At 44.1% G+C, this 72,089-nt stretch overlaps 2 protein-coding genes across 4 annotated transcripts in view; both read left to right on the forward strand.

The window, feature by feature from the left end:
• The first annotated feature begins 4,185 nt into the window (after positions 1-4,185).
• EIF2S3 (eukaryotic translation initiation factor 2 subunit gamma) lies at positions 4,186-37,568 on the forward strand. Its single transcript, XM_040338268.1, has 12 exons — positions 4,186-4,312; positions 17,356-17,419; positions 20,524-20,651; positions 22,954-23,075; positions 23,212-23,306; positions 24,955-25,113; positions 27,226-27,360; positions 29,743-29,837; positions 32,559-32,703; positions 34,047-34,216; positions 34,370-34,542; positions 36,984-37,568. The coding sequence occupies exons 1-12, from the start codon at positions 4,244-4,246 to the stop codon at positions 37,045-37,047; spliced, it is 1,419 nt and encodes a 472-aa protein (XP_040194202.1). The 5' UTR covers positions 4,186-4,243; the 3' UTR covers positions 37,048-37,568.
• Positions 37,569-59,099: 21,531 nt separating this feature from the next.
• The window catches only part of ZFX (zinc finger protein X-linked), a 52,774-nt gene continuing 39,784 nt past the window's right edge, over positions 59,100-72,089 (forward strand). For 2 of the 3 annotated variants that reach the window (XM_040338269.1, XM_040338271.1), the window contains exon 1: positions 59,100-59,329. The gene's annotated coding sequence lies outside the window, so the exon portion shown is untranslated. The remainder of the gene's footprint in view (positions 59,330-72,089) is intronic. The other variant, XM_040338272.1, reaches the window with a different exon arrangement.

Here is a 72,089-nt window from a genome sequence, read left to right on the forward strand (position 1 = left end):
TTATTCATATTCATCATTCACAATGACATGTTTCACATAAAGTGTTTCATATTTAGGGATGGAAACATGCCATTGCTTATCCAGGCTGCGTCGGGTCACATCTGATCTCTAGTTTTCCTGTAGATCAAAACAAACTGCAGCTCTGACTAAAGTTGAATAATGCTCATGCCATAGGTGTACAGCTGTGCTCATAAGTTTACATACCCTGGCAGAATTTATGATTTCTTAGCCATTTTGCAGAGAATATGAATAACACAAAAACTTTTCTTTCAGTCGTGATTTGTGTTTGGCTGAAGCCATTTATTATCAAGCAACTGTGTTTACTCCTTTTAAATCATAATGGCAACAGAAACTACCCAAATTACCCTGATCAAAAGTTGACATACCCCAGTCCTTAAAGCGGAGTTCCACCCTAAAAACAAACTTTTTATGAACAGCTTGCCTTTAATGTAAAAAAAAAAAAAAAACATTCTTAATAAAATGTTTTTTACTCACTTCTATATGGCTGTTACTAGGCAGATTTCGTAATCTGCCTAGTTTCTAGTCCAAGGTGGTAGAACTTCCTGTCCTAAGACCCCATTGCCTCCTGGGAAATGATGACACTCATTTCCCAGGAGTCTCTGGGCATTACTGTGCCTAAAAATCTCAGCATGCACCTCTCTCGGAAAATCCAGGAAGAAACATGAACTGGGCTTGATAATGCCCACAGCTATGATGGAAACGGCCACAAGATCCCTGAGATGATATCAGGTACGTTTTTGCAACTGTTTATGTACCGATCGTGCTTTATTAATATGTTTTAACCAGGACCTTGCCTTTTTTTCAAACTCAGTGTTTACAAGTTTAAAACAGTTTTTTTTGCTAGAAAATTACTTAGAACCCCCAAACATTATATATATTTTTTTTCTAACATCGTAGAGAATAAATCGGCGGTCATTGCAATACTTTTTGTCACACCGTATTTGCGCAGCAGTCTTACAAGCGCACTTTTTTTGGAAAAAATTCACTTTTTTGAATTAAAAAATAAGACAACAGTAAAGTTAGCCCAATTTTTTTTTCTATTGTGAAAGATAATGTTACGCCAAGTAAAATGATACCCAACATATCACGCTTCAAAATTGCGCCCGCTCGTGGAATGGCGTCAAACTTTTACCCTTAAAAATCTCCATAGGCGACGTATAAAAAATTCTAGAGGTTGCATCTTTTGAGTTACAGAGGAGGTCTAGGGCTAGAATTATTGCTTTCGTTCTAACGATCGTGGCGATACCTTACTTGTGTGGTTTGAACACAATTTTCATATGCAGGCGCTACTCACGTATGTGTTCGCTTCTGCGCACGAACTCGTCAGGACAGGGCACTTAAAAAAATATGGGGCCAAATCCTCAAAAGGGATACGCAGGCGGAACTGCTGTTCAGCCTGCGTATCCCTGTGCCTATCTTTGGAACTGATCCTCAGAAGCAGTTTTCCAAAGATAGGCAGAAGATCTGACATCTGTAAGACACTTACACTGTCAGATGTTAGGATGCAGTACCGCATCCGCCGCTGGGGGCATTCCGAGTCGAAATGCCGCTTTGCGTATGCAAATGAGGACTTACGGAGATCCACAAAGCTTTTCAGCTTTATGTTTTCTGCGTAAGTTTACGTTTGCATACGTAAAATTAGTTCTGCTTCTACAAAGTGTAAACTAGTAACACCTTGTAAAAACAGATCTTTTTTTCGAACGCCGTGTTTTTTTTTAAATTTTGAATTATTTTTCCCCACGCGTAACTTTTTTTTTACCCGACGCAACTTTATTGTCCTGTCCCAATCCACAAAGCCGGACGTAACGTAATTTTGCGCGCTGCCCGTCGGGAAAATGACGTCACGAGCATGCGCAGTACGGCCGGCGCGGGAGCGCGCCTCATTTAAATTGTCATTGCCCCCTGCAGAAGAGGACCGCCTTGCGCCGGAGACATTTAAGTTACACGGCCTGAAATTTCTAGGTAAGTGCTTTGTGAATCGGGCACTTAGGTAGAAATTTTAAGTCAGTGTAACTTAAATGGGAAAAGTTAAGTTAGGCAAGAATTTTGAGGATTTGGCCCATAGTTTTCTTATTTTTTTTAATCGATTTTATTAATTTTTACACTGTTTTTAAAAAAATAAAAAAGGGGTCACTTTTATTCCTATTACAAGGAATGTAAACATCCCTTGTAATAGAAAAAAAAGCATGACAGGTCCTCTTAAATATGAGATCTGGGGTCAAAAAGACCTCAGATCTCATATTTAGACTAAAATGCATTTGAAAAAATGACAACAGAAAAATTTGCCTTTAAGAAGCATGGGCGGAAGTGGCGTTTTGACTTCACTTTTGCCCTGCTATGCTATGGAGACAGGTGGGGGCCATCTTGCCCTCACTCGTATCCCAGCCAAGCAGCGAGAAGGACCCGATCGCCTCCACCGCTGCCGACGGCTTCGGTAAGCGGCGATGGGGGGCCTCTCCCGCTGCCGATAATGGTGATCTTGCGGCGAATCCGCTGCAGAGACCACCGTTATTGTTTACAGGACCGGCCACAGAAAAGATGGATATCTCGGTTGTGGCAGCAGCTGCTGCCGTTACCGAGATATTCATTTTTAAAGTGATGTCGTATATATACGTGAGCAGGTCCTTAATGAATATTAATTATGTAATTGAGATTGCAAAACAAAAAAAAAATGTTATGCCCGGAACCCCGCTTTAATACCGTATATTGCCCCCTTTAACATCAATGACATCTTGAAGTCTTTTGTGGTATTTGTGGATGAGGCTCTTTATCTTCTCAGATGGTAAAGCTGCCCATTCCTCTCGGCAAAAAGCCTCCAGTTCCTGTAAATTCTTGGGGTGTCTTGCATGAACGGCACGTTTTGAGATCTCCCCAGAGTTGCTCAATGATATTGAGGTCAGGAGACTGAGATGGCCACTCCAGAACCTTAACTTTATTCTGCTGTAGCCAATGACAGGTCGACTTGCCCTTGTGTTTTGGATCATTGTCATGTTGGAATGTCCAAGTACGTCCCATGCGCAGCTTCCTGGCTGATGAATGCAAATGTTCCTCCAGTATTTTTTGATAACTGCATTCATCTTGCCATCAATTGTGACCAAATTTCCTGTGTCTAAACTGTGAACAGTAACAGCTGGGAGTGTCTTAGCAATGTCCTAGGCAACAAAGGAAGGAGGGGGTTTGATCTCTGGGAGTTTTTCAGTCAGGTTTCAGGAGGTACGTAAATGGCCTTCACCTATAGCAAGGGTAATATTCAACTATGTAGAGCTGGGCGAATTTTTATATAAAAAACTTGATTTACGATTCGAAACAAGCTTTTTTTTTTATGGACACTGCGGCGGTCCTGAGGAGCTGCGGGCAGGAGTTTTTAGGCGAGGCCGTGGCTAGGCCGAAGCCGCGGCCTCGCCTATAAACTCCTGCCCGCAGCTCCTCAGGACCGGCGCGGTGTCAGTGCCGGTCCTGGGGGGAAAAAAAAATCGAACAAATCGATTTTCTTTTTAAATATGAATCGATTTGACCTACCATCTCGATTTTAAAATCAAATCGATTTTTTTTCCCAGCCCTACAACTATGGGCAGAGTAGCAAAGTTTGATTTTTTTCTACAGACACTCCTTATCTACATAGGCAGATTTTGGTAAAGGTGAAGTTAACCCTTTAATGGTCACTAAAATATGAAGTTTGGCTCCTCATTTTGAGCTTTTATTACCAACACACTTTATAGCGGCATGTAAAGATATATTTGAAAGAAAATTTCATTATTGACTATTCCCTCCCACAGATAAACATTTGCATTGAATGAAGCCAACACAACCCCCAATAATAGGAGTCTGTGACTTGTATCTTCTGCCTTCTATACAATGTGATGTATCTTGTCTTGTGTCAGTATTGCATCAGCTCCTGTACTGTGCGTGCAGAGAGGAGGGGGCTCTAATGACCCCAGATAAGAACACTTCCGGTTCACCACACTCCGCTCGGAATGAATGAACAACCCCTGGAGTTTAGCATTGGTTTATATCTCACTAGATTCTGTCTGGGAGTGAAAGGGTGCCGTCTGTTCCGCCACACCTCCTACCAGAAGCGTATCGCCAATTATCGGCAGCGCTGAGCTGTCAGGGGCGTGTTTTTGGAGAGGGACGAGGCATGGAACGCAGCATGTCCCGGAAGTGAGTTTAGTGAGCATCCTGGGACTGGTTGCCGTCTGCTAGCGACTTCCTCTTCACCAAGATGGCGGGCGACGAGCCGGGAGTGACTCTGGGGCAGCCTCATTTATCCAGGCAGGATTTGGCGACTCTGGTAAGTATGTTCTGCCCGCTCTGTGGCCGGGATAGAGAGCTGTATGGTGGCTGAGGATGTGTGTGAAGGAGGGGGCCCATATCACTCATGGCTGGAGTTCGTGCTGGCCGAGGCTTATCTTCTGCCTCATGTGCCGGCCTCTGGCTGGGTGGAGACCGCCTCCCCGACTATAATGATCTCACTGCGCCTTCTCATGGAGATATTCATCCTCAAAAACCTCATCACAGATCTGCATGTAGGACTGGGCTGAGGTTCCATGTACTGCTTGTGCGACTGGATTGGGGTTATGTGTCCCCCTGGGGCCACTTGTAGGCCTGATCTGGGGTTATATGTACAGCTGGGACCTTTTCCAGGACTGATCTGGGGTTATATGTACAGCTGGGACCTCTTCCAGGACTGATCTGGGGTTATATGTACAGCTGGGACCTCTTCCAGGACTGATCTGGGGTTATATGTACAGCTGGGACCTCTTCCAGGACTGATCTGGGGTTATATGCACAGCTGGGACCTCTTTCAGGACTGATCTGGGGTTATATGTACAGCTGGGATCTCTTCCAGGACTGATCTGGGGTTCCATGTACTGCCTGTTGGGTTCTATATACAGCTGAGGTCACCTGTAGGACTGGTCTTTGTTTAGCTGGACTGCACTGAGGTTATTTGTGTAGCTGGGACCACCTTTAGTACTAGGGTTATATGTACAGCTGGGGCTGCTTGTAGGACTGCACTTGGGGTTATATGTACAGCTGGGGCTGCTTGTAGGACTGCACTTGGGGTTATATGCTCAGCTGGGGCTGCCTACAGGACTGATCTGGGGTTATATGCACAGCTGGGGCTGCCTACAGGACTGATCTGGGGTTATATAACAGCTGGGGCTGCCTACAGGATGGATCTGGGGTTATATGCACAGCTGGGGCTGCCTACAGGACTGATCTGGGGTTATATGCACAGCTGGGGCTGCCTACAGGACTGATCTGGGGTTATATGCACAGCTGGGGCTGCCTACAGGACTGATCCGGGGTTATATACACAGCTGGGGCTGCCTACAGGACTGATCTGGGGTTATATGCACAGCTGGGGCTGCCTACAGGACTGATCTGGGGTTATATGCACAGCTGGGGTTGCCTACAGGACTGATCCGGGGTTATATGCACAGCTGGGGCTGCCTACAGGACTGATCCGGGGTTATATGCACAGCTGGGGCTGCCTACAGGACTGATCTGGGGTTATATGCACAGCTGGGGCTGCCTACAGGACTGATCTGGGGTTATATGCACAGCTGGGGCTGCCTACAGGACTGATCTGGGGTTATATGCACAGCTGGGGCTGCCTACAGGACTGATCTGGGGTTATATGCACAGCTGGGGCTGCCTACAGGACTGATCCGGGGTCATATGCACAGCTGGGGCTGCATACAGGACTGATTCCGGGGTCATATGCACAGCTGGGGCTGCCTACAGGACTGATCCGGGGTCATATGCATAGCTGGGGCTGCCTACAGGACTGATCCGGGGGTCATATGCACAGCTGGGGCTGCCTACAGGACTGATCCGGGGTCATATGCACAGCTGGGGCTGCCTACAGGACTGATCCGGGGTCATATGCACAGCTGGGGCTGCATACAGGACTGATTCCGGGGTTATATGCACAGCTGGGGCTGCCTACAGGACTGATCCGGGGTCATATGCATAGCTGGGGCTGCCTACAGGACTGATCCGGGGGTCATATGCACAGCTGGGGCTGCCTACAGGACTGATCCGGGGTCATATGCACAGCTGGGGCTGCCTACAGGACTGATCCGGGGTCATATGCACAGCTGGGGCTGCCTACAGGACTGATCCGGGGTTATATGTACAGCTGGGACCTCTTCCAGGACTGATCTGGGGTTATATGTACAGCTGGGACCTCTTCCAGGACTGATCTGGGGTTATATGCACAGCTGGGACCTCTTCCAGGACTGATCTGGGGTTATATGTACAGCTGGGACCTCTTTCAGGACTGATCTGGGGTTATATGTACAGCTGGGATCTCTTCCAGGACTGATCTGGGGTTCCATGTACTGCCTGTTGGGTTCTATATACAGCTGAGGTCACCTGTAGGAGTGGTCTTTGTTTAGCTGGACTGCACTGAGGTTATTTGTGTAGCTGGGACCACCTTTAGTACTAGGGTTATATGTACAGCTGGGGCTGCTTGTAGGACTGCACTTGGGGTTATATGTACATCTGGGGCTGCTTGTAGGACTGCACTTGGGGTTATATGTACAGCTGGGGCTGCTTGTAGGACTGCACTTGGGGTTATATGTACAGCTGGGGCTGCTTGTAGGACTGCACTTGGGGTTATATGCACAGCTGGGGCTGCCTACAGGACTGATCTGGGGTCATATGCACAGCTGGGGCTGCCTACAGGACTGATCTGGGGTCATATGCACAGCTGGGGCTGCCTACAGGACTGATCCGGGTTTATATGCACAGCTGGGGCTGCCTACAGGACTGATCCGGGGTTATATGTACAGCTGGGGCTGCCTACAGGACTGATCCGGGGTTATATGTACAGCTGGGGCTGCCTACAGGACTGATCCGGGGTTATATGCACAGCTGGGGCTGCCTACAGGACTGATCCGGGGTTATATGCACAGCTGGGGCTGCCTACAGGACTAGATTTGGAAGTTCTATATAATGCTGGGGTCACCTGTAGGACTGGTCTTTGTTTAGCTAGACTGAACTGGGGTTGTGTATAGCTGGGACCACCTGTATGACTGGTGTTCTTTAAACAGCTGGGACTGCCTGTATGACTGGATTGGTGTTCTATAAACAGCTGGGACCTTGTAAGAAAAGAAATGGCTGCACATCTAGGAATTCCGATTGCCTTCTATTGTTCAAATTGATAACGCCAAAGACACCATCATGAGGTCACGTAGATGCATTTCACACAAACATCTTGTGCTTAATCATATACAGCTGAGACCGCTTGTAGGACTGCACTGGGGTCATATGTACAGCCGGGACCGCTTGTAGGACTGCACTGGGGTCATATGTACAGCCGGGACCGCTTGTAGGACTGCACTGGGGGTCATATGTACAGCCGGGACCGCTTGTAGGACTGCACTGGGGGTCATATGTACAGCCGGGACCGCTTGTAGGACTGCACTGGGGGTCACATGTACAGCCGGGACCGCTTGTAGGACTGCACTGGGGTCATATGTACAGCCGGGACCGCTTGTAGGACTGCACTGGGGTCATATGTACAGCCGGGACCGCTTGTAGGACTGCACTGGGGGTCATATGTACAGCCGGGACCGCTTGTAGGACTGCACTGGGGGTCATATGTACAGCCGGGACCGCTTGTAGGACTGCACTGGGGGTCACATGTACAGCCGGGACTGCTTGTAGGACTGCACTGGGGGTCATATGTACAGCTGGGGATGTCTTAAAGCGGGGGTTCACCCTGAAATTTTTTTTTTCTTGATCTACCATACAAACGAGCATACTAGCGTCAGCTACAGTATGCCTTTTTTTTTTTTTTTTGAGCTGTACTTACGGTTTAATCCGTAACTTTCGTTTCAGACTCCGGCCGGGAAATGGGCGTTCGTATGAAGAGGGGTACTTGATTGACGTCCAGCTATGGCGCGTCATGCTTTCCGAAATAGGACGCCGACCTAAACGGCGCCTGCGCAGTCAGCTTCTAGTCTGATGCGCAGGCGCCGTATAGCGCCGGGCAGAGCCGAGTCCTACTCTGGCTATTTTCGGAACGTGGGATGCGCCATAGCCGGCCGTCAATCATGGTCCACTCTTCATAGAAACGCCCATTCGCCGCGGGTGTCTGAAACGAAACTTAAGTAAGTACAGCGCATAAAAAAAAGCATACTTCAGCTGATGCTAGTATGGATGGTCCAAAGTGTTTTTTTTTGGGTGAACCTCCGCTTTAATGACTGAACTGGGGTCATATACACAGCTGATGACCTGATACAAGCAGAGGCTGTGTTGTGTGATTTCTGTTTGTATTGCTGTGTACTTCAGACATGTGATAGACAACTTATCATTCAGCTCTAAACTCTCCACATGCCCCTCCAGGCCAGAATAAGCACCGCACTCCATTACTAGAGCTCAGCTGCTGGATCAGCTCATTTCCACCTGAACAATCACTTTTACCATTTCATAGGAACCCTACAAAGCAAGGTGCAGTGGTGTGAGCTGAACCCACAGGAGTCCAGGCAGTCTATTAAATGTTTTATGTATACCTTAACAATGAATTTCTCTTAAACGCTCCCTTTTTGTTTTTTTAAACTTACAATTGTTTTATTTCTCCCCAAGAAAATATATATTAATGCTGTCAGATATTCAGAGTTGTCCTGTTGACTCTTCCTGTGTTATCTCAAGAAGTCCTTCCAGGTCTTCCCCCTGGAAGGACTTCTTGAGTCTCTCATCCCATGCCTTAAAGTAGAGGTTCACCCTAAAAACAAGTATATACCATTCAATCCAGCATACTGCCGACATGTACAGTATGCTGTTTTTTTTTGTTCTCTTTTCTTTTCGGTTTACATACCATAGTATAGGTATTTTCCCCCCGGGTAGTGAATCCCGCGGGATCGGGCGTTCCTATTCAGAGACTAAGTGATTGACGTATGACAAAAGCTTCACCCCTGGCGCAAAAGGCGCGTCACCAGTTTCCCAAAAAAGCCAAACGTCGGTGCCGTATAGCGCCGACTCGACGTTCGGCTTCTTTCGGAAACCGGTGATGCGCATTATGCGCCAGGGGTGAAGCTTTTGTCATATGTCAATCACTTAGTCTCTGAATAGGAACTCCTGCGGGATTCCCTACCCGGAAGCCAGGGGGGGAAATACCTATACTACGGTATGTAAACCGGAACCCCCCCCCCCCCCCCAGCATACTGTACATGTCGGCAGTATGCTGGATTGAATAGTATATACTTGTTTTTTAGGGTGAACCTCCACTTTAAAGCGGTGTTTCACCCTAAAAAACAACTTTATAGCATCTCATTCAGCATAGTAACGCAAGCTACAGTATGTCTTTATTTTTTTTTTTTTTTGGCGCCGTACTCGCTGTTTAATCGCGTAGTAAAATTTCAGGCTCCCCGCGGGGAATGGGCGTTCCTATTCAGAGGGCTTGTGATTGACGGCAGGCTATGGCGCGTCACGAAAATAGCCGGAGTAGGTCTCCGCTCTTCCCGGCGCTATACGGCGCCTGCGCACAGACATCGGAGCTGACTGCGCAGGCGCCGTGAAGAGCAAACACCTATTTCGGCTATTTCCGTGAAGCGTGACGCGCCATAGCCGGCCGTCAATCACGAGCCCTCTGCATAGGAACGCCCATTCCCCTGAAACTTTACTACGCGATTACACAGTGAGTACAGCGCCCAAAAAAAATATAAAGGCATACTGTAGCTCACGCTACTATGCTGAATGAGATGCTAGGAAAAAAATTTTTTTTTTTAGGGAGAACCCCCGCTTTAAGGTGGGGAAAAAACACCTGCCAGTCACCGGCCTGCCCGTTTTTACTTAACTGAGCCCCTTCATATCCTCGGTGCGTCCCTGTCGTCATTGGCTCCTGCTGCTGTCAATCAAATCCAAGACACGGGAGGCGGGGCCGAGTCATAAATTTGCCGTCTATGGATGTCGAAAAAATGACTTTTGGGGTGCGCCCGGAATGGAAACCCATGTGCGTTTTTAACCCCCGCTAGCGGCCGAAAAAGGGTTAATACCGCCCGCAATGCGCCTCTACAGAGGCGCATTGCTGGAGGTATTACCGCGGTTTCCCATTGATTTCAATGGGAAGGAGCGGTTAACACCCCGCTCCTATACCGCTCCAAAGATGCTGCTTGCAGGAGTTTTTTTTTTCCTCCAGCGCATCGCCTCAGTGTGAAAGCCATCAGGCTTTCACATTGAGAATGCTGGGGCAGGATTATTTCAGGCGTTATTTATGTGCTATTTTTAGCACTAAAACGCCTGAAAGGGGCCTTGGTGTTGAGCTTTCACTGATCGCTCTCTTCACTGCTGCTTTAAACACAGCGGTGTGGATGAAGGTCATAAGCAAACATCGGGCAACAGTTGCTTTACAACATCCCAAAGTGTCCACATGTGGTCATCTTTAGGGCTGAAATGTATAATCTATTCCTTCCTTCTGTGATGCTGCAGATAACATGGCAGTGCCTGCAGAGCAAAAATACCACAATGCATACACACTCTGGACAAGCAGAGTCTAATGTCAGGTTTCTAAAACTCCCGATGACACAATTTGCTTTAGGGCCTTTCACGCAGGCTGTCAGATTGTTCGTTTTTCAGGTGGACCTGATTGGATACTGCATTGTCGTCTCTGGATCGGTGGATGTCAGTGGACACATGTCATGGATGAAAGCAGATGTGGTCCGTTTCCATCTGATTTCCCCATAGAGGAGAGTGGGCCCGGAGGTGCATAGCGGAGCCGACACGGACCTGTCATCCGTCTGTTTAGCGGATTCCATTAAGCGGAGGCGCCCGTGTGAAAGGGACCTAAATGTGAACCTGTGGTCAGCCTCTATGGGCTTTTGAGTGCAAAATCTGGTGCAGCTCTGCATAGCAACCAATCAGCTTCCAGTTTTGTGTTTTTGTTTTTTTGGTCAAAGCTTAATTGAACAATCTGAAGTTAGAAGCTGATTGACCACAATGCAAAGCTGCACTAAATTTAGTAAATCAATTATTGTATGTTCTGCTCCTTTACAAAACATTAGCATGGCTTGGATATGCAGTTCAGTTTTGGTCATGATCCTCAGGAAGGATGTTGTTGAATTAGCCCACGTTTGACGTTGGGCACATTTTGCATGCGATTTGACATTCCAAATTGCTGGCAAATGGCACTGTCCGAATCGGTGCGGCTTCACACTGATTCCCAAATGTAGTTCCTGTACTACTTTTGGCGACTTTGGGGGTGATTTAAAAAGACCTCTGTGCATGAACCCGCACAGATGTCTGTCAAATCATCCCCAAAGTCGGACTGCATTGCCGGTTGGAAATTGTGCAAATTCAGCTGAACTGGGTATGGTCCGTTCACGCTATGCAGGCATCATCCCTCTTGTAAACAAAGCCTTAAACTGGAACAAAGGCAAGGAAAAAAATCACTGAAGAAATGGTAAAGTAGTAAGTCTACAGCTTGTATAACAGTGTAAATGTGCTGTCCCCTAAAAATAACGCAACACACAGCCATTAATATCTAAACCACTGACAACAAAAGTGAGTACACCCCTAAGTGAAAATGTCCAAATTAGGCTCAATTGGACTTTTTCCCTCCCCGGTGTTCTGTGAATTGTCAGTGTTGCAAGGTCTGAGCCCTGGTTCACACTGGGTACGATTTGGAACGATTTGAGATGCGATTTGACATGTCAAATCGCATCTCAAATCGGCGGCAATTGTCGGCAATGGCACTGTCCTAATCAGTGCGACGCCGCATCTGCGATTTCAAAAAGTAGTTCCTGTACTACTTTTTGCGATTTCGGGCCGCGATTTACATTAAATTGCGCGCGAAATCGCGGTAAAATCGCGCATTTGAATTCGCAGCAGTGTGAACCTAGGCTCAGGTGTGAATGTGGAGCAGTTGTGTTAAATTTTTGTATTATCGCTCTCTCCTAAATGCCAACATGTACTGTGACATACTGAAGCAGAGCATGATCCCATCCCAACGGAGACTGGGCCGCAGGGCAGTATTCCAACATAATGACCCCAAACACACCTCCAAGACAACCACTGCCTTGCTAAAGAAGCTGAGGGTAAAGGTGATGGACTGACCAAGCCTGTCTCAAGACCTACACCTTATGGGACTTCCTCAAACAGAAGGTGGAGGAGCTCAAGGTCTCTAACATCCACCAGCCCTATGATGTCATGGTGGAGAAGCTGAAGAGGACTCCAGTGGCAACCTGTGAAGCTCTGGTGAACTCCATGCCCAAGAGGTTTAAGGCAGTGCTGGAAAATAATAGTGGCCACACAAAAGAGGAGCCTCTAAGTGTAGCAATATTGTTACATTTAATGAAGGTACAACATTTAGCAACTTATTGCTACACTTAGAGGTGCCTCTCTTCTTTTTTATACTCTGTAGCTCCTGCTGGATTTTGGTTCTAATCCCCTTGGGAAGGCTTCCATTTGTGGCTGGACATTTTATGGTTACACAAAATTATGGTTACACCTTGTGCTATAATTTTTATATATGGACTATAAACTGAAGGACCTATGAATAATTGGTTGTGGAACGAATCATCTGAGTTTCCATTATTTCTTATGGGGAAATTTGCTTTGATATACAAGTGCTTTGGATTACAAGCACGTTTCTGGAACAAGTTATGCTCGCAGTCCAAGGTTTTAGTCGCATGTCCTAGAAAGCTGTGGTACCATTCACAAAGTTTGCGTATTCAAAATGGGTGGCTAGTTGTGAAGCTGGCTGCCCACAGAAAACTTGCCGATGTCCTGGACCAAAAAAAAAAAGTCAAAAAAAGCAGTTTGAGTGAGGATGCCACTGGATTCTTGGATGCGTGAATGTCTTTATTAAAGGTCAGCAGCTATGGTTCTTTGTAGCTGCTGACTTTTAATTTTTTTTTTTTTTTTTTATCCAAAAGGCTGAAGAACTGCTTAAATTGGTTGGAAATACAGTAAGCAAAATACAGTAGGAAAAGGTGAAGGCGTTAATTAGGGCTGATTAGAGGTAAGCTAAAGCCTAATACACATGGACTGAATGTCGGGCATTATCGGGCAGTTATAGAAACCGGCCAATATTCGGCCCATGTGTACAACAGAAGCCGGCAGTTCATATGGCTTTTGTTGAAGAGGTATGACTGAAAAAGCTCAGTCAGCACTCGCAGCCATTCTAAATCGCAGTTCTACCTCCCTCCCGCTCTTCAGCCCAGGTTCACACTGCTGCAGGATTGAAATCGTACAAGTTTTTGCTGCGTGTCAGTCCAACGATTTCAGACACATCTGTGTGGTTTCCTGAACAGATGTCTATTTAAAATCGCATCTGAAATAACTTTTTGGAATTGGTGCGGCGTCTCACCGATTCAGACGCTTCCATTGTGGGCAATAGCAGCCAGTTTGACATGCCAAATCGCATCAGTGTGAACCAGGGCTAAAACAGCATTTCCCCATTCCATGTAACAAGTGCAGAAAGTTCTCTGCTCACTTCTGACAGCTGACAAAAAAAAAAGTTTTCAAACCAACTTCTTTCATGTTGTCATTATGGGGTATTGTAGAATTTTGAGAAAAATAATGGATTTAATCCATTTTGGAATAAGGCTGTAACAACATAAAATGTGGAAAAATTATAATCACTTTAATCAATATCCTTATTTTCTAAAAATGTTATCCATACACATTCTCTACCGAATAGCCTTGTAATTCTCTTGTTCATTAATTTTGTTTCTTAGTGTTTTTCTGCCTCCTAGTAATGTACCATGTGAGCTCCTGAACCTTCCTCTCCCCTCCCATGTCCTGTTAGTTGGGACAAATAATTGGTGGTGGTCATGTGCTGCTCTATGCATGTTACAAATCCCATAGTAGATAGTCCCTAATCCATCTCGGGTTGAGCAAGAGAGGGTGACTACATTCAGACATACAGTGGGACCATGGAGAATGTAACCGCCTTCCAACACAAAGTCAGGTCTCAGCAGCAAAATAAGAAAGTGGGGGATTTGGAGGAGGCTGAGAGAAATAACGGGTACTTTTTAAAGCGGTGGTTCACCCTAAATAACAAGTTTCTACCATACTAGCGTGAGCTACAGTATGCCTTTATTTTATTTTTTTGGCGCCGTACTCAGTTTAATCCCGTAGTGAAGTTTCAGACTCCCCGCGGGGAATGGGCGTTCCTATGCAGAGGGAAGATGATTGACGGCCGGCTATGGCGCGTCAGGCTTCCCGAAAATAGCCGGAGTAGGTCTCGGCTCTTCACGGCGCTATACGGCGCCTGCGCACAGACTAGGAGCTGACTGCGCAGGCGCCGTGAAGAGCCAAGTCCTATTTCGGCTATTTTCGGGAAGCGTGACGCGCCATAGCCGGCCGTCAATCATCTTCCCTCTGCATAGGTTGAACCCCCGCTTTAAGTTGAATACATACTTGTATAGTTTTTTTAATCAGAGTTTAGTGTCGCTTTAAGTGGCCTACAAAAGATGCCCAGCTGTCATTTGTGTAGTGTCGAGAGAGAAAGCAAGCATGCGGTTGCTATGGACAACAACATTTTATAGCGCAACAATAGTGTATATAACTTAGAACATTTTGTTTCAGACATCTCATTAAGAATATTTTGTGATGAAGTAAATGATCTCTTTGAGAATCCAGTATTCTCCCATTGGCATATTTCTGAATCTAGAAATACTGTTTTACTCTAATGCCGCGTACACACAGTCATTTTTTGTGATGAAATAAAACAACGTTTTTAAAAACGTCATTTAAAATGATCGTGTGTGGGCTACACATCGTTTTTTGTCTTCTAAAAAACTACCAAAAAAAAAATTCGAACATGCTTCAATTTTTTATGTCGTTTTTTTTGTCATAAAAAATGATTGTGTGTGGGCTAAAATGACGTTTTAAACCCGCGCATGCTCAGAAGCAAGTTATGAGATGGGAGCTTGAATGGAACAGAGTGCCGTCGTCGTTTTATGATGGTTAGAAAAACTTTGTTTGTTTTTTTCATGATGGAAAAACTTTGTTTTATTTCATCACAAAAAACTACCGTGTGTACGCGGCCTAAGTGATGTCATTGCATGCAGCTAGTATGAAGCCCAAAAGAGAATGGCAACTCTATATCGGGGTTCTTACACAAGTGTTTTGCTTGGTAATAAATACTGTTAAAGGGGTGTTCCGGGCAAAAAAAATGTAAAAACCAGGAGCTACACATACTGCAGCTGCTGGCTTTTAATAAATGGAGACTTGCCTGTCCTGCTATCCCTTGATGTTGGCACTGCAGCTGATGTTTCCCATCAGCTGTCGGGTGCTGCTGTCGCCATTGCGGGTAAAGGAACCCGGCAGTGAAGCCTTTCGGCTTCACGCCGGGAACCCTACTGCGCATGCGCGAGGCCCCGCTCCTCTCTCCTATTAGCCCGGCGGCCAGGGGAGGAGGAGGAAGTAGCCCTGCGTTGAAACCGCGGCCGAGCACCCGGAAGTGGGAAAGGATACCTGTCTTTGAGACCGGTATCATGTCTAAACTAGAGGTCGACCGATATGGGTTTTTCTCTGGCCGATACCGATATTTCAAAATTGTGGAGAGTGGTGGGTGGTGCTGGGCGTGGGTGGGGATGCATTGTGGAGTGGGATGGATGGTGTGGGCGTGGGTGGGGATGCGTTGTGGAGAGGGATGGATGGTGCTGGGCGTGGGTGGCGATGTATTGTGAAAATGGATGGTGCAGGGGATGCGTTGGAGTGGGGTGGATGGTGCTGGGTGGGGGTGAAGATGATTGCGTTGCATTGTGAAGATGGATGAGGATGACTCTGTGTGGGGATGAGTTACATTGTGAAGAGGATCTCCACAATGTAACTCGCATATCTACCCAGTCATCCTCATCCATTTTCTCAATGCCAGCCTCAGCCAGGTTTCCCTTTAAAAAGGAGTTTAAATAAAGTCTGCAGGGGGGGGGCACAGTAACACACACTCAATTTTTGTGACTTACCCTCCATCCATGCTGCTTCCTGGTATTTATCTGCATGCACTTGATAGGTCTAGGTGCATGCAGATTGGCTGGTCAGCTTATCAGCGTCTATCACAAAAAAAATACAAGCAGCCAGCATGCTCCCTTCAGCAGGGAAGGAAGAGAAGCTTGGCTAGTGCTGGTCACGATCTCCTGCTGGGGGGAGTTACTAGTCAGGCAGCAGAGGCTCGGGCTTGTCACATGCTAATGATGTTATTGTTCTTCTGCTATAGCTCGCCAGGGGAGGGGTAGGGGGGCGGGGCAGTGCGGTGCCAGTGAAACTTTTTCTCCTTCTCTTGTACAGTATACGGCTGCCGTGCAGGTAAAGGATTCATTTTACATGCTGTGGGAGCAGGGCCCTGGTCAGTACTGCTGGCGGACGCAATTCGGCTTGGCTTCCACAACAATCGACGATATAACAGTCGACAATATATCGGTCGACCTCTAGTCCAACACCCCCCCCGGAAAGGTGCCAGTACAGTAGAGCTCGATGGGCATTTGTCATTGAACACCATAATTAGCAGGTCCGCCACTGGTGCCCCATGCTTTTCACAGATGAGAGCAGGATTATCCTGAGCACATGTGAAAGGGTCTTGAGAAGCCGTGGAGAACTTTGAAAAATGAATGAAAAAAAACTTATATAGGCGGGCACATGCGAACAGCATGACCGGTTTGGTGGTGGGTCAGTGATGGTCTGGGGGGGCATATACATGGAGGGACGCACATACCTCTACAGGCTGGACAATGGCACCCTGAGTACCATTAGGTATTGGGATGAAATTCTTGGACCCATCCTACGCTGGTGGGTCCTGGGTTCCTCATGGTGTATGACAATTCCCGGCCTCATGTGGCGAGAGTATGCAGCCATTTCCTAGAATTGATGACATTGACTGGCCCCCACACCGGCCTGACCTAAATCCAATAGAACACCTCTGAGACATTGTTTCAGTCCATTGCACCTAAATCTTTTCAGGAGCTCAGTGATGCTCTGGTTAAATCTGGAGGAAATGCCCCAGGACACCATCCGTTGTCTCATTAGGAGCATGCCCTGATGTTGGGGATGCACACAAGCACTTGGGGGGCCATACAGACTACCACGTACCATTTTGAGTTGCTGCAATGCCATTTCAGTAAAATGGACTAGCTTGCTGCATCTTTTTTTTTTTTTTTCCCCACTTTGATTTTCGGGTGGTCTTTTGAATTCATGCCTCTGTAGGTTGATCATTTTTGCATCCAACGATGGGGCATCCTTCATTCCTAACACACTACCCAGTCCATATAGATATCCAGCATGAGATTTTTTTCCCCATAAAGATCTGATGTGTTTTTAAAGTGTGTGTGTGTGATATATATTATAAACAATACGATAATGCCACCTACATTTTTTTCACAGGATGTTACTAAGTTGACACCCCTCTCGCCGGAAATCATCAGCAGACAAGCAACAATCAACATAGGTAATATATTCCTTTTGTGTAGTTATGTTTGCAGCCAATGCAGCAAAATACAGTTCTCTTCATACTCCTGTTCTTTCTTTTAAAGCCGATGTTCTTTAGTTGCCCTGGTGTTAGTCACATAATCTAGCTCATCTCCTTAATGTAACAGTAAATGATATGCTTTATTCTCCAAAAATCTATACACATCCAGTTTCTATTGGCCCTGTAATCTATTTTTCTCAAATTGCTTTTTACTGTCTTTTTTTTCTGCATCCTTGTAACGTCCTCCATGAGCTCCTGAACCTCTCCCCTCCCCCACTTCAGTTTATGTAGAATGAGCATTGCATGTTAGTTGCAGTTGAGTGCCCTGCTCTTTGCACACTACACATCCTATAGTCCCTGGTCCATTTCAGGAGTGGGCAAGAGAGGGTGGCTATGTTCCTCTAGATACTAGTTCCTAGAGAGAGAATGTAGTCTGCATCTAACAGGTATTCTGATCCAGCAGCAAACAAGAAAGGAATTGGGTAGTTTAGAGGAGGCTGAGAGCAATAGAAGGTAGTTTTCTGATTTAAGAATATACTTGAATATCATTTTAGTGCCCCTTTAAATGGGTTGTAAAGGTACAAATTTTTTTTCCCTAAATAGCTTCCTTTACCTTAGTGCAGTCCTCCTTCACTTACCTCATTCTTCCATTTTGCTTTTAAATGTCCTTATTTCTTCTAAGAAATCCTCACTTCCTGTTCTTCTGTCTGTAACTCCACACAGTAATGCAAGGCTTTCTCCCTGGTGTGGAGTGTCGTGCTCGCCCCCTCCCTTGGACTACAGGAGAGTCAGGACGCTCTCCACTTTGCAGATAGAGAAATGAGCTGTGTGTTAGTGGGCGTCCTGACTCTCCTGTAGTCCAAGGGAGGGGGCGAGCATGGCACTCCACACCAGCGAGAAAGCCTCACATAACTGTGTGGAGTTAGACAGAAGAACAGGAAGTGAGCATTTCACAGAAGAAATAAGGAGGACTGTACTAAGGTAAAGTAAGCTATTTAGGTATTTTTTTCTTTTTCTTTACCTTTACAACCCCTTTAAGGCCTTCTTTACATGAACATTTACTTGCATACATCAGATTACAGTGGCAAAAATCTGGAAAGTCTTGTGGTTGGAATGACGGGTGTATGCGAACAGTGGCAGCTGCTAAACCTGTATATATCCGCAATCTCGGCAGTCGCATACGGCTAGCGACAAATGAATGACCCTGGATGCAGTAAGATATATCCAGGCTTGAACATCCTTTCTTCCCTAACCACTTATGCAGATATATGCAAACCACAACAGTTCCTCTTAGCCTGTCATTACTTTGGTCAGGCTGACCTGCTGTCATTGTTCGCATACATCTGTTTCAGCTGCAAAAACTTCCTGATTCTTAACACTGGGATCCTATGTGTGCAAGTAAGCACCTGTGTGAAGGAGGCCTAAGGGTGCTTTTATTACCTGTATCCATCAGCTATTCATTCCAAATATTTTCCATACCGTCCATGATATTTTTAAACAACAACAAAAAAAACAAAAGCCCCTGTTTAGACCAGGGCTGCTTGTCATGTGATTTGACAGATCAAAGTTGCATGACAAGTCGCACCTTATTTCTGGCTATGGAACTGTTCAAATTGGTGTGACTCTTCCAACTTGCACTGACTTCGAAAAGGTTCATGCACTATTGGAGATTTCATGTTGCATTGACATCTGCATGCAGTCACACAAATGTCAGGAAGCCACACATGAAATCGCACTGACTGGCGACTTTGAAATCATGCTCAAGTAGCGTGTTTTCAAAGCTGCATTCAGTGTGAACTGGGTTTAACGGATATTTTTGTTTAGGCCTAGTTTACACTTGCATCTGGAGTGTGGCAAGGTTGGGGGCGGAAAATAATAGCCCAACACAGCAGCTGGATGGGATGTACACCTTGCCATGGCCAAACAAGCCCTTACAGTTTCTCTGCTACTACAGTAAGCGGTTATGAATTATTAAAAAAAGAAACAAACAGAAGTCTGAATAGTTTGTCTATCCTTATCTAAAGAAAATGGGTTTTGCAATGGGACGGACAATAATATTTAAGTGTTCCTAAACCCACAACCGTAGGGGGGGTGGCAAACAAACCTACCCCCCTCATTTGCACAAACGCCATGCACCCCACCAGCTGAACAGGCATTGCTTCTCCTCCTGGCCAAACAGGAAGTGGGTCCTGAGACCTGATTGCCCGGGAGTCTTAAGACTCCCTGGCCAATTGGGTCTCAGGACCCGCATCCTGATTCGCGGGGAGGCGAAGCAGGAAGAACTTGGCGAATATTAATTTGCTAATGTCGCTCAAGTGGGTGGGCTCGGGGCGCAGTGCAGCTTATGGAGTGGCCACCACTGTTTGTTACATTGGAAGGAGTCAACATCACCTTTCTTTCCTTTTGAAAGTTGTAACCAAAACGGGTAGTGGGAAGAAGTCCAACATACTACAGTAGTTATTAAAAGAAGTTGCGGGGAAAATCTCAGTGGGGATACCAATTCTGGAAACAATTGTCTTAGGTGGGATTCAACTTACTGTGAAGATTTCTTTAAGTTCTTACCATGTCTCCTGGGCACAGTGAAAAGAAAATGACAAGGATTGTGAGAAGTAAGCCTAAGGCCTCATGCACACTTATAAAAACGCTAGCGTAAGCTGTAGAATGAGTTTTTCAGCGTTTTTAGCTGTAACGTTTGTTGGCAAAACTAGACTCCCATCAAAGCTTATGGCTCAAAAACTCTGATAAATGTTGAATAGCTGAATTTTTCTGTGTTTTTCAGCTTTTTTCAGAGTTAGAGCGTTTTTACAGCTGAAAAACTCAGCTTAAAACCCACTAAATCTGTTGGGGGGGGGGGGGGGGGGGGGGTTCCAGCCATAAAACGGCCCTCCCAAAAAACGCTGATAACAGCCTATGTGTGCAGCTGTAAAAACGTCCAGTGTGCATGAGGCCTTAAAGGGAAGGATATAAGCAAGGAAGGGAAGAAAAGACCAGGAAACTTTTTTTATTATATTATTGCATTGTAAATGGTATGTTGGCTCTTTTTTTGCCTTTTTAGGGGTGTACTGATTTTCTTTCTGTTGCAGGCACCATTGGTCACGTAGCCCATGGTAAATCCACAGTAGTTAAAGCCATCTCTGGTGTACACACTGTCCGGTTTAAGAATGAGCTGGAAAGAAATATCACCATCAAACTGGGTTATGCCAATGCTAAGGTAACTTCATTTAAAAAATCTGTTGTGGCAAGACTGGCTTCTCATTAAGATCAGAAGCCTGCAGTGCCATGGTCAAGTATGTTTAATTTGTCAGTTTACTAATATGGGAAGTAGGGTTGTCCCGATACCATTTTTTTTTTTTAAGACCAAGTATTGGTACTTTTTTTTTTTTTTTTTCCTCAAGTACTCACTGATTCTTTATTCAGAAATGGAAGGAGCCGGTAAATTTTTAAATTTTTCTTCCTCCACTCTCCATCCTGAAAGATCTGGGGGGGGGGGGGGACATGGCAGGGGGGCACCGGAGGAGCGCAGAGAGGGGGAGCAGAAGACCACGCGGGGTGGGGACTGGAGGAGGATACATGGGGAACAATCTGTGCGGCGGTGGGGGGAGTTATAATCACCAATATCCCTGTGTTTTTAATAAAGCAGCTGAAAGTCGCGGTGGGGAGAGCAGGAGAAGCAGCTGTCATGATTATAACTTCCCTGCTGCATTTCCAGGTATTGGACTAGGCATCAGGAGCATTTGCACAGGTACAAGTACTCCTGCAAATACTCAGTATCGGAGACTGATACTAGTACCGGGATTCAGGACAACCCTAGTGGGAAGTGTATTGCTTACTAGAACCGTGCAAGCTCCAAGACTGTCATCCTTCTCCTCCCTTTACTGCTCGATGAGGGTCTGACTAAGAACGTGTGTGTGTGTGTGTGTGTGTGTGTGTGTGTCCTGACCCTCCCATGGCTGTCGAGGAGGAAGATGACTGCATAGTAGTCAAGACTTTCAAAAAGAAGGCAGCAGTTTTAGCTCCCTTATAACTAGAGCTGCATGATTAATCGTTAAAAAAATCACGATCTCTATTCAACCCCCCCCCCCCCTTCACAATGTTAAACCCAGCATTTCCTTGATTCATATAGTGCAGAGCCGCTCTCTACTCACTAACTCAGCTGTCAAAGGAATGAACTTCAGTCTGTAAATGAAGGCAGTTTAACCACTTAGAAAACCAAACCTTTTTCTGACACTTGCTGCTTACAAGTTAAAATACTGATGAAAAGAATTTTCCCAAATGGGGTTATTGCGCAGCTCAAAAGGAGAGAGGTAATACCATGTAATAAAACAAGTTAAAATACGTATATTTTCTGATAGAAAATTACTTGGAACCCCTAAACATTCTATATATTTTAGCACATACCCTAGAGAATAAAATGGCAGTTGTTGCAATACTTTGTCACACTTTATTTGCACAGCGTTCTTTCAAATGCAATTTTTTGGGGGAAAAATACATGTTAACGAATGAAGAAAAATCAAAACTGTAAAGTTAGCCCAATTTTTTTTTTTTTTTTTTTTTTTGTATAATGTGAAAGATGTTACGCCGTGAAAATTGAGTGAATTGTGATGTTTGTTCTAAACAAAAAAATTGTGATTTTCATTTTTGACAGAATCGTGGAGCTCTACTTACTTTCCTGTGAGGTTCCCTTTAGGTGTTCCTATATGTTTGACCTACCTGAACATGTGTTGTATTCAAAGTGGCTCTCCATACTGATTGTTTAACGTAATATAAAAAGTGCAGGGCATATTACTGCCCTTGATAGTATATGGGTTTTTCATTTAACTGCTTTCAGTGTCCCTAGGATGTTCATACCTAAATTTCCAGATCTGATAATTTTATTTATTTTTTTAAATCAGAAAAGTTTTATTGTGCCAGCAGAAATGATGCATACATTACATATCCACATAATGCAAAACATCCGAAAACAGCATGTAACAAAGATAAAGACATATAAGATGGCGGCACCAAAGCAGTTCACAAAGTTTTTTGATGAAAAAGAGTCCAGATAGGCAGGGAAGCATAGACCCGGCTTTATAAGAGAAAAGAACAAACGAGCCAACAAACAGTAAATATTACCCCAAATAGTGTACCTGTACAAATAGAATCTCCCCCTCTGCAGCAGAGGGTAAATACAGAGCTCACATTATTCACTCTTAAATAGAGAGCACTGAAGTCACCATCCACCCAACCAGAGAAACTACTTGCATCTGTAACAACCAATGCATGATCAGTGGCGGGGGTGCCAACCCAGGTGTTTCCAGCCATGCCTGCCATATAGAAAAGAATTTTCAGATCTGATTAATTTGACCGTTTTCAAGACCATCAGACTTCAGTTTCAGCATATTAGAGTTTTGATTATTGTGACATAAGGAAAATTGCTGAGTACATATCGTTGCTAAGTGAGACTTTTTGATGATGAAAGTCAGTGTTGTATTATTTCCCTAGTGTTTTGCAGCTAATTAATTTTGTCTTTGCAGATTTTCAAACTTGATGACTCAAGCTGTCCTAGGCCTGAGTGCTATCGCTCCTGTGGCAGCAGCACCCCTGATGAATTTCCAACAGACCTACCCAACACAAAGGGAAACTTTAAATTAGTCAGGTAATGGGTGATTTTTAATATACAAGGTTGAATAAGTTGTGGGTGGTGTACAAAATATGGGTTAAAGAAAAAATGTTTTGAAGCAAATGGTTTGGTTTTTAGTTGCAAGTTAACATTGTATAACTTTGTTTGGCAGACATGTATCCTTTGTAGATTGCCCAGGCCACGACATTTTGATGGCCACTATGCTGAACGGTGCAGCTGTAATGGATGCAGCTTTGTTGTTGATAGGTGAGTGTGCATTCTTTTAGAGTTGTCATTTTGTGCTCTGTGAATAGTAACCACTGCTCTGCATGTGTAACTAGTAAATGCTTGATTAACTTGTGTTACGTCCCACTAAGTAAAACGCAGTACGTTTTTCTAGCTAGGCAACGTCTTAACCAGAAAATGTAATTGCTGTTACTTTGAGTATGTGGCTTGTAAAAGCATGGGTTAACTGCATATGGGGCAGCGCTGGTGCTTGTGCTTCCCTGTTCGCTGCCGGAGTCCCAAATACTGCAGTTTCAGGTGTTGGGGAGCAGAAAATTAAACAAATGTGTATGGTGTGCTTATTATAATAAAAATTCTTTAGCAGTAAACTTGCATTAGCCCCCTTTCACACTTGTACGACTTGTCCCACGATTTTGGACTGCAAAATCTCATGCCAAGTCATTCTCCATGATTTTCAATGTCTACCATTCATACTGGCACGACTTTAAAGGGGTGGTTCCACCTAAAACTCATTTCTAGCAATATATTCGTAAGACCCGTTACACTGCGGGTAGGCTGGCTTCTTTTTTTTTTTCCCCGTACATACCGAGATCTCGGGGGTCTCGTCCCTAGGCGGTGGGCGTTCCTATTTGATTGACGTTCCTCGGACGGGCGCATACGTGACGTCACGACTTTCCGAAAGAAGCCGAACGTCGCCGCGCAGGCGCCGTATAGAGTCGGCTCTATACGGCACCTGCGCGGCGACGTTCGGCTTCTTTCGGAAAGTCGTGACGTCACGTATGCGCCCGTCCGAGGAACGTCAATCAAATAGGAACGCCCACCGCCTAGGGACGAGACCCCCGAGATCTCGGTATGTACGGGGAAAAAAAAAAAGACACTGCGGGTAGGCTGGCTTAACGGGTCTTACGAATATATTGCTAGAAATGAGTTTTAGGTGGAACCACCCCTTTAAGTGGTGCCGACTTCGAAGTAGTCCCTGCACTTCTTTGGTCTGATTTATTTATTTTTTTTTTTTTTTTTTTATGCCACTTACACAGGCATACTCTGAAAATGTTAACGTCGCACTAGTGTGGAAAGGGGCCTTAGACATATAGTGTACATACAAGTATTCAAGTGTGCCATATAACATCAAGCATAATACAACAAAGATATTCCCTGCACTGTTGGATCAACAAAAATAAATGCATATAGGTACAGTTGGCTACACTTAAAACGTGACAGAGCTGATGTTCAAAATTACATATGCAGAAGAGAGTAATGAAAAGGATAGCTAAGCCAGACCCTGGTGAAAAGACAGAAAAAAATCAAAGTTTTGGGGATGTAAGAACCCCCTTTCTAAATCTCCTACCTGGGTCATTGGACTGTTCATTGCTGACCTATCCTGAAAATGCTAGTTTACAGGCAGTATTACAAGTCTCTGGGATCCGTGCTTTTTAAACAGATGAGCAAGAATAAGGCTGTAGATCAGGTGTGATTTTACTGACCATATTATTGTTCCCGGTCATTGAAGCCACAAACTAGTATTTTCAAATCGGGGTTAAGCAATGGCATTCCATGAATTCCTCTTTGTGCAGGAGTCCTTTGCAATAAACTTTTCATACCATTACATTTTGTGTAGCTGTGTATGCATTACAGATGTTAACTGTTCTTTTCAATTTTGAATTTCCAGCTGGCAATGAATCCTGTCCACAACCCCAGACATCTGAGCATTTGGCAGCTATTGAAATTATGAAACTAAAGCACATTCTTATTTTACAAAATAAGATCGACCTGGTAAAAGAGAGTCAAGCCAAGGAACAGTATGAGCAGATCCTTGCATTTGTACAAGGTAAGGTCACTAGATCTTTTCTCAAGGGGCGGGGAGGGAGGGCATTCAGACATTTTGCTATGTAAAACTAGGCTGCCTCTAATGTGATGGATGTGGATGGTGCTATGTGTTGGATAGAACCTAATTCACAAACTGTAAGCTTCAGTGCTTAAAGCTTGGCGCTTACAGTAGTGTTTGTGATAACTTTTTACCAATGCAGTGCCATTTACACATAGGACAGTCTTCATTGGAGGTTATTTTTGCAAACATTCAAAAAGGTAACTGATTTGACTTTGTGAACAAATATTAGTCTTGTTTTGAGAAATGTAATCCTCAATCGGTTAAATTGGTTCTAAAAGTACAAGGTTCTCTATCTTAATGCATTCCATGGGCACACATAGTGGGCTTGGGAGTGAGCATGCACAAGTCCCTCCCCATAGCAAGTGGCTTGCTATTGGGGCACTCAGGTGGGGAGGAGCCAGGATCGCTTGGGGGGACCCCAGAAGAGGTGGATATGGGCTGCATTGTGCATGTAGAACATGTTTGTTATTTTTGCTTTCTGGTAAGCACACACAACGGTTGAGGTCCTGATCTGTATATCAGATCTGCTTTTTAACCTCTTACAGATCGGAAGATTTTCCTGCCCATTTTTTGCGATACGGCACTACGTCGCTTTAACTGACAGTTGTGCGACGCTGTACCCAAACAAAATTTACATATTTTGGTGGTATTTGATCACCACCTGGGTTTTTTTTTTTTTTTTTTTTTGTGCTATAATCAATAAAAAAAATGTTTTTAAAAAATTTTTTTTTGCTATAATCCATAACCCATAATGGTTTAAAAAAATAAATAAAATGTCATCAGTTTAGGCGTGTGTGTGTGTGTGTGTATATATAGAGAGAGATCTATCTATATATGTTCTACTACATGTTTTATGGTGGTAAAAAACTATTGCAATAAGCATATATTGAATGGACACTTTTTTGACCCATTTTTGGGTCCATTGACCTTTATACAGCGATCAGTGCTATAAAAATGCTACTGGTAAGGAAGGGGTTAACATTAGGGGGCAATCAAGAGGTTAAATGTGTTCCCTCGTGAGTGTTTCTTCTTTCTTTGCATTAAGATAAAAAGCCTTCTGTGTGTTGCAGCCTCCCCAGCACCCCCTAATATTTACCTGAGTCCCCTCTCTGTCCAGCGATGTCCCTCGGCTGTCCGGGACACTCCCTCCTGATTGGCTGAGACACAGCAGTGGTGCCATTGGCACCCACAGCTGTCAATCAGGGCAGAGGGGGTGGGGCCAAACGGCAACTTCGTGTCTGAATGGACACGGAGCTGTGACTCGGCTCGGGTGCCCCCATAGCAAGCTGCATGCTGTGGGGCACTCGACAGGAGGAAGGGACCAGGAGCAGTGAAGAGGTACCTGAGAAGAGGAGGATCCGGTCTTCTCTGTGCAAAACTAACTGCACAGAGGAGGTAAGTATAACGTGTGCTTTTGTTTGGGTTTTTTTTTTTTTACAAGACCTTACAATCACTAAGTGCTGCTCAGCAGAAATGGCTGTCTGGTCAGTATTTGTTAAAATGTAATCAAACACTGATACATTATAGCTAGTTTCTGCTGACACCTCGATTAACTACAGTGTAATGTTTTTACAGTTCTTTATGAAGAAACCCTATTGCAGTGACGGTGAACCTTGGCACCCCAGATATTTTGGAACTACATTTCCCATAATGCTCAACTACACTGCAGCCTGCATGAGCATCATTGGAAATGTAGTTCCAAAACATCTGGCGTGCCAAGGTTCACCATCACTGCCCTAGTGGAACATGTTTTCTTTTAAAGGTTATGTTTATCTTTTGGAACATGTTGCATGATTCACTGATATTTTCAAATGAGGTCTAAGTGATGGTGTTCCTCTCTGGCAGCAGGTGTGCACTGGAGACGGGCACCCTTATTTACAACAGCTGGGGGGTATTTGTGGACTATCAACACGGATCAGAACAGTGAACGTTTTTCTCCCTGCCCTATTTGACTATCAATTTGTTTGTACTGTTTCTTGGTGCACCAAGGTATTGATTGCATTGTGGTGAACTCTGTACTCCGCTGACTATTATTGTTTGCTGATTTTACAGGTACAGTTGCAGAGGGGGCTCCCATCATTCCAATATCGGCTCAGCTGAAATACAACATTGAAGTAGTCTGTGAATATATTGTAAAGAAAATCCCAGTGCCTCTACGAGACTTCACCTCAGAGCCCAGACTAATTGGTAAGGTTTGCTGTGTTTGTATGTTTAGATTATTATACAGGATTTATCAGGCGTCTCCAAACTTTCTAAGCAAAGCGCCATTTTTCTATCCTTCAGACTGTAGAGGGTCCGGGCTGTGGCCACTGGGAGTAGAAAATGTCCTGTCATCAATAACCTTTGAAATGAATTAACGCGCAAGTGCCAGAACACTTTTTTTTTCTGCTTCTAAACGCCTCTGCCTCTAAATTTCTCTAAATGCCTGTGTGCATGGACACATAGGCTAACATGCAGGGGCATTTGAAGGCAGAAAAAATGGCATGCATTATGCTTTATGCTGAGAACACACCTTCATTACATTCGGGTGCGGTCGCACTTTCTTTAGACTAAACAAAAACATATTTGGGAACATCTTGACCTATTTTGCCCTCACTGATTAAATCGGCACATTTTGCCCTCACTGATTAAATCGGCACAGTGACTAAAAGCACAAAAAACATTTCAAGATATGTAAAAAAGTATATTTGGACATCTTTGAAAGGTTAGAACTGATGCCGCGTACACACAATCATTTTTCAGCATGAAAAAAAACTTCGTTTTCAGCATGAAAAAAAAACTAAGTTTTCCCAACTTCATCATTAAAACGATGTTGCCTACACACCATCTTTTTTAAAAAATGATCTAGCAAAGCGCAGTGACGTTCAGCACGTACGACGGCACTATAAAGGGGAAGTTCCATTCGCCTTTGGGCTGCTTTAGCCGATTCCATGTTAGTAAAAGACGATTCGCGCTTTTTTGTCTGTTACAGCGTGATGAATGTGCTTACTCCATTATGAACAGAAGTTTTGCCAGAACGAGCGCTCCGTCTCAACTTGCTTCTGAGCATGCGCGGGTTTTTTATGTCGTTTTAGCCCACACACGATCATTTTTTACAACCCTAAAAACATTGTTTTAAAACGACGTTAAAAAATGCAGCATGTTCGAATTTTTTTTGTCGTTTTTCAGAACCTGAAAAATTATGTGAAGCCCACACACGATCATTTTAAATTACATTTTTGAAAAACAGCGCCGAAAAATGATCGTGTGTACGCGGCATTAGAATTGGACATCTTTGAAAGGTTGGAACTTAGAATTTTTTTAGCATTTTTGCAAAAAAAAAAACCACCACATCCCCATTTTATAGTTTCTACAATATTTTTTTTTTTTTTTTTTAAGGCTTTGTGACTTTAAAGGTGAGCCAAGCACCTAAATCTTTGCATATAGATCAACATATATTTACAACAAATATCACTTTTTTTTATATAGACAATATATACAGTCCTTAACATAACACCCTCATTACCTACACCCTACAGTGTATTTTTTATCTCTAACAAGACTTTAATATCTGAAATCTTGCAAGCTGATCACATGGTTCCAAATTCCAACTCGTTTTATGGGCTACTGTGCCCACTTCATCAAGTATTATGAAGGATAATATATTTTACTTTGACTGAGCCACAGACTGAGAGCTGGAAAGGCTTTGACTAACCAAACCACTCCCTGGGAGGGAAGTAGGCTGGATAAGAGCACATATAGGGTAACCTGTGCCAATTCATCCAGAGAAACCAAGTTGCCCAAAGCTACGCTATATCGTCAGAGAGGGTGACGATATAGGACCCATCAGCTTTCCTCCCATGGTTAGGAAACTGCAATAATATATACCCTCTACAGGGATAGAAACATATGCAGCCCATCCTATGTGGGCATTCGTCACTCCTGGACCCAATATGAGGTTAAAAAAAAAAGAAACCCTCTACTTTCTTGGGGGTGGTAGCAAATATATCATCCTTCATAGTCCTTGATAAGGTGGGCAGTCGGCCAGCCATAAAACTTGTTGAAATCTGCCTGAGCCCCACCAAATGAACAGCATGCAAGATTTCAGTGATTTGTATAACTGTGTGTATGTATGTATGTATGTATGTATATTCGTAAATATATGTTTGGCTATATTGGCTTTATGAGGCTTTATAGAATTATCAGACGTGATCACTTTTAATCTGAGAAAAAAACTACGTTTTTAGAATGCAAAGATTTATGTGTGTGGTTTTATATATTGGATCCACCACGTTTTTAAAAGTCCCAATGTCTACAAAACGTGTAGGTACTCAGGTGTTATCAGCAATATTCAATCTGCTCTATAAGCTGTCAATATATCCATATGGGCTACTTTCAGATTTTTTGGGGTTTGCTTACAGTAAGTAAACCCATATTTATCATATGTGGAATGGCTTAAATGATGAGGGAAAAAAAAAACAATTTTTGCGCAAAGTGTATTTTTTCAGTTGTTATAAACAATGTATTTTGCTTGCACTTTAGAATAATTCAGTTGCAAGTTTTGCCTAAAATAATTTTGCTGCTGTCCAGTTATCAGATCTTTTGATGTCAACAAGCCCGGATGTGAAGTTGATGATCTAAAAGGAGGAGTAGCAGGAGGCAGTATTCTGAAAGGGGTATTAAAGGTAAGCAACATTGCTGAATGATCTGGGTTAGTGTCAGGATTATTCTCAAATAAGAGAATGCATGGATTTGATGCAAAATCATTATGACCCAATTCCAAATAAAATGACACGCTCACATTTGATAACCAAGTAAACCAGCTTGTACACAAGCAGTTTCTCTGCTAGATGGAAGCTCAATCCTCGAGTATCTTGGGCAGATCGGGGAAGATGTCGGGCCCTCCTGTGTTTCCCTGTTTAGCACTATCCACGCCAGGTCTCTTAACAAGCAGCAACAAAAGCCCGGGAACCAGTCTATGCCTGCCCATTCCTTAAGAGTTGTGGTTGCCAAGAAAACATGTTTCAGGGGTTGGGCCCCACTTTATCAAGCCCAATAATCTCAGTAGTACAATGTATTTTTTTAGTAAAGTTTGAACAGAATTGGGGAATGAAACCCTGGGCAGAGTGTGGGAGGGGGTGCCAAAACACTGGAGCATCATAGAGGAACACTCCCAGGCACAGGTTCCTGACAGGCTGGCCAGTTGGATCGGGACAGTGAGAGCTCTAGTACAGGTGGACAGAGCAGGCAGACCACACAAGACTGCAGTTTGGCGTGTTTGCCCTGGGCGCTGGATGACCTGGTACCAGTACTGAGAAGAGCACTTCACATTAGATGGAGCCTTTTTGTAGAAAAGATGCTTTTGTATACATGTCTAAAGATTGCTTGTTTTTTATTTAAGTTCGAGTGGAGGATTTTTATCACCTACAGATAGGTGATGACAGTGCTGTGTATAATAAGTGTATGTCTTTCCATTAACCTGGTCTAGGGTTATTAATGAGCGGCAGCAGTCCTAAGACACCTATAGAGAGGTCAAACAAATACAAAGATTTCCAAACTCAAATTTGCCAGCAACCAACCAAATTGACCTGTCTAACCATATGCGTTTAGCACGGGTTTAGTCTGAACACCTTTTGCAAATACATTCGTTGGCTACAGGCCTCAAGGCACCCTGACTTCTGGGTCTCCACAATGTGAGCACATGCATTTTTATGGATCAGCGAGGACAGGTGGCCTGAAAGGAGCCCACCCCTCCTTTTAAAGGTACAGGGGCACACTGAACACCCAGTACATTGCATTATAGCAGCAGAGGTGCTAGTGTGTTGCCTGACTAATAAAATCAAAATACAAACAAGTGGCCACTGCTCCCATCTAAAACTGGTCTATTGCAGCAAGGAGCCCTGGAGCGACGCATGTCAAACAAATGCAAGTAGATTTCCAAGCTCAAGCTAGACAACCAGCCAGGTCACTGCAATAGACAGATGTAGGTGGGGGCAGTGTCCACTTATTTGTACAGAAAGAGGTGATTGCGCATACACATCATTTTGTTAACCCTTTGGCGCCGCGCCTCCCGACTTCTTAAAGTGGTTGTAAAGGCAGAAGGTTTTTATTTGAATGCGTTGTATGCAACTTGTTAGAGGTTATCATGCTAATAAAAGAGGAACAAAGCAGCACAAAGACACAGGACTGAGGGCTATGGAGAGAGATAAGTAATCGCTACAGATATATGTTCCCAGGTTGAATTTTATGAATCGGGTTTACATCCACTTTAAGAAAAAAAAAAAAACAATCTGTGTGCAGCAGCCCCTCACACCCCCCCCTAATTCTTACCTGAGCCCCATCTCAATACAGCGATGTTGCAAGAGACTCTGCTGTCACTGGCTGAGATGGCAGCGAAGGGCCATTTGGCTCCCGCTGCTGTCAGTCGATGAGGCAAGAAAGGGGGTGAGGCTGTGCCTTTTTGTCTAAGTTGACACAGGGAGCTGTGTCTCGGCTCGAGTGCCCCATAGCAAGCTACTTGCTGCTGGGACACTCAACAGGAGGGAGGGGCCAAGAGTGCCGAAGAGGGACCTGAGAAGAGGATCTGGGCTGCCCTGTGCTAATTATTTACACAGAGCAGGTAAATGTTATTTTTTAACAACAAAAAATATATACTTTTTAGTGTTGCACTAAGGGTTTTCAGATGCTAGGAAGCAGGGGCTATGATCATGTGACTGCCTTGATTGGCTGTCGCATATTTGGAAAGCTCCTGATTGCAAGTAGTGATCCTTGGCTACTAGCATCTGTGCCAGGAGCGCACAGCTGATGTTGCATGCAATATGCACGCTGCTCAATGCCAACATTTTAAGGCTACTATCCCAATGGAGCAGGGTTGCGTTGGATGTAAAGTGCCGCTATTTTTAGTGACTCTTTACTGGCAATTTGGCAGCGTTTTTCAGCCTCTAGCGGGTGCTTTTAACTGAAGAAAGCGCTAAAAGTGCCTGTGTTGCGGCCGCTGCACTTTCCATTGATTTCAATGGGCAGGGCGTTTTGGGAGCGATGTATACACTGTTCCCAAACTACCCCAAAGATGCTGCTTGCGGGACTTTTTTTTTCCCGTACCGGAAGGGCACTGCCCCAGTGCAAAAGCATTCAGGCTTTCACACTGGGGAGGAATGAGAGACGCTTTACAGGCACTTAAAATGTGCTATTTTTAGCACTAAAACGCCCGAAAAGCACCTTGTGGGAAAGGAGACTTAATGACGAAGATTGGTGACATAGCACAGGTGTATATAAATACCTTTTTTTATATTTGACATATAAATTTGTTTTAGATTTTGGCTGTATCTGAAATACTTTTTTAATGTGCAATATAACTGAAAACGTGCCTAGAAATTAAGATTCATTTGTTTTTCTGCATATTCTAGGTGGGACAAGAAATAGAAGTTCGCCCTGGAATTGTGTCCAAGGATAGCGAAGGAAAACTTATGTGCAAGCCAATTTTTTCGAAAATTGTGTCTCTATTTGCCGAGCACAATGACTTACAATATGCTGCTCCAGGGGGCCTTATTGGTAAGTTGTTTAATCCTATTCTCAAACTTCCATCTGAATTTAAGTATAAGTCCAGTCAAAACTTTGTCTAGTTTTTTGGATAGAGGTGGAAAGGATTGGAACACCTGGAAGTTTTCACTGCTCTCCAGGGCTCTTTGAGAGATTTCCCCTCATGCACTGTCCTGGTGACAACAGTGATAGCAGACAGACAGCAATATAAAGCTGATAACCATCTGATACTCTACTAAGATAACACATTTTTATTTTTGTTTCTGGTTAAGATTTTCCTAGAAATGTCTCTAACAAAGCCCCATAGAGGTTCTAATCTTTGCCCACTCAAAAAATATATAGCTGGACATATTTTAATGGGGCCAGTTCACACCACATGCAGTCCAGTGTTTTTGATGCAAATAATAAAAAAATGACCTAGTTCACATCAGTACGATCAGTTCCATTGCGTTACTTTTCCAGAAAAAAAGTAGAACATGCTGCATTTTTTTTCTGTACTGGAATGTGGTAAAATGCATCAAAAACTCACCTGAACTCACCAGAAAAGCACTGGAACACAAATGTTAAAGGTGAAGAAAAAAATGCACCAAAAAAGCATCAAAATGTGCACACAGAAAAGCATCCGGACACCTACTTTATCAGGCTTCAGCATGCAACGGCATTCATTCACTGTAACTTTACCCTTTATTATTTAGATGAATGTAAGCAGCCAGACACGCTTGGCACATGTAAATGTGATTTTATTGATCTACTGTGCCTTATTAATGTAAATGTGCCAAGACATGAACTGTATCTATCTGGCACTTATTACATGTTGAAACTAGGTCTTGGCCCTCCATGGAGCTCTGAACCACAGTAGAATAAGATCATGTTGCAGACATCCCAAGTTTCCCGTATTTGACTGCGTGCTCACTGACTTTAGCAAGTGCTTGGCGATCTAATAGGTGGGCGCCTATTAGATCGTGACAGGCGGATGTGATGACATCCCCATCTGTGCAAGGTGGAGGACTGTAACAAAGTCCTGCCCCCTAGATAGACGGAACACTGATCCAATGATGCACTGACGTGTACCATAGGAGGTGGGAAATTGTTACCCGCCGGGAATTTTAAATCCGTTTCAGAGCTCTGTGTGGTGAGGTTGCATTTCATTGGCACTGGTGAGGCTGTATTTCAGTGGGGGGTATTTAAGCTGTTTGTGTATATGTGTGTATGTATATATACTTTTTTTTTTTTTTTCCAATGTAAAAAACCTTGTACCATTTTAGAGCCACCTTTCAAAAAAAAAAAAATTAAATAGTGAATTTATCTATTCCAGCAGAATATTGGAATCACAAATTCTTCCTCTTCTTTTTAAGGTGTTGGCACTAAGATTGACCCAACTCTGTGTCGTGCTGATCGTATGGTCGGACAGGTTCTTGGTGCAGTTGGTGCACTGCCTGAAATTTTTACAGAGCTGGAAATTTCCTACTTCCTTTTGAGACGTCTTCTCGGAGTTCGCACAGAAGGGGACAAAAAGGCAGCAAAGGTGAAGATTGAAGTATTTTTGTTCTATTAAACATGGTAGAAATTCAGACAAAACATCAATGTTTTACCATTCAAGTACTTAACAAAAATGTTCTATATTTTCAATTATTTTTACTGCATTATAAAACGTATGCTTGAAAATTTTGTGTTTTAGGTGCAAAAACTGTCCAAGAACGAGGTTCTGATGGTCAACATTGGTTCCCTGTCCACCGGAGGCCGCGTTAGTGCTGTAAAAGCCGATTTAGGAAAGATTGTGCTCACAAACCCTGTGTGCACAGAAGTAGGAGAGAAAATAGCTCTCAGCAGAAGAGTGGAAAAACATTGGCGGTAAAGTTATTTTGCTGCTCATTCTTTCATATAGAAATAATCTGTCAATGTGGAAACAAGTTTTTAACTTTTCAAAGTGCAGTTGTTTTAACACGGTAATGTTTACTAGTTAGTTTCTGTTAGTTACCGTTAAGCTTTGGTTACAAGGATACCACTTTGGCTGTGTCAAATATACTCTTGACTGTATGTGCGGTGTTTATAGATGTTTGGCTTGTTTTTATGTTTGTGAAATGTTTTTTTTTCTCATGGAAGGCAGTCATATCACATTTATATGGTTTTTGCAACACTTTACAAAATAAGGGGGGGGGGGTACTTGTTACAATACCGGGATTTGGAGGACCCTACTCATGAGAGCTTGCGATCTAAAGGGTAGGGAGTGTGGGTATGAGTTGTTGGAGAAAGTAAATTACACTTCTCAGGTAGAGATGGGATAATCTTCACTAAAGAGATGAGATTTCAAGGATTGCCTAAAGGTTTACAATATCAAAACTCAAACAACAATGTATATAGTGCTCACACCAATCTTTAAAGTGGCTGGCATGCATGGTCACTATACAAACCCTTGTAATCAATGCAATCTAGTAAATGTGAAGTGCTAGATAGATAAAAGCAGGAATGTAGGCAGTAATCACAATCATAAAATGCAACCAATATATAGATGAAACAAAGTCCATATAGTATAAAATGGTCCATTCAGTGCATAATTGACAGTTTTTTATACCATCGCCTCACCAGAAATTATAGTTACTAGGCACAATCTGATATCCACCAGGTATGATCAAAGGTGCATAAAGAAATTTCACTTAAACAATGCACTCACCAGATAAACAATTTTATGTAAGCATTATTCGGTAATCAGTGCTCAGTTGTCTTCAGTAAATGCCATAGGGCAGGGGTGCCCAACCTTTTGAAGCGCGAGGACCACTTAAGCAACTTGGTAACTGGTCGAGGGCCACAATGAGCCAAACGGGCGGATGGCAGGTCCATGACGGCTCTGCAGACACAGCCGGATCGGATTGGAAGTAGGACACAAGTCGGTTTACATCTGCCACTCCTTAGAAGTGAATGGAGGGTCCAATTGGGTTGGACTGAGCATGTTAAAGGGGCCTATGGCTGCTTTCACATTGATGCGCTGCGGTTTACTCGCCCCACGGGTGCAACGCAGTGTACTTTTGGCTTTTCTGCACTTTGCAATAGACTTCTATTATATTCTGCAGGTTTGGTGCACTTTCAGAAAACTCACCAAACTCGCAGGTAATAACAGAAGTCTATGGCTCTGTGCAAACAACCCACACCAACACTGCTCTGCATTTGTGCATTCGTTTGAAAGCAGCCCAGTAACCACTGCAGAACAGATATGCCCATATATACCGTGTGATTTTAGTAATAAACTGACCTTTAATAACAGTATTCTATCCCAGAGCAGGAGGTCGCGGGCCACATCAGAGGGCTCCGCGGGCCACTGGTTGGCCACCCCTGCCATAGGGAGTTGTTTCCAGAACACAGCAATAAATGTAATAAGGCTCGTCAGCCAGGAGACCAGAGAAAGTTTATTTAGTGAAAGTCATTAAAATCCACAACATTCCTGGTGCATTGGAGCGGAAACCGCCACTGTAAAACATGTAGACGTGATGGCATGACGTCGGCATGTAGGCCCCTCCGTGACGTGTTTTTCGTGCCTGCCAGCTGGAGGCATTCCCTTGATAACATGCACACGAAACATGCTGATAAGCTGCCACGTCTACGTGTTTGGAGCCGTGACTGCCATTGTAAGTGCACTTGCTTATGTTTTACTATGCTGCAGTACCTTTGTGGAATTTTTAAGACTTTCAATAAATACTACATAAGCTTTTTCTGGTCTCCTGGCTGGTAAACTTTTTTACATTTCAGTGCTGTATTCTGGAAACCGCTCCCCATGTCGACTATGGCATGTACTGAAGATTAGTGAATAATGCTTACATAAATCCTTAATCTAGTGGAGATTTCCTTATGCACCTTGGTGATACCTGGTGGATGTCAGACTGTGCCTAGTATCTATAATTTTTGGTGAGCTGATGGTATAATTGTCAACTATGGACTGTGTGTGTGTATATTGTATACACACACTCTCATTTTATGATTATTGTGATTACTGCCTACAATACTGTATAATTTTTAGCTAGCGCTGCACATTTACGAGAGTCTTTCAAAATAGCCAGGGAAATTGGGATAAGAGTGCCAGAGGATGGGGAGAGGCTCTGGTGGGGACCCTGGGAGGAGTTGGTCAGAGAGGGCAAGAGGACTTGGGAGGAGCGACGTGGATGGTTGGAATAATATTTTGAGATGTGGTTGGTGAACACATTCTTTACACCATCCACTACTAAGTTGGTAATCTTACAATTCTGGTTACATTTATTTTTCCTTTTGACTCAAGTTTGTTAATTTTTTTTTTTTCTTTTCAGTTTGATTGGATGGGGTCAAATAAGAAGAGGCGTGACTATAAAGCCAACTGTCGATGACGACTAAATAGAATTCAGGATCCCACATCGCTGCTAAAAAAAAACAAACATGTTTTTAGGAAAAAAAAAAAAAAAATCTGCCAAATACCTATAAATTGAAGTACTACCCCACATGGATTATACAACTCTCCCTACCACAGAAGCAGATTTCATGGTCCCAGGTTCTAATTTATAATTGAGCAGATTCTCAGCACAAAATGAACATTATGACACTGTCCAGAGACCTTCTGCCTTGTGTCGCATCAAATTGTATGCTTTGTTACAAAGTAAAACGCTATGTTCTTTACTCTTGGATTCGGCCCAGACCTCAGGACTTATTTCATCAGTGAATAAATGTCAGCTGAATAAATTTCAAAAGACAAAATGCTTTACTACTCTGATTAATTAAAGTAAAAGCTTAGCTTGGAACAGTCATGGTGCAGTGAGGTTATAAATACTATTTTAATGTTTGCTCAGATTTGCTGGTATATCTTTGTGATGGCCCTGTGAACGGCTTGGCACTATGAATAAAATTTGTATTCTGATGAAGTGGGTGATAAAGGGGACACTTGGGTGGTTTTCTTTTTACCAATGGCATTGGCTATGAGAAACTTTTTAGCGCCTTCTGATGAATGGAGATTGTATGTAGAATTGTGCCAGTCTGCTTCAAAAAATTTTTAAATCATTGGTTAATGTTACAACTGCTTTATTTCAGCATAGCTTATCTGCTTTGACCCACAATAATAAATAGGATCCAAGCTATTTTTTAAATAGTTGGTTAGACTCAAGCTGCTATGGTGCAGTAGAATAATTTGTATTCTGCTAAATTGGCCCAAGTGTCATCAACTGTTCTCAACAACTTGCCTAGGAAACCAGAAGTCAGTTAATTAAGATCTTTTGTGTTAAAAATAGTTTTTTTTTAAGCATAATAAAATAAAAAAAACACTAAATATGAGGCACACCCATCATCAGACTAATACACAAAGTGTTCAGTTGTCTGGTGCAGCAACCAGGAGAATGAGCTTAAAAATGCACCCAAAGAGGAGACAATTAAAGTGATATTAAACCTTTGAGCTTTTTGGGGCTTGCTATTAAAAGAAAAAAAACACATTATACTTGCCTGCTCTATGTAATGGTTTTGCACAAAGCAGCTCTGATCCTCCTCATCTGGAGTCCCCTGCGCTAGGCTCCCTTCTGCGAGAAGACAGACATTGGGGCTTTGCGCCCCTCTTCACCATGGAATTTGATTAACAGCACACAAAGGCTCCCGCTGTTATCAACCTGCTCTGAGAGAGCTGCTGCTCTCATACAGTGCTGGATTAAAATCGGGCTCCGGTTAGTATAAGGGTGGGGATCCTCAGTTTAATAGTTAAAAAAAAAAAAAAAAAACACTTAAAGCGTTTGGTATCCCAACGATTAATACTGTAGTTCTGATGAGTATGAGAAAGTATACTGTTCTCTTTCTTCCTTTTATTTGTGAAATCCCTGGTGTTCATGCTAGTCCCCTTGGCTTTCCTATTAAAAACAGACCACACTAAGCAGGGGAACGCGAGTTGATCAGTTTTCTAGCTAAGCTGGGAACTTTGCCTGCGTTCCTCCAATGATCAGACTTCTCCTGACATCCCCCTCCCCCCAGTCCACAGCCATTCAATGGGAAGCTTACTGTACTGCTGCTTCGCCTCCCCCCAGCTCTTATGCAGCTGAGAACAGAGGGAATGTGATCACGTATTTATAATGGTTTTTTTTATTAAAATGTTGGTAACGTGACAACTGTATTCAAATGCTGATGGTAGTGTAGCAGTGGTTTGGAGGACAAAAACGATATTTTGTAATAAGAATGACTACACATTAATAAGTGTATATTGATTGGTTTGCATGAAACTTATAGAGTCTACAAATATATATTATACACTACTAGTGGTGGTGATCAGCGACTTATAATGGGACTGCGGCTGTGGGCCGGACAATTTAACACTGACTAACTGGCACTAATACAGTGATTAAGGATCCCACTGTCACTGTACTAATGACACTGGCTGGGATGGGGGCTAACATCTAGGGCGAATTGTGTGATTAACAATGTGTAATGTTTTTACTAACAAATGTTCCCTATGTACGGAGCCCTGTGTTGATTGTTCACTCATGGCTCTGTTCTGTGATTGGACACAGCCAATCGGCAAGTTCCAGCCATGAATCAATGGCTGGGACATGCTGACATACTCCTGTGTACAAGCATAATGAGTGTCGGCAGGGCGCACATGTGCCCCAAACCTGGAAGCAGTTGTCTAGGTACCAGTATGTCACTTTACCTGCGCGCACTACCCATCTGCAGTACGTTGTAGGCGGGTGATCCTTAAAGGGCAAGTTTACCTTTACAGAAAAATCTGTAAGATGAACTTATACAGGACCCCCTCCCCATCGTTCCCACTGACCTGGAGTCCAGCGATCACCCTCGTAGAGGTGCGTATAGGAGACATTCTAATCAGGTGGCGCTGACCAATCAGAACCTGCATAGCCCCTCCTGTCGCCGCAGGCAGAAAGGAGAGAAAGCGGTGGGGATTTCAAATCCCCTGGACTGCTAAAGTGGCTATACAGTCTATCAGAATGGGCAATTGCCATACTCCAGGTCAGCAGGACCGGGTGCGATGCGGAGGGGGTCTAGTGTAGGTTCACCTTTAAAGATTTTCTGTAAAGATGAACTTACGCTTTAAGTGATTAAAGTAGAAATCGAGGCAATTCTTTTCCATTTCTAGCATTCCTTTGCCCTTTGTAGTGTTAATTTCCCCTTACATCAGGGGGTCTCTAAACTTTCTAAAGAAAGAGCCAGTTTACTGCCCTTCAGATTTTAGGGGGGGGTGGGGGCCCCCACACTGTGCTCAGTGAAAGTAAGCAATGGCTGATCTTTGGGGGGAAATAATGCCCCATTTATGTTAGTAGTGGGAAGGGATTATGACCCATACCTTGTCAGTGCAAATATTACTGCTACATTGTTGGTGTCAGTGGCAGGGATACTGCCTCTAGGCAAGCAAAGGGCTACGTCTTGCCCCCAGGGCTTCTGTTTATATCTGTTCTCTGCAGGCAGCACTCTTGATATGATGTACGCTTGGGCCTAATGAAAGTATTGGTTCCCATGGAATGTAGTGGAGGTAAAAGAGCAGTGATTCGATGGCTTTCTCTAACACCACAGCTTAGCGTAAACTGGAGGTGCCCTAACTTCTCATTCCTATTCTGTGTTTTCAAAGCAAATCTCACATTGTCATGTGACAAGCCTATGCAGCAATTTTTCCTTTTGGAGTGGAAAGGAAGGAAGTTAAAATTATATGCTTGCAAGATGTTGGGAAAAGTCCTGCAAAGAGCGCAGTATACAGTTCTCTCAAAATTCCCCGCCTATTGAAGTGAATGGGCAGCGCTTCGGAAGCACCGCAACACAGGAGTTTTCAAACACCTTGTTTGGGATTAAAAGTGGTGGTAAAGCTGTGCTAAATTGAGCTGTGCTTTACCGCTGCTGTGGCTCAGTGTGGAAGGGGTCTTAGTCTTGGATATACTGGAGAAAGGTTAGGGCCTCTATTGGTTTTTTTTATGGGGGGGGGGGGGGGTGAGAGTATTTGATCCCCCTGATTTTTGTACATTTGCCCACTGACAAGGAAAGGATCAGTCTATAATTTGAATGGTAGGTTTATCTTAACAATGAGAGACGAATAATAATATCCAGAAAAACGCATTTCAAAAAAGTTATAACTTGATTTGCATTTTAATAAATTAAATAAGTATTTGATCCCCTATCAATCAGTAAGATTGCTGGCTCCCAGGTGTCTTTATGGGTAACGAGCTGAGATTAGGAGCACTCTCTACAAGGGAGTGCTCCTAATCTCAGCTTGTTACCTGTATAAAAAGACACCTGTTTACACTATTGCAATTAAGCAGATTCCAATATCTCCATCAAGGCCAAGGCCAAAGCTGTCCAAGTATGTTGGTAACACGATTGTAGACCTACACAAGGCTGGACTGGGCTACAAGACCATTGCCAATCAGCTTGGTGAGAGGGTGACAACAGTTGGTGCGATTATTCGCAAATGGAAGAAACCCAAAATAACTGTCAATCTTCCTTGGTCTGGGGCTCTATGCAATATCTCACCTCTTGGAGTTTCAAGGATCATGAGAATGGTGGGGAATCAACCCAGAACTACACAGGAGAATCTTGTCAATGATCTCAATGCAGCTGGGACCATAGTCACCAAGAAAACAATTGGTAACATTACGCTGTGAAAGACTGAAATCCTGCAGTGCCCGCAAGTTCCCCCTGCTCAAGGAAGCGCATGTACAGGCCTGTCTGAAGTTTGCTAATGAACATCTGAATGATTCATTGGAGAAACGGGTGAAAGTGTGGTCAAATGAGACCAAAATCAAGCTCTTTGGCATCACCTCAATTCCCTGTGTTTGGAGGAGGAATGCTGCCTATGACCCCAGAAGCACCATGCCCACTGCCAAACATGAAGGTGGAAACAACATGCTTTGAGGATGTTTTTCTGCTAAGGGGACACGACAACTTCACTGCATCAAAGGGATGATGGACGGGGTCATGTACTGTCAAATCTTGGGTGAGAACCTCCTTTTTTCAGCCAGGGCATTAAAAATGGGTTGTGGATGGGTATTCCAGCATAACAATGACCCAAGGCAACAAAGGAGTGGCACAAGAAGAAGCACATTAAGGTCCTGGAGTGGCCTAGCCAGTTTCCTGACCTTTATCCCATAGAAAATATGTGGAGGGACCTGGAGGTTTGAGTTTCCAAACGTCGGCCTTGAAACCTGAAGGTGGAGTTCCACCCAAAAAATTTAACTTCCGCTTATCTATCTACTGTCAGGCCAGTAGGAGATGTATCTATGGGAATGCTCCCCATTATCTATGCGAAAAAATAAAAGCTCATAATCCCAATCGCGTTCTGCGATCCACCAATCAAAATCTCCTCCAGATACCCAAAGCTAGATACAAGTCCAAAGGAGAAAGGAGATTCGCGGTCCAAGGGCCTAGACTATGGAACGCTTTACCAACCAGCATTCGGTTGGAGGAGAACCACCACTTGACGTTCAGGAGAAAGATCAAGACTCATCTCTTTTGATACCAAAGGAGACAGGAACAACAAGTGCCCAGAGGCGATTAAGTTCGCATGTGCTGCGCTATATAAGTTTTCATTCATAGGAGTGCACAGCTGCACTTTGCGCATGCGCAGTAGAGACTTTCTGCCAATGGTGGTGGCTGCGGCGCCGACAACGCTAGACTCCAGGACAGGTTTTTTTTCAGCATTGAAACCTTAATGACTTGGAGAGGATTGGGACAAAATCGCTATGTGCAAACTTGATGGCCAACTACAAGAAACGTCTGACCCCCCCAAGTACTAAGTCATGTTTTGCAAAGTGGTCATATACTTATAAATGTACTTGCATTTTAGCCCAGGTTCGCACTGGGCTGCGGGAATGAAGGCGTGCGAATTCAGCTAAACTCGCACAATTTCACTCCCGCTTGTCTCTGACATCTGTGCACAATACGGATGGCCCCGCCCTCAGCTTTTTAAGAGCTGTCACGGCGGGTCTAGCGTCATTCGGCGGAATCGGATCGTGGCGGCATGTTTTTCCGTATCCCTGGTCGAGGAAGGATTACATCGCTGGAATATTTTTTTTTTCTTTTTTGGTAAAGGACTTGTACCAAGCTGTGTCTGTCTTTTTTTTTTTTTTTTTACTTTTTTTGTGAAATGGTTAGGGGTACAGTGTACCAGTTACCAATTCACATAGGGGGGCAAGATCTGGGGGTACCCTTTGTTAAAGGGGCTTCCAGATTCCGATAACCCCCCCCTGCCCACAACCATCGGGCAAGGATTGTGGGGATGAGGCCCTTGTCCCCATCAACATGGGGGACATCCTACCCATGTTGAGGGCATGTGGACTGGTATGGTTCAGGAGGGGGGCGCTCTCTCGTCCCCCCTCTTTTCCTGCGGCCTGCCAAGTTGTGTGCTCGGATAATGGTCTGGTATGAATTTTTGGGGGCACCCCACGCCATTTTTTTTGGCGTGGGGTTCCCCTTAATCCATACCAGACCCTGGTCTGAATTTTCAGGGGGGATTCCCAATCAATTTTTTTTTTCATTTTGGTTTAGGGGTTCCCCTTAATATTCATACCAGACCTAAAGGGGGGGGGGAGAGAGAGAGAACCCATGCTGTTTTTTTTTTTGTTTTTTTCAATGACTTTTAGCTGTTTTGCCGGGACCCAACAATCCATTATAGCCACGAGAAGTTTTAAATTACTCCTTTTTTTCTTTTAGAAATGTAATTTTGTGCAGGGACTGTTCTAAACACTGGAAACATGTGCCACGTTACAGGCATGCTATAGACACCTCCCAGGTACGAAATTTAAAGGAATATTTAACTTTTAGTGTTTCACTGTAAGCATTATTAAAATCACTGCTCCCGTAAAACTGCAGTTTTTAAAACTTTTTTTGCATTGATACCCTTGGGTAGGACCCAGGTCCCCAAACTCTTTTTATGACAATAACTTGCATATTAACCTTTTAAAATGAGCACTTTTGATTTCTCCCATAGACTTTTAAAGGGTGTTCCGCGGCTTTCGAATTTGCCATGACTACCCCAAATTGTTCGCAATTTGGCGAACACCCAATGTTCGAGTCGAACTTACGTTCAACTCGAACATTGGGCTTAGCCCTACCCAAGACAATTTTCAGCTTTCAGTGCTGTCACACTTTGAATGACAATTGCGGTCATGCAATGCTACCTGTATGAATTTGTATATTTTTTTCACACAAATAGAGCTTTCCTTTTGGTGGTATTTAATCGCCACTGGGGTTTTTTTGTTTGAAAAAAAAAAATTTCATAGTTTATTATAAAATTTAGCAAAAAAAAATTTCTTCACAGATGTGCGCTGATGAGGCACTAATAATCGGTAGACATGTGCATTTGTTTTTGTCCGAATTCATTTTCTTCCAAATTTTTTTTTTTCTTACCAAAACGATAAAGAGCGTGCAGAGTCTGGAAAAAAAATGCTTTATTTTCGCATCCATTATATTTTCGTATTGTTGCGACAACAGTTCAATATAGATAGAAGATTCGACATGATGGTGACAATAGCAATCTGTGTCTATCGAAACTTGTGGTCGAATATGCCTAACCTAACTCTATTAGTCCAAGATTATTCGACATGGAGAAGATTCAACATTATAGGGACAATTGTAAAAGAGCTGTTAGTGGTCGCTGCTGGAAAGGGTGGGGGAAGTAAAATGATAATGATGAATGTTATTGGGGGTGCTGCTGCTGCCCCCATAGAAGGGCAAGGAACCTCCATGGGGTTAAACTGTCTGGAGCCACCGTCGGATGCTGCCATCGGCAGTGTGAACCCGAACCCGTTAGAAGCGTAGAGCGAACAGGAAGGACGTTATATGCTTGAATTTCGAAACGACGCAATTCCATTGGCTGTTGGGGTAGACCGTTCGACATGAACAGAAACAAACAAGTATGGTATCATTCAATACAATCAAAATGATCTATAATACCATTTGACATGAAGTTTTGACGAAGCAGCTAAAAACATATGATCGCTGCGTGCGGACATTTACGGTCAAATGCTCCGCCCATAGCAGAATTCTAATGCGTGACTAGTAGTAATAATTAATACTAGTCAAACAACATTAGAATTCTACTATAAAAATGTAGGCGGAACATTCAAACGGAAATGTACGACCGCAGCGTCGTACAGTATAGCTGCTTCGTCGAATCTTCTTGGAACATCCGACAGACACCATGAGCCTTAAATTGACAGATTGACCTTAATTAATTTGGGTTTTCGTACGAAATAATTTTTTAACAAAATAAATAAAAACGAATTTCAGAAGTAACTAAATCTATTTTTTTTTTTCCGGACGAAACCGAACTTCTGAAACAACATATTTCAGTGTACATGTCTAATAATCAGTGCCCTGAGTATCAGTGTTGATGTCCCTGTAACACAAGCTGGTTATCGGCTCTCTTCTCCTCACACTGTCAGTGTGAGGAAAGAAAAGCCGATAACTAGCCTGTTTACATCCGTGATCGGCTGCATTGGACACAGCTGATCTTGTGATAAAGGCTGCGGTGATTGACCCTTTACCCTAACTTGTGATCAGCTGAGTCCAAAGGACTCGGCATTCACAGAGCATGCCACACGCGTGCCACGATCACAGGAGGATGTCCATGTTCCATGTATGCCCTTCCGGTAAAGTAAGCCTGCACTGTATCCGTCTTTCAGGCTATAGCGCGGGCAGAAAGCAGTTAAAGCATTGACTTCCATCTGCATAACGGGTTTAAGGATAGTGAACTATATCTTGTAAATAATGCTTGCTGTCCTGACATATAAATTACAATTTATTATTTAAATGTACTGGGGAACAAACAGCCTTACTAGATGATTGACAGAACCTTACCTGCTTCTATTTTGTATCCACCAAAAGGTATTTCAACATTTTTAATGAGGACCGTTAATTCTTATTTCAAGACTGGGAATAATCATTTGATTTAAGAGGGTTACATAAATACTTTATTTATTGTGATAAAAAACACTGCGTCTCTTTACGCCTACAACCTTGAAGTGGCCCTCTCTGCCCCAAACAGTTTAAAAAAGGTCAGTTTTTTTCAATAAAAATTGTCAGCCAAACAGTGACTGCATCTAATCAAAGCCACAGGTACCAGCTGCCAAAATATAATATCCAGCAGTGGAAATTCCTCCATCTGCCATGTTTCACTTGCTTGATTTGGTTGGAGAAAACTAGTAGATTTCTCTCAGAAAAAAAAAAAACAGACCCCCATTGGAAATTGGGACTTTGAAGGGCAACCAATACGCCACAATCATGTCTGTGTCGATCAGTACCACTTATCAGTGTTGCCTTCCAGTGCCGCCTATTGGTGCCCATCAATTATACCTATCAGTGCTGCCCCATAAGTGCCACCTCATTCGTGCCTTTCAGCGAAGGGGAAGTTTGTTCTGAGTAGCACCCTGACATTTGCTCTGCAAGTTAAGGGCATAATGTGCAAGCATGCATCACATACTGATGCAGTCCCGTGGCAGGACACGCCAGCCAGCAAGGAAATCTCTGATCGAGAACCACTGACAGCGGTAGCCAGTGGCATATGCCATTTTGCTTTCTGGAAAGGACCCTGTTTGCCCTTTCTGGTGGTTTCAAATTAGGTGGGTGGACGCAAGAATTAACCCACCCACCTCCTTTAGTTTAAAACTGTCAGAGTCTTTCAGGGCTAGGGCTGTCAGCATTGTTCAGCCGTGCCCTGCAGGATTCCTCTGGAACTACTTAGGCCGTGTACACAAGGTTGTTCCAAACCGATGAGAATGGTCCGACGGGCCATTTCCATCGGTTCACCGCTGAAGTGGCCTGATGGTCTGATGTGCGTACACACCATCGTTCCAAAAACCGATCGGGTCTGAACGCGGTGATGTCAAACACACGACGTGCTGAATAAAACAAAGTTCAATGCTTCTAAGCATATGTCGACTTGATTCTGAGCATGCGCGGGTTTTGAACTGATGCTTTTCTGTACTAACCATTGGTTTGGACCGATCAGTCAGCGGTCCATCGGTTTGATTTTGGAGCATGTTTTAAAATTTTGGACCGAAGGAAAACAGACCGATGGGCTATACACACCGTTGGTTTGGACCGATGAAACTGAACCTCGGTCCATTCTCATCGGTTTTGTCTGACCGTGTGTACGCGGCCTTAGTGGTAGGTAAAAAAAAAATTAAACAAAGAGAGAGGGAAGTATATAGGGTGTGTATATATATATATATATATGTGTGTGTGTGTATGTATATATATATATATATATAATGTGCACAACACGCACACACATACATGTATTTGGAGTCAACTCTTATTACATTTTGTAGTTCTTTCTATATTTCCACAGCTGATCTTCCTGCCCAAATCTGCCATGAGCCATTCATCTTGTAATTAAGGTCCTCCTACTTCCAATAGTTTCGGTATTCACCAAAACACTAATATTAGTTTTAGCCCCCCTGCCAGAGAAGGGCTTGAAGATATACCATTAACTGGATGATATGCTGCTCCTGGCAAGCATTCCGGATCAGCTGATATACCACTGAGAGATACTACTGCAGTCCCTGAGGGAACTGGGGTGGCTTATTAACCTCGACAAGAGTCAACTAGTGCCAACACAGCAGATGGTCTACCTGGGTGAATGTTCGACACGCAACAAGGTACAGTGTCATTACCACCTCCGAAAGCGAGGATCAACATTCAGAGGATGATCAGGGTCATCTGGAGCTCGCATTTGACGGCTTCACAATGCCTGAGCCTCCTTGGCACGATGTCCTCATGCATACCACTAATTCCTTGGGCCCATTGGCATTTGAGGTATTTCCAGCCAGGTTTCTTGGCACAGTGGAAGAGACTCGACTCTCTCAGATGATCCTACTAATGGAGTCTACGCTGGTGGACAGTTCCAGAAAATCTCTCCAAACCTTGTCACCTGGGCTCTCTTGGACCATAACTATGTCCGATGCAAGAGGACAAGGCTGAGGAGCCCATTGCGGGGAAACCAGAATACAGGGAAGATGGTCTTATCCCACCCAGGGGGTGGTATCCAATATTCTGGAGATGAGAGCAGCATTCCTAGCGCTGACTTCATTGGCATCTCAGATCAGAGGGCAGAGAGTACTGCTACGCCTAGACAACAGGCAGTCACAGCAGAAGACTACTCAGGGAGGTAGAGCTGATTATGCTCTGGGTGGAGAAGAACCTCATGGAGCTCAAAGCGGTATATCTTTCAGACAGTTTGAACATGGAAGCAGACACGTCGAGAAATTTCCTGGACGAGTGGGCCCTTCATCCCCATATTTTTTACTAGATTGTCAGCCTTTGGGATCCCCCTCAAGTGGATCTGTTTGCCACCTCAGAGAACGCCAAGCTAACCAGGTTCTTCTCTCGTCTCCCACATCCTCAAGCATATGCTTTCCCTCCTCACCCACTAATATTGAAGTTCTTCCTGAGGCTCCTCAGGGAGTCAGTCCAAGTGGTGGCAGTTCTACCATATTGGCCGATGAGACCATGGTTCCCTGTAGCCATGCACCTCAGTGTGAGCTCTCTAATCAGGATCCCTCCTTTTCCTCAACTTCTGTCTCAGGCCAGACTAACTCGTCCAAACTCTCAGAAGTTGGAACTTCGAATTTGGAGGTTGAGAGGCAAAGTTTGAGGGCCTAGGTTGTTCCCCAGCTGTCATATCCACCCTTCTAAGAGCCAGAAAACCTGCAACAAATGCAGTATATACAATGATCTGGGACAAGTTTTTGTCATTTGCTGCCAGGAATTACTTTAATCCAATCTTCCCCTCTATGTGCAATATTCTGGGACTTCTTCAAACGGGTCTTGATCTAGAACTTGGCCCAAGCTCCCTCAAGGTGCAGGTAGCAGCAATTTCTGCCGCAACAAATAGAATATGGGCAGAGGATCTTTTGGTGGTCACTTTCCTCAGAGTAGTGTTAAGGATTCGCCCACCTGTCAGAGGCTCATTTCCTAAGTGGGATCTGTCCATAGTCCTTGAAGTTCTGTTTGGCCATCCGTTTGCTCCAGTGAAGCAGGTAGCAATATGAAATCTAACACTGAAGGCAAAAGAAGCTTTACTCTTTAGGGATAGGTGACGAACATATCTCCTTTTTTCCCAGATGGTGGAAGTTCGACCTCTTCGGGGGTTTACACCTAAGGTCACTACTCCAAGCCACCTGTTGGAACGCTGGGCCTTACCAGTATTTAAAGACACGGATTCAGAGTCCAGTCATGAGCTGGACATCTCCAGAGTGCTCAGGGCCTACTTAGAAGCCACCAAATCCTTCAGAAACTCTATAAGACAATTTTTTCTACCATTTGGTAAATACAGAGGTAAAGAAGCTTCCATCAGAACTCTGGCATCTTGGGTTGTAAAGTTTAATTCAGAAGGCCTACGTGGCAAAGAATATGGAGCCTTTGTCCTGAGTGAATGCTCATTCTATGAGGGCAGTCTCAACTTCTTGGGCAGCAAGGGCTAATGTTTCTTTGGAGATGGTTTGCTGGGCCACCACCTGGTCTTCTCGTCATACGTTTCTCAGACACTACCATATTGATCCGGGAGCTCTCATGACTGTAGAGTTCAGAAGGAGGACGGTTCAGACTGCAATGTCCTCTTCTAATTAAAATAACTATTTTTGGCATTATCCCACACGTGCCAGCTAGTTATTTATCATCTGTATGCTGCCATGGAGGCACCAGGAAATGTATCATACTTACCATAATTTTCCTTTCCTGTTGCCTATCCATGGCAGCATACACTCCCACCCTTGGTATTCTATGTTACGGAGAATGTTGGGGGAGGGACTGTGTCTTTAATTTATGCTATTCACTAGTCCTGAGGGAGGAGTCGAGGCGGAGCTCTATCATCAACTGTATGCTGCCATGGATAGGCACCAAGAAAGGAAAATTATTGTAAGTATGATACAATTTTCAGTATTCTTCAAAACCTGAGATTTGTTCAGTAAGTGTATTCATACCTGTTATGATGGATCTGTCTGAATTTCACGATTTGTGGACCTTGGGCTGCATGTAATAGAAACACATTTCTAGATTTTCTAGAATTGCATTTATAAATTGTATGTAGGTGGGTTGGTAGTGTTTTAATTAGACCTTTTAATTATTGAGTAAAATCCTCGATTGGATAATAATCCAGTTTTATTTTAACCCTTTCATGACTAAGCCTATTTATGACATTGGGTGTTTACAAGTTAAAGTCTGTATTGTTTGCTAAAAAATTACTTAGAACCCCCAAACATTATATATATATATATATATATATATATATATATATATATATATATATATAATTTTTAGCAGAGAATCTAGAGAATAAAATGGAGATGTCCAGCTCATTGTAGCCTCTGTTTGATCTGTAACTGCCATGATGCTGCACATGTGATCAGTTATGACATCATCTATTTTTAATTTGATGGTTTGACAGTTTGGTTGAGGTTACATTCTCGGCATGCTGGCAATGTAACTGGTGTTTGAAACCGTTAAATAGACGGGTTTAGTTCCACTTTCGCCCCCGAAAGGATTAACCCCCTTAACCCCTGCCATACAGGACTTTTATACCCACCTCTATACCGGGCCTATTCTGGCACTTCTCTGCTACATGTACAAATCATTATTTTGCTAGAAAATTACTCAGAACCCCCAAACGTTATATATGTTTTTTAGCAGACACCCTAGGGAATAAAATGGCGGTCATTGCAACTTTTTATCTTGCACGGTATTTGTGCAATAATTTTACAAACGCCTTTTTTGGGGGAAAAAATAGATTCATGAATTAAAAAAATAACAAAACAGTAAAGTTAGCCCAATTTTTTGGTAAAATATGAAAGATGATGTTACGCCAAGTAAATAGATTCCTAACATGTCACGCTTTAAAATTGCGCACACTCATGGAATGGCGCCAAACTTCGTTACTTAAAAATCTCCATAGGCGACACTTTGAAAAATTTTACAGGTTACCAGTTTAGAGTTACAGAGAAAGTCTAGTGCTAGAATTGTTGCACACGCGGCGATACCTCACATATGTGGTTTGAACGGCATTTAAATACGTGGGCGGGACTTACGTGTGTGTTCGCTTCTGAGCGCAAGCTACCGGGGACAGGGGCGTTTTAAAATATATATATATATTATTTACTTAACTTTTTTTTTTGATCACTTTTATTCCTATTACAAGGAATGTAAACATCCCTTGTAATATGAATAATGTGTGACAGGTCCTCTTTATGGAGAGATGTCTCCTCCCGCCGCCTTTAAGAATGATCAAGCGGCGGAACCGCCAATTTGATCGTTCTTATGGTGCGCAGAATCGCTGCCGAAAAACAATGATATCTGAATGATGCCTCTAGCTGCAGGCATCATTCAGATATCCCCTCACAAAGCCTAGGACTTCATACGACAACCACCCAGGATGGGAGATCCCCTCTGTGGACGTCATATGACTATGGGCCGGTAAGGAAGTGGCCAATGACCAGGCCATTTTTTGCGATACGGTACTGCAGTATTTTAACTGACAATTGCAGGATCGTGCACAGTTTTACCCAAACAAAATGTATGTCCTTTTTTGCCCACAAATGGAGCTTTCTTTTGGTGGTATTTGATCACCTCTGCAGTTTTTATTTGTTGTGCTATAAACAAAAAAAGAGCAACAATTTAAAAAACAATTTTTTACTTTCTGCTATAAAACATATCATAGTTACATAGTTAGACAGGTTGAAAAAAAGACACAAGTCCATCCAGTTCAACCAAAAAAAATAAATAAATCATACAATCCCATATACACAATCCTTCACCCACAGTTGATCCAGAGGAAGGCGAAAAACACCAGCAAAGCATGATCCAATTTGCTACAGCATGGGGAATTTTTTTTTATTAATACCTTCCTGATCCCCTGAGAGGCAATTGGATTTTCCCTGGATCTACTTTACCTATACATTTTAATACCCAGTTATATAATGTACATTTAGGAAAGAATCCAAGTCTTTTTTAAAGCAATATGCTGAGCTTGCCAGAACCACCTCTGGAGGAAGTGTATTCCACATTTTCACAGCTCTTACTGTGAAGAAACTCTTCTGTACGTAGAGTGCCCCCTTGTCCTCTGTGATGACCTTAAAGTGAATAACTCCACACCTAGTTCACTATTTGGACCACTTATGTATTTGTACATGTTGATCATAACCCCCCCCCCCTTAATATCCTCTTCTCAAGAGAGAATAAATTCAGTTCCTCTTATCAGTTTGGTTGCCCTTCTCTGCACTTTCTACTGTTCCCGATATCCTTTTTGAGAACTGGTGCCCAAAACTGAACTGCATATTCCAGAGGAGGTCTTACTAATGTTTTGTAAAGGGGCATAATGATATCTCTCTCTCTGGAGTCCATACCTCTCTTAATACATGAAAGGACTTTTCTCGCTTTGGAAACTGCAGCTTATGATCTACCAAAACCCCCAGATTCTTCTCCACTATGGATTCACCCATTTGTACTCCCCCCTATGTATGATGCATGTATATTCTTAGCCCTCATTTGCCACTTAGTTGCTCAATTAGTGCATTGAGGTCAGCTTGTAAATTGGAGACATCCTGTAACAACGTTAATCCACGGCATAGCTTGGTGTCGTATGCAAAGACAGAAATGGTACTTTTAATCCCAGACCCTATATCATTTATAAAGATATTAAAAAGTAAGGGTCCCAACGCTGAACCTTGGGGTACACCACTGATAACCTTAGACCGTTCAGAGTAAGAATCATTAACCACTACTCTCTGAATTCGTTATTTATTTGCCAGTTTTCTATCCATTTACAAACTGATCTTTCCAAGCCTGTAGACTTACACATTAGCCATGTGTGGCAGTGGTGTATTTAGGTTTTGTGCTGCCCTAGGCCTGACTAAACTCATGCACCCCCTAATTTAAATATGACCCACCCCTTTCTGGCAAAGTCACACCCTTCCTGTTTAAGACACGCCCTATCATCTATAAACCACACCCCTTCCTCTCTAGGCTCCACCATTTCCTCTTAGATCTCTGCCTCTTCCTCTCTGTATATTAGCACACACAATCACGCACCATTCACTCCATCAATCCAGTTGTAGTTGGCTCCTGTCTAAATTGTTGTCCCTACCATGTGTATGTATGAATGTGAGTTAGGGACTTTAGATTGTAAGTTCCTTGAGGGCAGGGACTGATGTGAATGTACAATTTAGGGCTCAAAATTTCAAGTCCTGAGCCACTAGCCTTAATAATTAATCACCACCACTTGGCCCACCCAACCCCTACCCTGCCCCGTCCCGCCCTTAAACACACCTCACACCTAAACATATCTCATGAAATTACACTATTAAATGTTTTATGCAGAATCAACATAAAGCATATCAGTACCCATTAGTGAAGTCTCATCAGTGCCGCCTATCAGTGCAGCTTAAGAATCCCACCTCATCTGTGCCTAACAGTGCAGCCTTATCAATGCTCATCAGGGGCCACCAGTGTGGCCTCGTCAGGAGCCACCAGTGCAGCCTATTAGTGGCCATCAGTGCAGTGTAAGAGTGCCGCTTCATCTATGCCCAACAGTGCAGCCTTATCAGTGCCCATCAGTACAGTCCCATTAGTGCTGCCCATCAGTGCCACCTACTAGTGCTCATCAGTGCTGCCTACCAGTGAAGCTTAGGAGTACCGCCTCATCAGTGGCAATCAGCGCAGCCTCGTCAGTTTCAAAATATCACAGCTTACTAGTGTATATTAATTGTGTTTTGATTATAGCATGGAGCACTTTGCAGTGCATGAATTTTCACTGAATGTGGATTGTTTAACCACTTACGGACCGCCCGCCGCAGTTTTACGTGATGACTTTGAAGAGGAATACCATTGTTAAGGTAGCAGCTAGCTACCATAATCCCGGTATCCTCTTCTTCAGCGGGCAGTTCCTCTACAACAGTGGTTCTCAACCTGGGGGTCGGGACCCCTCAGGGGGTCAAATTACTATTTGCCAGGGGTCACCAAATCCTGGGCTGTTCCTGCAGCCGCCCACTCGGCCTCTTCACAGTCGCCTATTCCATTCACGGCATGGCTGGGGGGCAGAAACTAGAGGTCAGCTGACTGGTGAGAAATGTGAAATGGGAGGGGCTGGAGGAGACCCTATCTCCTTATTTCCGCATAGGTGTCACTGCTACGAGACACCACAGAGCTGGAGACACAATGAGTAACACTACCTGTGATTAGAGTTGCCTTTCAAAGTCCCCACTACAGTTCTCAGATCAGCAGATGACCCCCAGCAATACCACTCATGCCATTTCCCCCCTACCAAGGAGTAAGAGAAGGAAACAAGGGAGAATACATGGAAGGAAGAGGAAAAGAGTGGGAGGAACAAAGAAAAAGGGAAAGAATAAGAGAACAAGAAAGAAGGCTAGAGAGATTTATGGGGGGGGGGGGGGAATACAAGAAATTAGGATAGAGAGAGATAAAAGGGAAAGGAAGGAGAACAAAAAGAAAGAGTAGTACATCCTAAAATGTACAATTAGGGGTTTTAATACTGTAGGAGTGGAATTAGGATAGAGAGAGATAAAAGGGAAAGGAAGGAGAACAAAAAGAAAGAGTAGTACATCCTAAAATGTACAATTAGGGGTTTTAATACTGTAGGAGTGGAAGGGGCCCGAGGAGCACTAAATGTCGGTGGGTTAGGGGCTCAAATTACCGTATTTATCGGCGTATAACATGCGCCGGCGTATAACACGCACCCCAATTTTAATAGGGAATTTTCTGTTTTTTTTTCTAATAAACAACTTTGAAGCAATCTAAAACAGTCTCTGGGGTGTCCCTCAGACTTTCCTGACAGATGGGAGGGGAGGGACAAAGCCAGGAGAGCAGCAGCTCTCATGCATAATGCTGGATCGCAATGGGGTTCAGGAAAAGTAATCAGAGCCTGGGATGTCCCTAAATAATGAGACTAGATTTCTACAAGAGAGCAGTGTCAATGCTGCAATACACACTGGCTGATTTATACAATTCATTTGGGCCAGTGGAAAGGATTGGCCGTCCACCTAATAAAACTTAGTGTACGGAGTACACTTACCTCTCACACATACCTCGGAGGGGATGGAGGGGGACGAGCGCCCGCCAGAAATCACTAAGCCGTCATCTCCTCTCCACTCGGCTGTCACGTCACACACGCACAGTCCCGCCTCCACCATCGGCATTGGACCATCTCCTGTGATAAACAGAACACTGGTCCAATGCTGGTGGCGGAGGCGGGACTGTGCGTGTGTGACGTGACAGCCGAGAGGAGATGACAGCTCGGTGATTTCCGGCAGGCGCTCGTCCCCCTCCTTCACAGGAGATGGTCCAATGCCGATGGCGGGACTGTGCGTGTGTGACGTGACAGCCGAGAGGAGATGGCGGCTCGGTGATTTCCGACGGGCGCTCGTCCCCTTCCTTCCCCTCCGAGGTATGCCATCGGCGTATAGTGCGCACCCGTGATTTTCCCCCTATTTTCAGGGGAAAAAAGTGCGCGGTTTACGTCGATAAATACGGTACTTGTCTTGGGTGCTGACAACCCACCCTACAAAAATTTTACTGTTAGGGGTCCCCACAACTTGAAAAATGTTATCAAGGGGTCATGGCACTAGAAAGGTTGAGAACCACTGCTCTACAAGATAAAAGTGGTCTCTCCGGCGGATTCGTCGCAAGATCACTTTTATATGTGGCGGGAGAGGGCCTGCCGCTCTCCGGTGCCCTCCGCTGCTTACCGAAGCCATCCCGGTCCTATCCCTTGCTGTGTGTGGAGACGAGTGAGGGGAAGATGGCCCCCACCCGTCTCCATATCACTGCAGGGCGGAAGCGACGTCAAAACGTCACTTCCGCCCATACATCATAATGGGACATTTTTTGTTGTCATTTTTTCAAATGACAATTTTTTTTTTTTTTAATTGCATTTAACCACTTGCTTACTGGGCACATATACCCCCTTCCTGCCCAGGTAACATTTCAGCTTTCAGAGCTGTCACGCTTTGAATGACAATTGCGTGGTCGCGCATGTCTCCCAAACAAAATTTATGTATTTTTTTCCCCACAAATAGAGCTTTCTTTTGGTGGTATTTGATCATCTCTATTTTTTGCGCTTTTTAAACAAAAAAAGACCGACAATTTAAAAAAAAAACAATATTTTTTTACTTTTTGCTATAATAAATATCCAATTTAAAAAAAATAAACTATTTTTTTTTCTCAGTTTAGGCCGATACGTATTCTTCGACATATTTTTTGGTAAAAAAAAAAAAAATCACAATAAGCGGTTATTGATTGGCTTGGTACTTGTAGTACGAAGTGCCTTTTTAAGTTTGTACTGCTTTTTGACGAACGGAGGCTGCATGCTGCAGGGTTATGACCGGAGGGACCGCCCTTGGGTGGGGCTGTTCAACTCTGTTAGGCTCCATTCACACCTAGGCGTATTGTCGCCTGTAGCGCGACGCTATTGCAGCCTGCAATATGCTGGAGGGGTGATTTAACATTGTCGGCTATGGAGATGGTTCACATCTCCATGCCGAAAACGCTGTACGCCTAAAGCTCAAAACAAGTCCCGGACCTTTTTTTCAGGCGGCTTTCGGCATAGCCGACAATGTTGATCACCCCTCCGGCGTATGTTAGGCTTAAAACGCCGCGTTTTGTTGCGGCAAATCGCGGGACAAAACGCTGCAATTTGTCGCGGTAACATACGCCGCGTTCAGGTGTGAATGCAGCCTTAAAGTTACATGTTTTAAGATAACTAACATGTTCTGCCTAGTCCTCTCTTATGAACAGGAACATAACCCAATTGTCAAGATTTAAGGATATGTGTCTGTCCAAGCTCGTCAGTGTGAAAGGTCCCTCAGCCTAGGTTCACACTTTTGCATGCAAAACACTGCATATGATACTAGATTGTAAACTGTAATGAACAGGGCCTTCTGATTCCTCCTGTATTGAAAATTAGGCTGGCCATACACTATACAATTTTCTTATTCAATTTAATTTAGATTTACCTTCAACTATGTAGTGCAAGGGCTTTGACCTCATATTATATGGTTTTAGTAAATCTAAAGGAAGATTGAATAAGAAAATTGTAGACTGTATAGTCAACCTTACTGTCTGTCTCATGCTGTAAAGCCCTGTGCAAACTGTTGGCACTATGTAATTTGCACAGAAATTTTAGTGTGGATGCGATTGGAGCCATACAAAATGTAAGGCTTCAATCGCACCGTATTCCTGTGCACATCACATGCAATGTCTGTGTGGTACAAAAGCACCCATCCATTTTATATGGCTCAGATCACATCCACACTAAAATGGTGCAGTACCCTTTTTTCCCCCTGCACCTGAATCTCATTGCATAGGTGTTCACACCCATGCGATGCGATTCTGCCAATCGCACGGAATTTTGCAATGTTTCGGGGTCTCGTTAATCTAACATTCCTGTTGCACACATTCCTGAATCACTAGGCTCATCCAGCAGGACATTGAATAGCACAGATCAATGCACATAATCGCCAGCACACCAAGCATCATCAAATGCAGTCCAAAGCTTTTATGGCAGAGAGATCACATCAGAAAAAAAACATGGCCAACATTTTGGAGACAAGCAGGTCCCTTTTGTCAGGCATGTGATCCGATTGCATGCAATTCTGGCAATTGCACTGTTTTGCGATGTTTCAGGGTGTCATTAATCTAACATTGACACCTGCGGCTGATCTAATGGATGCCACGCGATTACTTTGCAATTCGATGCAGGGAAATGCAGCAAATCTTTTGCATTTCCCACATCACATCAGTGTGAACATGAGCTAAAGCTTTGAGAATAATGGGATAATTTGAGAATTGTGACAATTCGGGAATCTGGTGACAAAACGCACTTGGTGTGAATGATATGTAAATTGATAGTGCTATAGAAGTACCTGTAATATATTTAATAAGCCCAGAATAGACAGATAGCTGTGTATTTTCACCATATGGAACATTACAAAGCTGGTTATGTTGTGGTTATGAGGGCCCCGCAGTCCCGATTTTGTAATGGCACCTCAGGGTGACGGACTTTGTAATGACACCTCAGGGTGAGGGGGCTTTGTAATGACACCTCAGGGTGAGGGGGCTTTGTAATGACACCTCAGGGTGAGGGGGCTTTGTAATGACACCTCAGGGTGAGGGGCTTTGTAATGACACCTTAGGGTGAGGGGCTTTGTAATGACACCTTAGGGTGAGGGGCTTTGTAATGACACCTTGGGGTGAGGGGCTTTGTAATGACACCTTAGGGTGAGGGGCTTTGTAATGACACTTCAGGGTGAGGGGCTTTGTAATGACACTTCAGGGTGAGGGGCTTTCTTATGACACCTCAGATTGGGGGGCTTTGTAATGACACTTCCGGGTGAGGGGGCTTTGTAATGACACTTCCGGATGAGGGGGCTTCGTAATGACACCTTAGGGTGAGGGTGCTTTGTAATGACACCTCAGGGTGATGAGGCTTTGTAATAACACCGTAGGCTGAGGGGTGTTTCGTAATGACACCTCAGGGTGAGCGGCTTTGTAATGACACCTCAGGGTGAGCGGCTTTGTAATGACACCTCAGGGTGAGGGGCTTTGTGATGATACCTCAGGGTGAGGGGGCTTTCTAATGAAACCTTAGGGTGAGGGGGCTTTGTAATGACACCTCAGGGTGATGGGGCTTTGTAATAAGACCTTAGGGTAAGGGGGCTTCGTAATGACACCTCAGAATGAGGGGCTTTGTAATACCTCAGTGTGAGGGTCTTTGTAATGACACCTCAGGGTGACGGGGCTTCGTAATGACACCTTAGGGTGACGGGGCTTCGTAATGACACCTCGGGGTGAGGAGGCTTTGTAATGACACCTTTAGGGTGAGGGTCTTTGTAATGACACCTCAGGGCGAGGGGGCTTTGTAATGACACCTCAGGGCGAGGGGGCTTCGTAATGACACCTCAGGGCGAGGGGGCTTCTTAATTACACATCAGGGTGAGGGGGCTTCGTAATGATACCTGAGGGGGCTTCATAATGATACCTCAGGGTGAGGGGGCTTTCTAATGAAACCTTAGGGTGAGGGGGCTTCGTAATCACACCTCAGGGTGATGGAGCTTTGTAATAACACCTTAGGGTGAGGGGGCTTCGTAATGACACCTCAGGGTGAGGAGCTTTGTAATGATACCTCGGGGTGAGGGGGCTTCGTAATGACACCTCTGGGTGAGGAGCTTTGTAATGATACCTCAGGGTGAGGGGGCTTCGTAATGACACCTCAGGGTGAGGGGGCTTTGTAATGACACCTCAGGGTGAGGGTCCCGGTCCGCGGTGTAGTGTAGGTGTCGCTCTTGGCGCCCCCCCAGGGTGCCTGTGGTGTCGCTCTGGGCCCTGCCTCGGCCTTGCCTTCCCTTCCAGCCTCAACCAGTCAGCTTCGCACTCGGCCTCCCCCTTCCGCATTTTCCTGAGGCTCTGCGGCAGTGACGTTGACTGCTGACGGCGGCCCCGGCCAGGAGAGCTGCCCGCTCTTTTTTTCTCTCCCTCCTTCCCCCCTCTCAGCCATCGAGCTCGGCCCCTCCCTTTCTGCTTCTCGCACTCGCTCTCTACCTTCCCCCCTCCCTTCGAATCAGCCATCGCGAACAGGCCTAACGGACGGCGGAGCCCCGGTCTTCCCCCCCGAACAGGCGGGAAAGCCACACAGCGTTCTCAGGTAAGGCCGCGGCGGGAGGCAGAACGGGGGCCTGGGCGGGAAGGGAGCGCCACCGGCGGGGAAGCGGGTAGAAGGCCCGGGGACTAGGCGGCTCTCGCCTGCAGCCTTCGTCTGCCCTTCACCAAGGAGAAGGGAGAAAACGGCGATTGAGGCTGGACGTGTGCACCGTCCGCCCGTTCTCCTTCTCCGGTCACCGGGCGGAATGGGAGGCCGCGGCCTGGTGTGGCCCGGTTCTAGGCCTCCATCCGACCGCTCGCCCTTCCAGGCCTCAGAGGAGGCCGCAGCTAGGCCCTGAGTGGGGCGGGAGAAGGAGGCGGCTGTGTGCGGCTCTTCCCCTCTCCTCATACCGGGTCGTTCCCTCACACACAGACACAGGAGCGTGCCTCACACATTATTAGCGGTCAGGCTTTATTATCGGATGGGTTACCACTGCTCGCCACCTTTTATTTTACTTTTTTTGTGGCTGCAATATTGAAAGCAAGATGGCGGCCGCCCACAGGCTGCATGTAGGGGGAGGGGCAGGCCGCCATGTTGAAGCTTCCTCCTGAGAGGGAAAAAAAATAGGGCGTAGGAAGGAGAGAGAAGAAGAAAGTGCTGTGCGAATGTGCAGACCAGGGAACAGGAACCCCTTTACTGAGGTGTCTGCTGGCCATGCCTGATCTCCATCATTATGTACACACATCACTATCACAGCACACACCTAGGGGGAGAATACATTATAAAATAGATTGTACAACATTAACATACATCTAAATGCTTTTGAGCCATGTAATGATAGCAGGGATGATGTCTATTTACTATGAGAACCAGCTGTGAGGTGTAGTGTGCAGAGTCCTGGGTGGTTCTGATCTCCAGAATCTGGTACCAGCCACTGTAATGACATCTCTCAGCTCTGCTGAAATGGATGGCAGCGGGTCTCGGTGGCCGTGGAACGCAGCATGTCATGCCTCGGTGGCCGTGGAACGCAGTATATCTTAGCTCCGTGTTGTATAATTGCAGAGATCTGCTCTGGGTTGGTGTCTGGCACACAATCGGACTATTAGGGCTCTTTGACATGGGCGGACTCGCCTGCTGAGCAGGGGGATATCTCCACTGATTCCTGCTGAGTAGGTGGATGACCGGTCCGTGCCCACCCAGATGTGGGCATGTGGGATGTAAACGGAACACTTGTCTGTTTGCATCCAACTGTCATCAATCCGCCAGATGGATGGGGAATAGATCCATTATCCACCACCTTTTTTCTCTTTTTTTCTTGTGGATCAGATGTAAACAGACACATGTACATTTACATCCGCTGCTCCATGGAGGGCAATCGATTGGGTCCATCTAAAAAACCTCACACGCGAACCCTGTCACTGTTTGAAAGGGGCCTTTGGCTGCATTTACACTTTGCCGCCTTTGATTGCTTTGCAGGCTTTTGTTTGCAGTTGTACAGGTGTTTTTTTGCAGGCAGGTGACATTTGAGTCACTCTGTATGGTGGCACATCATGTTTAGACTCGGATCGCTACCATTACCATTAGAAAAAAAATCAAATAAAAAAAAATATGTAGAATACATATTGGCCTAAACTTTTTTTTTTTTTTGGGGGGGGGGGGGGTATTGTAGCAAAACATTTGATCAAATGCCACCAAAAGAAAGCTATATTTGTGGGGAACAAAAGGACATCAATTTTGTTCAGGTACAGCATCACACAACTGCGCAATTGTCAATTAAAGCAACGCAATTTAGTGTCACAAAAAAGGACCTGGTAAATAAGGAGGCAAATCCTTTCAGTCCTTAAAGCGGGAGTTCACCCATTTCTAAATTTTTTTTTTTTTTTTCTCCCCTTAGATTCCTGCTCGTTCGGTCTAGGGGAATCAGCTATTTGTATTAAAATATGAGCAGTACTTACCCGTTTTCGAGCTGCATCTTCTTCCGTCGCTTCCGGGTATGGGTCTTCGGGAGCGGGCGTTCCTTCTTGATTGACAGGCTTCCGACGGTCGCATCCATCGCGTCACTCGTAGCCGAAAGAAGCCGAACGTCGGTGCGGCTGTATACTGCGCCTGCGCACCGACGTTCGGCTTCTTTCGGAAAATCGTGACACGATGGATGCGACCGTCGGAAGCCTCTCGGAAGACTGTCAATCAAGAAGGAACGCCCATTCCCGCAGCCCATACCCGGAAGCGACGGAGAGGATGCATCTCGTAAACGGGTAAGTACTGCACATATTTTAAAACAAATTGCCGATTCCCCTAGAGAAAACGAGCAGGAATCTAAGGGGAAAAAGTGCCCTCTAAGGGTGAACCCCCGCTTTAAGTGGTTAAAAGAAATCCAATAAAATCAAATTTTGTCATACATTCAGACCAGAATGTATTCTGCTACATGTCTTTGGTAAAAAAAATCCTGATAATTGGTTTGTGTGAAACAAGCTATGCATCATTGAAAATGGATCAATCCTGATGTACTGGTGGCCTATCTAATTTATTGAGGCCGAAAATGTCAGGACAGTACAAATATCCTCCAAATGACCCCTTTTTTGGAAAGAAGACAGTCCAAAGTATTTAGTAAGAGGCATAGTTAATTTTTTGAAGTTGCATTTTTTTCCCCCCACAATGCTTTGGTGTGTGTGTGTATGTATGTGATCTATATTAAAAAAAAAAATAAAAAAATCACAAAAAAATATCCAGTGAAGTGACTAGTCTCAGATGATACACAGATATGAAACAAATTCTCATACACAAGTTGTACCTGTTTATCTTCCGCTATCTGTCCCCTATAGCCAGTGAAGAATTTTTACACAGGATCTCTCAGCGCTGAAAAGCAGGGGGCAGAGAGCTAAAGTTACATCAGTGAGGAGAGCTGATTGGAGATGAGGGGCACACCACCCTTTACACAGAGCATACAAGAACAGAGCCGAGGCTGTCGGTCAGCTGGAGCTTTTTTCCTGTCACCATTTTTCTCTTGGTGTCAGTTATTACTTGTCAGAAGTAATTCATGCTGATAGCAGAGGAATGAAGCAACAGACAGAAATCACACTTAGTGCTCTCAATTGAGACAAGTACACACTATAGAGGGGTATGCTTTGTTCAGATTTTATGCCTGAGGTTTACAACCAATTTAATGCAAAGAATGCATTAGGCCTCATGCACACAGGATGTTTTGGAAACTCTCCTAGAAGCCTTTCCTCATGGAAGCAACGTTTTGACAGGTGCGTTAATAGGAGTTAAGGGATTGGGCATGAATTCAATTAATTTGCCAGAATAATTATTTATTCTGTGCATTAAAATGAGTTAATGCTTAGGAAATAAACTCGCCTAGCATTAACAAGTGTTTTAGATGCGTTTACACGCCTCAAGCATTTTTTCTGCCAGTGTTTCTACCAATACTGCTGCTTCTGGATGCACTGGCATTATGTGGTTTTCTACCTCTAAATGCTGCTACCGCTAAGACCCCTTTCATACTGAGGCATATTAGCGCTAGAATTGGCCTCTAAATAATGCACAAAAGTGTGTCTTTTCACATTGGGGCAGAGCTTTTGCGAGACGTTGGGAAAAGACCTGCAAGCAGCATCTTTGGGGTGGTTTCGAAAGGTTTTTTTTTACAGCGCTCCCAAAACGCCCTGCCAATTGAAATGAATAGGCAGTGCTTACAAAGTGCCTGAAAGCCAATTCTGAAGTGCTGCAACGCAGGCGTTTTTAACTCTTCTTTGGGTTCAAAAGCGTCCCGCTAGCAGCTAAAAATCGCTGATAAAACAAGGGGTGCATTAGCGCTGCTGCTCCTCAGTGTAACAGGGGTCTTAATGCTGCTAAAAGCCTGTGTGTGCGCATGGACACATAGAAAAACATGCAGGGAGTTTAGAGGCAGGAAGAAAAATGCCTGATGCCCCTAGAAGCAACTTAAAACATATCAAGTGTGCATGAGGCCGTAAAGTGGTTGTAAAGGCACTTTTTTTGTTTTCCTAGAATCCCCTGTGCCCCAGTGTATGTGCTTTAACCACTTAAAGCGGTTGTAAACCGCATAAACTTCTTTTTTTTTTTTTTTAAACCTGCAAGGCAAAAGGCATAATCAGCCAGTATGCACCGCATACTGGCTGATTATGAAATACTTACCTCGGAACGAGGTGAGGAACACTTACCTGGTTCACGCCGAGCGAGATGTCATCTTGCTCCGGCGTGTCTTCTGGGTATCGCCGCTCCAGCGCTGTGATTGGCTGGAGCGCCAATGACGTCACGCCCGCACGCGGGAGATTTAAATTTGGCAAGGTCCGGCGGATGCCGGTCCTTTAGCCGAGGATCCCCCCTGCACATGCGCCGCTGCAATCAGCGGCGCATTGCGGGGGGAATATCTCCTAAACCATACAGGTTTGGGAGATATTCTTGATACCTACAGGTGAGCCGTATTATAGGCTCACCTGTAGGTAAAAGTGACAAATAAGGGTTTACAACCACTTTAAGCCCCGGACCAAAATGCAGCTAAAAGACCAGGCCAGGTTTTGCGATTCGGCACTGCGTCGCTTTAGCAGACAATTGTGCGACGTGGCTTCCAAACAAAATTGATGTCCTTTTTTTCCCACAAATAGAGCTTTCTTTTGGTGGTATTTGATCACCTCTGCGTTTTTTTTTTTTTGCGCTATAAACAAAAATAGAGCGACAGTTTTGAAAAAAATTCAATATTTTTTACTTTTTTCTATAATAAATATCCCCCAAAAATATATACATTTTGCTACAATGTAAAGTGTACAGCTTGTATAACAGTGTAAATTTGCTGTCCCCTCAAAATTGCTCAACACGCAGCCATTAATATCTAAACCGCTGCACGATTCTGGCCAAAATGAGAATCACAATTTTTTTGCTTAGAATGAAGATCACGATTCTCACGGCGTAAAATCTTTTACATTTATACAAAAAAAAAAATGGGCTAACTGGCTAGTTTTTTTTTTTTTTTTAATTCATTAAAGAATTTTTTTCCAAAAAAATGCATTTAAAAAGACTGCTGCGCAAATACAGTGCAACATAAAATATTGCAACAACCGCCATTTTATTCTCTAGGGTCTCTACTAAAAAAAATATATAATGTTTGGGGGTTCTAAGTAATTTTCTAGCAAAAAAAAATAATGATTTTTAACTTGAAAAGAGCTGTCAGAAAAAGGTTTGGTGTTTAAGTGGTTAAAAGTTCCCTAATTTACATACAGAAGTTTATTCCTTTGATGTGATACAATGTTTAGACTTAACTTTCCACTGATAAAGAATGTTTTTAAAACTTGGCAGGCTGCCCAGACTGACTTTTGGCTGAGAGCAGACAGGAAATTCTTTGCATACCAAAGTGCAGAGAGAAAATTCTTTTCATGTCAAAGATTATGAAACCCTGTGTCAAGAAATGCAACGGGAAAAAGATCGCATTAACGATTCTTGACGATTAATCGTGCAGCTCTAGTACACCCCTTAATGAAAATGTCCAAATTGGGCCCAATTAGCCTTTTTCCCTCCCCAGTGTCATGTGACTCTGTGTTACAAGGTCTCGGGTGTGAATGGGGTGCAGGTGTGTTAAATCTGGTGTCATCACTCTTACTGGTCACTGGAAGTTTCGAAAGGTCACCTCATGGCAAAGAACACTGAAGATCTGAAAAAAAAAGAATTGTTGCTCTACATAAAGATGGCCTAGACTATAAGAAGATTGCCAAGACCCTGAAACTGAGCTGCAGCACGGTGGCCAAGACCATACAGCGGTTTAACAGGAGAGGTTCCTCTCAGAACAGACCTCGCCATGGTCGACCAAAGAAGTTGAGTGCACATGCTCAGCATCGTTTCCAGAGGATGTCTTTGGAAAATAGTCATGAGTGTTGCCAGCATTGCTGCAGAGGTTGAAGGATTAGGGGGGGGTCAGCCTGTCAGTGCTTAGACCATACGCTGCACACTGCATCAAATTTGTCTGCATGGGTGTCGTCCCAGAAGGAAGCCTCTTCTAAAGATGATGCACAAGAAAGCCCGCAAACAGTTTGCTGAAGACAAGCAGACTAAGGGCATGGAATACTGGAACCATGTCCTGTTGTCTGATGAGACCAAGATAAACATATTTGATTCAGATGGTGTCAAGTGTGTGTGGCGGCAACCAGGTGAGGCGTACAAAGACAAGTGTGTCTTGTCTACAGTCAAGCATGGTGGTGGGAGTGTCATGGTCTGTGGCTGCATGAGTGCTGCCGATACTGGGGAGCTACAGTACATTGAGGGAACCATGAATGCCAACATGTACTGTGACATACTGAAGCAGAGCATGATCCCCCTACCTTCAGAGACTGGGCCGCAGGGCGGTATTCCAACTTAACGACCCCCGAACACACCCTCAGGACGACCACTGCCTTGCTAAAGAAACTGAGTGTAAAGGTGATGGCTTGACAAAGCATTTCTCCAGACCTAAACTCTACTAAGCATCTGTGGGGCATCCTCACATAGAAGGTGGAGCAGTGCAAGGTCTCTAACATCCATCAGCTCTGTGATGTCATCATGGAGGAGTGGAAGAGGACTCCGTAGCAACCCATAAAGCTCTGGTAAACTACATGCCCAAGAGGGTTTAGGCAGTGCTGGAAAATAATGGTGGCCACACAAAATATTGGCACTTTGGACCCAGTTCGGACATTTTCACTTGGGGGTGTACTCGCTTTTGCCAGCGGTTTAGACATTATTGGCTGGGTGATTTATTTTGAGGGGACAGCAAATTTACAGTTATAAAAGCTGTACACTCAATCACTACTTTACATTGTAGCAAAGTGTCATTTTCTTTAGTGTTGCCACATGAAAAGATATAATAAAATATTTACAAAAATGTGAGGGGTGTACTCACTTTTGTGAGATACTGTATATTGTGTTTGAGTATAAAAATACATTTAAAGTTGTATTATAGGCAAAAGTGTGTGTGTGGTTTATTTTTATTTTTTGGGTAGAGTAAGGCCCCTTTCACACCTGCGGACCGTATGTCCGCTTTTTCATCCATCCGTGTACGGATGAAAAAGGGACATACATTGGTCCCTATGAGATTGCGGGTGTCAGCGGATAAACACCTGATGTCGCCCGCTTCCGCATTCCTCCGATTCTGCAGACGGAGGAAAACCTATTTTTCCTTCCGTCTGCGGGTCGGATGAACACGGACAGACAGTCCGTGTTCATCCGATTTTTTCCCCCCCATAGGGGAAAGCAGAGAAAAGACAGGGAGGTCCCTGCACAGTGTGCGGGGACCGCCCTGTCCTCCGCCGGCTCAGCAGGGATCAACGAAGCGATCCCCGCTGAACAAGCAGAGGTTCGTGGGGCGGATCATTACTGAGCCGCCCCATGTGAAAGGGCCCTAAGAGTGGGTTATATATTTTTTTTTTGTCATGTGTCCCATTGGGGAGATTTCCCTTCACTCCCTGTCTCGGAGACAAAACGGGAAGCGCAAGGAAATCTCTTGCAGCCCCCCTGGTCACCATAACTAGTGTCCTCATTGGAAAATTTATTATAGTTCTAGTCACAGCCTAAAGTTTGGGATTTTCCTTTACCTTCACTTTCAATGATAATGGTAAACAGGACAAACTATGTAAAAAATGGCAACAACCAACGTTTTTTTAATTATTATTTATTTTTTGTTAAGGGTTTCTGTTTTTAGAAAATACTATTTGGAGGTTCTGTGTAATTTTTCTAGAAAAACAAAAAAATGCGGAATGTATGAGAGAGATGAGATTGGCTTGGACTAGAAGTGGTTAAAGAAGGCCTCGAGTGTTGGTGTTCTTTCTCTCAAATACTTTTATCTTGAAGCAGGGTTTCGAGACTGTGGTTGGAAATGGTCTTCACTTCTTCATCCCCCATCTTTACAGCAGCCCTGTGTGAGTCCCCCCTAGCAGCCAATCAGTGCCTCTGGTACACAAAGATCTGTCATAGATGGCAATTAAAGAGCATCTGGCTTGCCACAGTCCTTCTATTCTACTCTTATTAATCTCAGGTATGCAATGGATCTGACCTGATGGATAAACAGGAGACTGAGATTTTATATATATATAAAATATTTTTTTCTGGAGAAATGCAGCTAACATGCCGGAAACAGGCATTTTGAGAAATGATCAATGCTGGAGAGTTCAGTGCCTGTTCCATTCCTGCAGTAGAAGCCTCGTGATAAATTGCCTAGACTTTTTGCAAGGCAGCACAGAGTTTTTTTTTTTTTTTTCATGAAATGTCATTCTGCATTTTCTATTACAGTTTAATAATCCACCCAATAAAACCGTACACAGAAATTAGACAGCGTGCTGGTGCCCAGAGATGGCTGCTGTTTAGAAAATGTAATTTTCTAACACTAATGCCTCGTTTCCACTGAGCGGTACGGTTCGGTACGGTACGCTTTTTTGGGTGTTTCCATTATGAAAGCGTACCATAAAAGCGAACCGTACCGGACCATTCTGGGTCCTGCTTCAGATGTGGGGCCATAGAGAATGGAACGGTTGCATTAGGGCGAACCTACAAATACATCTCACTGATTGGTGGATGTGCTAGGCTTTTTTTCTAAACCTTGCATGGTCCCGGATGGTTCGATTTGCAGTGGAAATGCTCTGCAGAATAGACCGGACCATTCTAACCCGTTCCATTCTAAGCGACCCGAACCGATCCGCTCAGTGGAAACGAGGCATAAGTTTGCTTAAAAGGGGTTGTAAAGGTTGGTGTTATAATAAAAAAAAACAAAAAGGAAAAAACATGGTAGACTTGCCTCCTCTGTGCAAGGGTTTTGCACAGAGTGGCCCTGATCACCCTCCTTCTGGGGGGTCCCCCAGCGGCGCTCCTTGCTCCTCCCTGCATCAAGTGCCCACTCGGAGACCTTCATTCAAAGGGGGCACCCGTCCGGGAGCGCTCCCAAGTCCTGCTGCTGCGTCCACTGACACAGACATTAGGACTAGGCCCTGCCTCCCGTGTCACTGGATTTGATTGACAGCAGCGAGAGCCGATGGCTGCTATCAATCTATCCAATAAGGACACAAGACTGGCTTAGCTTGTTCTTGTCGCTGGAAAGATCGGGTTCAGGTAAGCAAAATGGGGGCTCTGGGGGGCAGCTGCGCTACAGAAGATTTTTCACCTTTAAAGCAGGGGCTCATCCGGAATTTTTTTTTTTAACATTAGATTGAGGCTAATTACGGGAAGCAGAATCGGGTGTTTTTTTTTTTTAGATCAATGCAGTACTTACCGTTTTAGAGATAGATGTTCTCCGCCGCTTCCGAGTATTGTCTTCGGGACTGGGCGTTCCTATTTGATAGCCTTCCGACGGTCGCATACAGCGTGTCACGAGTTGCCGAACGTCGGTGCGGCTCTATACGGCGCCTGCGCACCGACGTTCAGCTCGGAAACTTGTGACGCGCTGTATGCGACGGTTCGGAAGGCTGTCAATCAAATAGGAACGCCCAGTCCTGCAGCCCATACCCGGAAGAGGCAGAGAACATCTATCTCTAAAACGGTAAGTACTGCATTGATTTAAAAAAAAAACACCTGATTCTGCTTCCCGTAATTAGCCTCAATCTAATGTTAAAAATAGATTTTTTTGGGTGAACCTCCACTTTAATGCATTAGGTGAAAAACCTTGAGGGTTTACAACACCTTTTTAATGTATTTTAAAACCTTTTCAATATTAATGCCAACACAGTTAAAGTAACATTAAATGTTATAGGCATTTTCTAATACAGGTATAATTATGCAGGCACTATAACTGCATTTGCTTAGTTTCAGAAATGATCTTTCTTACCTTTTTTATTTTTTTTTTACAAGTTACAAAATTCTGTGATGTGACCATACATCTCTTCTTCCTGATAGTGGGAGGCAGGGTTACATGACACAATGCAGACATACAGTGTGCATTCCATAGTCCAGGTCTTAAAATTTCAAGTCCTAAGCTACTAGCCAGCCTTAAGGTTTACTCACAACCAGTAATCCTACCCAACCCCTACCATGCCCTGCCCCTAACTACGCCCCTATAAATTATCTCATGAAATTACACTTAAATGTATTATGCAGAACCTCAATGCAGCCTCACCAGTAAGTGGCAGGCTGGTCGAATCACCAGAGAGTGGGAATTGGCCACTGTAACCGCTTTAATTTGAATTGCCCGGTGTTCCTGGAGCTCACCGTCAGTCTCGCCTTCTGGCCCGGCACCTTTGATGACGTTGCACGTACCGGCACTGGACCGGTGTTCTGTCTGGCGATGAGCTCCGGGAACAAATGAAAGCTGTTACAGCAGGCACTCTCTTCTCTCTGATCCAGCCGGCTCGCCTCTTCCTCTACTCTTTCTTCCCCTGGCTTGGAGACCGACTCCAATGCAATACCTGCTCGCCCAACCCAACACTCGTAGGCAAGTGAAAAATTTGAGGGGCTGCCATAGTCTGTTCAGCCTCGGGCAAGATGCAGACTGCTTGAGCACGGGGAGTGTTCAAGAGGCAGACTGTAATTGTTTGGGGGGGGGGGGGAGTGGTGGCTTGTGTGCTCTATACGTTTTGAATGGCCAGCCAAACCAGACACTTCAGATGAAAGAGGTGCATGACAGTGGTAGACTATGATTTTATAAAATGCACATATGTGAACACATGTCATTTTTTTGGGGGGGGGGGGGGGGAGCGGGCACCTAGTTTTGATAGGTTTCCGATCATATCACCTCACCTAGGCAGTCCGAGTGGAGGTCCTCCTCTCACCCTCCCTCCTCGCAGTCTTCTGGGACTTGTCACATGTCCCAGAAGACTGCAGGACCATTCACAAAGTGGGCTATACGAAAGTCATACAGTCCGGCTGCAGACAGTTGGGTTACCAGAGCTTGGAATCTGAAGGTCTAATGAGGTAAACTATTTTGGCTGTACTTTACCTGGGGATCACAGGTTTCTGTGATGCGTTTACAGCCAACAGCGGACTAAAGTCTGCTTTCTGCTGACGCCACTCAGCTAGTCCAGGCTCTGGATCTTTTCCAACTTAGTCGGAATCCACCTGTATTGGTAGCTGGCTCAGCCTTTTTAGAAAGCCACTGGAAAACTGAGCCAGCCACTCTCACCCCCTTTACAGCCCAGCACTCCAGTGAGTCCTGTTGGGGCTCACAGATAACTGAGTAATCAGCGGTCTTTGATTGCTCAGTTTTTAGTCTTAGAAGCGGTGGGGGACAGATGCAGTATCAATCCGACTTAGGTGAGTATAAATGTTTATCTTTTTTTAAACCCATACCTATTTAGCACAAATATAGCTTTATTTTAGTGTTATAGCGTCTTCAAACTATGGGATAGATTTATGATTGTTTTTCATAATTTTTTTTTTTTTTTTTGCTAGTGGTGGTGGCGATTTATCTTATTTTTTTCCTGGGACTGCGACATTGCGGCATACAAATCTTACACTAATAACGCTTTTTGGGGACCAGTGACACCAATACAGTTATCGGTGTTAAATTAAAATTCACTGTCACTGTACTAATGAATCTGGGAGGGAAGGAGGTTAACATCAGGGGCGATCAAAGGGTTAAATGTGTTCACTGTGAGTGTTTTCTAACTGTGGGGGGGCGTGCCTTGACTGGGGGAAGACCGATCTTAGCAGAAACCTCTTCATCTTCCCCTCTTACAGAATGGCAATCTGCCTTGTTTACATAGGTAGACCGCCGTTCTGCCTTTCTCAGGAACGATGGGTTGTCGGTGAACATTGTGTCCGCCGGACCCGCTGATTGGCTCCTGCAGTGTAAAATCACAGCGGGAGCTGGTCACCAGAGACCCAGAACTAGAAATCCCATACAGGTACGTGATTTTTTTATTTTTTTTTCTTGGCCAGGAGGGCTGTCCTGGCACAGTATATATGCGTGGGGCTGGGGCAGTCCAGAAGGGGGTTGAAGATCATTAATGTTTTGTATAAATACAATTCAGTGTTTTTGGTGTTCTTCCTTTTTTCTTTCTTCCTTCTCACACCTGAACATTTTCAGCTCGTAAAACGCCCGACAAGCAAAATCCCATTCATTTCAATGGCACCTGTTCACATCTGAGCATTTTGTCACCTGAAGCAAAATGCCTGAAAAAAGCTCTAAACTCAAAAAAATTTGCTTCTTTGGAGCAGATTACAGGCGTTTTTTCTGCCTTTTTAGATTGGTGATCTGAACAAAATTGTGGTAAAAACGCATGACTTTGAAACCTACAGGTGTGAATGCAGCCTCAAAGAAAGAAAATACCTTATGGTGCTCCTGACATCTAGTCTGAATAGAAAGGTAGTTTTAGAAGAGGTTTAGACATTAATGGCTGTGTGTTGTGTTATTTTGAGGAGACACTGTTATACAAGCTGTAAACTCAGTAGTTTACATTGTAACAAAGTGTAATTTCTTCAGTGTCGTCACATAAGATATAATCAAATATTTACAGAAATGTAAGGGGTGTACTCACTTTTGAGATACTGTATGTATATGTACAGGTGCTTCTCAAAAAATTGGAATATGAAAAAGTTATTTCAGTAATTCAATTCAAAAAGTGAAACTCCTATGTTGTATAGATTCATTACACACAGAGCAATATATTTCAAGCATTTCTTTATTTTGATAATTATTGCTTACAGCTAGTGAAAGCCCAAAATTCGGTATCTCAGAAAATTAGAATATTACATAGGACAAATATATAAGTTATGGAAGGTTGCTTTGATAGTGGCCTTAAGCTCGTCTGGTGTTTTATAGTCTTCCTCCTAGGCCTCATACACACGATAGGTTAACCAGAGGACAACGGTCTGAAGGACCGTTGTCCTAGGTTAACCTATGAAGCTGACTGATGGTCCGTCG

The sequence above is a fragment of the Rana temporaria genome, chromosome 2 (assembly GCF_905171775.1).
Source record: "Rana temporaria chromosome 2, aRanTem1.1, whole genome shotgun sequence".
Classification (NCBI taxonomy): domain Eukaryota; kingdom Metazoa; phylum Chordata; class Amphibia; order Anura; family Ranidae; genus Rana; species Rana temporaria.

Excerpts from the sequence above, each read along its gene's own strand:
- EIF2S3 (XM_040338268.1), top strand. The coding sequence starts at position 4,244 with ATGGCGGGCGACGAGCCGGGAGTGACTCTGGGGCAGCCTCATTTATCC. Across the intron at positions 20,652-22,953 it reads TGGGTTATGCCAATGCTAAG|ATTTTCAAACTTGATGACTC; the intron begins GTAACTTCATTT and ends TTGTCTTTGCAG. Across the intron at positions 29,838-32,558 it reads TTCTGAAAGGGGTATTAAAG|GTGGGACAAGAAATAGAAGT; the intron begins GTAAGCAACATT and ends TGCATATTCTAG.